We start from the raw sequence: 72089 nt of genomic DNA, 5'->3' as shown, positions 1-72089 counted from the left end.
ATGTGGTTTCCATTCATTGAAAGGTGTTTCATACTTCGTATGAACAGGCCAAGAAAGTGATTGCTTTGTTGTATTCAGATTTGCTTGCAATTTCTTGAAAAATTTATATTTTGCACTCTTATTAGAATGTTCTTTTTCTTCTCTGTATAGCCAAACCTATTCTATTTAAATACCTCTCTTTAAAATTCCATCTCTTCAGTAAAAACCTCAGGACCAACTGAGGATCAATTAATTCTCTCTCCCCCTAACTATTCATTTAGTTATTTATTCAGAACAGTATATATTCATTGAGGATGACATTGTGCCAGGCACCCATTAGGCACTCACTCCTGCTTTTGGATTGTCAGTGTTCTTGTTGTGTGTCTGATTTTGTCTTCTTCAACTAGATTTTAATTATCAAAAAAGAAATAGCATTTTACATGCCTTTGCCTACTGCCTTAGTGCCTAATATCTTGGACATAGGAGGCATTCAACAAATGTATGATGGATTTGACTCAGATTTCAGTCTTTAATAAAAGAAAATGGCAACTCAATTATATTCCTTTAATAAGGTCTAGTATCATTAACTGAGTGCCTCTTGCGTGTTCAGATCTTCTCATAAGGTCTCTAGTCCTATGGCAGTCTCCTAAAATAAAATCTCAGTAGCCCTAATGTGTCTGTGAGGAAAGAGATACTGTGAGAAAAGACATTACCCTGGGTTTCTCTGCTGGTAAGTTACAAAAGTGTCTCGAAAACCTAGGCCTAGGTGATTCTTAAAAACCAAGAGGACTGATTCTCAACTAGGGAGAGATTCTGCTTCTGCAGTTGTCACCGTGACAGTTTCCTTTATAGATGAACCAAGGGAAATACATCTTAATATCATTCAGAAAATGTCATATTTGTCCTGCTCTTTCTGGTTGTTTTTTTTTTTGCCTTTTTATATTTCTTTAGGTAAAATTCCAATGAGATGTATCCTTTTCAGGAAATTGAAAACCACTAAACAATAAATATCATTCATGTTATAAAATTAACACTGATAAATAAAAGAAAAAATTTAATGAAAAAATTTGTTTATTTGGTGAGTACATGCTAAATAATGGAGTGTTTTCTCTATGGCTTTGGTGTAAATTTATTCAAGACTACCCATACATATCAAAATTTTGTATCTAGGTTATAATGATTGGATTTGTTGTAATTGTTTTGAAATTGCAAAAACATAGGAAAGTATTTTATATAATAAAGACATATACGTTGAAAAGAAGTGAGACACCAAATTGATTTTCAGACTAGCTGCTGTTCTTCATATATGATAATACAGCAATAAAAAAATTAAGAGTAGAAAGAATTTTACTAAGCAAAATAATTTGTTATTACTTAATGATATTCATAATTCAGCATTTGTAACTACATATCATTATTTTTAGTGTATTTCTTTACAAATGGAGACTTTTCAACTGATTTCTCCTGCTTTGCCAATAGCTGCAGGAGCTTGGCCATTAGACCGATGTCTCAAAAGACCCAGGCGGAGATGGGTTCTATCAGGAATCAGACTAACCCTGCTGGCGTGGCTCAGCGTTGGAGCGTCCACCTAGGATCCAGGAGATCTCGATTTGCTTCCCAGTCCAGGCACATGCAGGCTCGATCCCTAGTGGGGGCGTGCAGGAGGCAGCCGATCAATGACTCTCATCATTGATGTTTCTCTCTCTCTCTTTCCCTTCCTCTCTCTGAAATCAATAAAAATATATTTTTTTAAAAAAAGAATAGCCTAGTGAGGGGAACAGGAGAATGATCTGCAGTCTCAATCACAGCATCTAAGGACCCACCTCCCTGCCAGTAGCGATTCATCAGTAGCTATTTATTGTTATAGTGACTCACTGTTCTTAACCCTCTGCTATGTTAGAGATGAAAAGTAATGCTGGTTATTGCCAATTTGTCATTGGGGAAATGTGTAGCCAGATGGGGGGATTGGGTAGTAGCATCCGGGTTACAGAAAATCATTCTGATTTGAAACAGGTCTATATCCTTAGTCTATCCCCTAAGGAGGAATTGGCAAAGATTAACAGAACATCAAGCCCAGAATGAGAGAACTCAGGCAGGATCAGTTCCTAGTTGTTTGTTTCTCAGGAAACAAAAGGTTTTAGAAGCAAGACTGAGGATCAGAGGCTTTCACCACAGGCTCAGGAAAACATTTAATTCCCAATTCCCCAGATGTTGGAAAGGGGCCTTGTAATATATTTCTGGACTTGGTTGTAGAGAACTAGATATGACTGATTCTGTAAATTGGGAATACTGAGAAGGGCTAGGAAAGGCAGAAACTTAGGGACAAACAATATAAAGACTTGATTATGAATCACTACTGTGACAATGCAAAATCTCTGGGCAATAAAATATTATTGTAAAAATGTATGATAGGCAAGAAAATAATGGTTGCTGCCGTTGCTTTTATGCAAAACTTTCCTGGAGGTCCCAGGTAATGCAAAAAGATGAGGGAAAATAGAAATAATTATCAGGATTAAAAAAGAAAAACAATTATTCTTTATAGACAACATGATTTTCTATATAGAAAATCAGAGAGAATCTAGAAATAAATGATTAGAACTAATAAGGTAGTTCAACAGTGATACTAGATGCAAGATAAATACACATAGAACAACTGTGTTCCTGGATATCAGCAATAGCCAAATAAGAAAATAACATTAAGAAGTATTTTATTCATAAAAGAAGTAGTAACCATTAGGTATGTAAGGGACATTTCTAACAAAAAAGTGAAAAACATGTATGGAGAAAATTAGAAACTTATATAAAAGGTCAAGAAGATAGACCTAAATAAATGGAACTATTTACATACACTGTCATAAACATGTTGTCAGCTCTTTCCAAAGTAGTCTCAAAATTCAACTAAAAATTCCAAAATAAGATTCCATGGTTTCTGAAGGGCACAGAAAAGCCAAGAAGAAGAGTAAGATTAGAAACAGCTGAGGACTCATTCTACCATGTATCAAGACTTACCATAAAAGTACAGGAAAATGGTGGCTTCAGCACAGATGTAGACAAATAGGCCAACAGCACAGAAATTGCACAAAACCAAACTTTACCATGTTGAATTATTCTCCCCACCCAGAACCTCAGAATGTAAACTCATTTGGAAATAGTTAGCAAATGTCAATAGTTAAGATGAGGTCATACTGGATTAGACTGGGCCTTAATCCAATTACTGGTGTCCCATCAGAAGGGACCAGGCCACTCAGGGGAGGATATGAAGAAGGAAGCAGAGATTGGAGTCATGCATCTACAAGCCAAGAAACACCAAGATTGCTGGCAACTACCAGAAACTAGGAAGAGGCAGGGATGTCCTCCAGAGAACCTTCAGAGAGAGCATGGCCCTGCCAATAACTTGACTTAGGACTTCTCACCTCCAGAGCTGATTTCTGTTATTTTAAGCCCCACAGTTTGTGGTAATCTGCTTCAGCAGCCCAGAAAACTAATACACCAACAAACATATATTGGGGATTTATACAGTGCTGCCACATTGTACAGCTCCAGGGGGCACCATTTACATTATATTCTATGTGCTCCAGGACTGTGGCATTCACACAGAATACGAAGTGAATGATACCCCCCTGGAGCTGTGCGGAGCAGCAGCCCTCTTCATGTAGGAGAGAAGCAGTACAAATTAACATGGAAAGGTTAACTTTCCAATAAAGTGTGCTGGAACTGAAGACTAGTCATGTGGAAAAAGATAAAGTTGGAACCTGATTTTACTCTATAAAAAAATAATTCCAGATGAGTTGATGGCCTAGATAAAGAACTAAAGAAAATTAACTTTTCAAAGAAAATATTAAAATAGCTTATAACATTGGGCTTGAGAATTATTTCCTAAGCAAAGCACACAAAAAACTAAAACACTGTTTTGCTATGTTTGACTATGTTAAAATGAAAATTTCCTGCCTGACAAACATCATGAACAAAGTGAAAATACAAGCAACAGAAGATATTTGCATATGTATTCTCTATAAAAGATTAATACCCAAAGTATTTGAAGAGTTCCTATAAATCGATAAGAAAAAGATAAATAATTAAAAAAAACACACACAGTAAAATATATGAACAGGTGAGTCACATAGAAAGAAAGATACCATATTTATGGAAAGATGTTAAACCTTATTTATGTTTTAAGAAACACATTTAAATACATGAAATTCTATTTCATACCCTGGAGATTAGGAACAATTAAGAAGTCTGATAATACTGATGATTTGCTAGAATATAGGCACATGAGAATTCTCACACATTGCTATTTTATGCTATTAACATCAATACGGCACTCTGTAAGGCTATTGGCGCTCTCTGGTAAAGTTAAAGATGTGCATCTCTATGATTCAACAAATCCACTGAAAGGTGTCTGTCCTAGAGGAACTTAAACAGGGGCATAAGGAATCATGTACATTGAATACTATTGGTAATAGGAAAATACTGTAAACAATCTAAACGACCATCAATAGGAAAGTGGATAAATTGCTGCATATTTATATAATTAAATATCTATTTATTATATGCTTACATAATTTTTGTATGTTTATAAATGAGCTAGGACTATATTTACATGGAAAAATCTCTAAATAGTAACATTGTTGACTTCTTTAAAAAGGTACTGTAAAGCATACATACTATATAGCATCAACATGTAAAATTTTATTTTACTTTATTTATTTATTCATTTAAATATGTCTTTATTGATTTCAGAGAGAGGAAGGGAGAGAGAGAGAAATAGAAACATCAATGATGAGAGAGTCATTGATTGGCTGCCCACCCCCCACTGCGGATCGAACCCACAACCCGGGTATGTGTCCTGACGGGGGAATCGAACTACGATCTCCTGGATCACAGGTCTATGCTCATCCCTGAGTCATGCCAGCTGGACAACATGTAAAATTTTAAATCTCACAATATTATACTAAACATTGCAAAAATATTGATGTTTTTGGATAAATGCATATGTTTTGATGGTATGACAATAGACTAGAAGGATACATACTAACTTTAGGATAATGTTCACTTATTAGGAAAGTGAGCGATAAATGAGATGAGATGTCTTTAATCAACTATATAATATTTTGATTATATTTTTAAAGTCTAAAGAAAAATATTGCAAACTGTTAACATGTATAAACTCTTGTTTGGGCCAGTACCTAGGTATCTGATATACTATTTTCTAATCTTCTAGAATTCTTGAAATATTTGGTAAACAAACTAGAGACACAGAAGAAAAGGAAAGCGGGAGGAGAGAGGAGGGGCGAGGAGGGGAAGGGAGGAAGATAGACTGGGTCTTTGGACACCCACAGCCTTGCATGCTAACCAAGGCAGGCTGTGGGCTCAGGAAGACTTAATTCCAGCTTCTTTCAAAGTGGACAAGTTTACCATATTCTAGGACTCTGTTTATCCATCTATAAAACAGGTAGATTAAAATTCAACTGAAAGGGTTCTGTGAAGACGAAGTGGTAAGGCCTGTACAATGCCCAGTGTAGTGCCCACCAGGTACACACCCAGGGGCCCGTGAGTGGTCCAGCCTCTCTCTTCCATTAAGCCGTGAGAACGATGAAGCCCGTGTAGAAAGTACACCAACTTAACTCACTGGGTGGAACCGACTTCCCCCTTCTGATGCAGTCTTTTTTCTTCCTTCATCTCAGTAAAAGTAATTTTGAAAAGAGATTAAATGCCTTTGGCATGAGCAAAGATGCACACTATAGAGAAAATTGTAGGGCTTCCATTCCCATCAAAGTATCCATTAAAAAGGTAGGTGAGAAAGTTGCCATGACTCTGCATTTAAGCTCAAGTCACTTATTTAAGAAGATCATGGCACAGGCCCTTCAACCCTGGTTGTTAATGACCTTACTTTGAGGCACTGAATGGAGCACACGGTAGGGTCAATTGCAGACTCAATGACAAGAATTAAAGTGCAAAGCTCCCTAATGAGATCCATGCTTATTCCTTGTGGTTCAAGGAACACTGTGGTTAATCGTTTACAGCCTGCAGGGTCAATCCCTTCGCAGAAGCAGAGTTAAGTGAGGTATTCCCTGGGCTGCATAAACAACGCTGTCGTGGTGGGAAGCTTGACCCTCCGTTTATCATGCCAGGAAATTCTTGGAAGGCAGCCACTGTCTGATATTTATGGTTCCATAAGCATTTGACTCAAAAAGTCCCTAATTCTGGAAAACAGCCAGTAGCCAGTTATTAATGTACAAGTGATATAAAAAAAAAATTAAAAAGAATAAAAAAGTCACCCTGTAGAAGGAGAGAGAGGACAAAGGAGAAACCTTGCAAAGCCAAAGTGTGACAAGAGTGACGTCATCCTACAGAGTAAATGAACATGAATGTTTAATACATAAATAATTGAAGCCCTAATTTGCATTTTCACACACAGAATCTAAAATAATAAAACAAATGCTTTAAATTTTTTTTTAATTAAAGAAAATTTACCTTTTGTCTGATAAAATAAAATTGTAGCATATGGTATTTCTCAAAGTAATAAAATAAAGTAGCCCGGACTCACACAGGCTTCTGTCCCAATAGAAACTCACTTTCTTGGGCCCTTTGGGCTGAAAGAAACCTTGAAAGGCTCTTTCATCCTTTCTCTCTTCTCTGCACTAAAATGGATCTCCAGGGCAACCCAGACAATTGTTTACATTATTATTTTAAAAATGGAAAAGAAGGATTTTTTAAACTTCTTTGGACATCCATATCTCCATGTCTAAAAAAATAAGCCTCCATTTGAAATCCATTACCTTCCTTTCTAAAGCATTTTTAAATTAAGCATAGAGAATTATATAAGATATCTAATAACTGAATCAGAGGTAGTGGTTTCATACATTTTCCAAACGTCCTGTCTCCAAGGTAACCTGCTTCCTCCTGACAGGCTGGAGGGGCTGGAGAAGCGAGAAGATGGAAATGCGATGAAGTCGCATCCAGGGACGAGGTGGCTACTGGCTGATGGATCGATTCTGACAAGAATAAAACAATTCATAGAAATCAATGTCACCAACCCGCAGGTGCATCTCAGAATTACAGCCGCACTAGACATGAGTTGCATACACTGCACTGTTTCTCCCAGTAACAGTAGCATCCAATAGTCAGGTTAGAAACTACCTATTACCCTGAACACTATAGTAAATGTCACCTAGAGATCTTCAGCAGCTTAGCCTAGTCTACCAAATCCAGGCAGGTGAGAGAGAAATCAGAGGCACCTTATTGGAAATAACTGATATCTTACTAGGAGTTTTTTAGATTTTTCAAGAAGTGACGGAATCTCATTTCCAGAAGTGTTGGAAAGTATCCAACCTGCCTGCACAGGGACACCTTTACTTGGGAAGTGGCCCAAGTTTGAACAGAACTGGCTGGTTATTACAGGCCCATTCAAGGTGGTAGTAACCCCAAACTTGCCGTAACAGGGCTTCTGTCTGCCTGGGGTTTGTAAGAGAATGAAACTCAGTCCTCCACTCAAAAGAACCCGGAAATTCACAAATTTGCACTTGTTGGCCACCCCCTTTTTTTAACCCTCACCTGAAGATAGGTTTTCATTGATATTTAGAGAGAGAGGAAAAGAGAGAGACAGAGAAACATCCATCGGTTGCCTCTCATACACACCCCAAGGGAGGGTCAAACCTCTAACCTAGGTATGTACCCTGACTGGAAATTGAACCTGCAACCTTTTGGTGTACTGGGCGACGCTCCAATGAACTGAGCCACCTGGCCAGGGGCACATGTTGGCCTTTTCTTGCTGCAAGTCAGCTTCCACTCCTTACTCATCTAACACCTTGCTCTTACTTCTGCTACCACCGGCAACATGAAAACACAGCACTCCCAGCCTGAGAGAGCTGGGGCATCCTGAAGAGAAGTGGCCTACAGAGGCAGAACACTCGATAACACCAGCCCATGTTTCCTGAGCAGCTACTACAGGCTGGGCACTAGACAGCATGTCAACACTTAGGTATCACAAAATCTTAATGAGGGAGTATTACCATCATTTCCACTTTATGAGAAGAAAACTGAGACAAGGATATGCAGTGAATAAGGGGTAGAGCTGGGAATCCAACCTTGGAAGTATTACCTTAAAGTTCATACTCTTCATACCAGATTCTACTAATTAAATTTAACAAGACTTTGTCATTAGCTAAATGTAGAAACTTGGACCCCTCAAAGCCTCTCTGAATTTCAGCCTTCTGATAATTATTCATTCTTCTTTTCTCAAAGGTTTTACTAAATCTCTGAGAGGCACCCAGGGCAACTTAATGGGATATATAAGTGAACAAAAGAGGGAGGGGGAATGGTTATCGAGGAGAGTGATAAGGTTCTTTTATGTTAATGAGGTGACCTTTGGAAAGCTCCTAGATCACTTAAGGATGGGAATTGGTCTGCGGAAGAACCAACCATATGACTAGAAGGTTGAAACTTACATTACCACCCCCCTGACCTCAAGGTGAGAAGGGCTGGAGGGTGAATCAATTGCCAAAGGCCAATGATTTAATCAATCGCACCTATGTAATGAAGCCTCCATAAAAACCCAAGAAGATGGAGTTCAAATAGCTTCTGCGCTGGTGAACACATAGAGTTGCTGGGAGAGTGGCACCCTTGGGGAAAGCATGGAGGCGCAGAGCCCTTTCTCCATGCGTTGCCCTATGCATCCCTTCCATCTGGCTGTTCTTGAGTTATATTCCTTTATAATAAACCAGTGATCTAGTAAGTAAAATGTTTACCTGAGTTTTGTGAACTGCTCAGACAAATTAATCAGACCAAAGGCAGGGTTTGTTGGAACCTCCAATCTATAGCCAGTAGTTCAGAAGCACAGGTTGAGGACAATTTCGTGGGACTGAACCCTGAACCTGTGGGATCTCATGCTATCTCCTGGTAGATACTGTCAAAATGGAGTGAATTTTAGGACACCCATCTACCCAAAAGACTATTCCTAGCAGTGGGGAATACCATGTACAAAAGCCCTCAAAACTGGACGTATCTTTGTGGCTGGAACAGAATCTCGAGTAGGAAGTGAGGGGCATGAGGCTGTCGGTTTCTGGAGACTGTTCTGGGAAGTTTGGATTCAAGTTTAACCTATTCTGTTATTTCAAAAAATATTTATCTATTGCCTGAATTTATCAATGCAAACTAGAAAGACCAGATTCCTGGAACAGTAGTGCAAAGTCTCTGATGTGGAAACCTAGAGAGATAGAAATTGATTGATACTGAGTGTGAAAGGCTTTGGGAAAGCTAGTTTTAAACCAGTTTAAGTTATTACTGTTAGTTTTTGTTTTGTTTGGCCTTGTTTTTTGTTTTGTTTCAGAGGAAATATACAAACTGAGGTGGCTGGTGGTGGGGGAAACATTATTCTAAGAAGGAGCCTTATAGGTGTTATGGAGCTCTAATGCCATCTCCCCAAAGCCTTCATTAATTCATCCAACACACAAAAGGATGTTGGCAGTCACAGATGCCATTTGGTTTTGTGTTCCTTGCCAATGATACCCTGATTTTTTGTGACATCATATCTTCTGTCCCAAACAGAGTGCTCGGTCTCACAGTCTCTCAGCCTCCTTTCCAGGAAGAAAAAAACCATATGACCCAGTTCTGGTCAAAAAAATGTAAATAGAAGGTTTCTGGGAGAAAGTGGGCTCACCTAATATAAAATTGCTTTGCAGACCTCCAGTTAAAAGGAATCAGCTCACTGAGCCCCCCCACCCCAGGCCCTGATGCAGCACTCTGAAATCCATCTCAGGGTTTCCTTGGAGTCCACACTCTGCTCTCTAGCTGCTTCCAGCCAATGACTGGGTGCTGTGGGATGGGACACTGATGCAGGCCTATCCCTGGGGTACTCAGGACTCCTCTGATGGGGACTCTGGACCAGGGCTCCCTGATAGCTTTGCTAAACTGGATCACAGTCTAAGATGCATCCATTTAGTTTCCTTCAGTCTCTCTCACTGAGAGTCAGACATGCATTGTGGTCTGATAACTCTTCTAGCCCCTCTGAGCTCCTTCCCACTTTCTCTCATGGGGGTTCATGGTGAATACTATCCTGGCATCTGCTTCTCAGAGGACCCAGACTAACACAGAAAATATGTAACGCATGTAATGTTACAAGAAAATTTCCAAGACGTGTTGTCAAGTGAAAAAAGAAATCAAGGTTCAGAGCGGTATGTAAAATGTGCTGTCTATTGTGTTAAAATGAAGGGGAAAAAAGAATATGAATATGTATTTGTATTTATATGCAAATATAGTGATTATTTATGAAGGTGGGCTACAGCAGGACCTGGAAGACAGATGGAAGATGGAGAGGAGAGGGAGATATTTTTTAATTCTATACTTTTTATACATTTTTTTATTTTTAACATATACAAATTTTTTAAATATAAAAGATTCAATATCTTTGGAGATTGATACAGATTTTCTGGTTTCTGGTTGCTCTAGAATGTGTGGCACACATTCTTTTTTTTTCTTTTTTTAAATCTCACCCATGGGTATTTTTACTGATTTTAGAGAGAGAGGAAGGGAAGGAGAGAGAGAAAGAGAGAGAGAAACATCAATCTGTTGCCTCCTGTATGAGACCCGACTGGGGATCGAACTCACAACCTAGGTATACGCTCTGACCAGAGTCAAACCCGCAACCTTTGGTGTATAAGACAATGCTCCAACCAACTGAACCACCCAGCCAGGGCGACATATATTCTTAGTAAGGTAATTTAAGAGTTAGAAAGCTTTCTTGTAAGTTATAAGAAGACATCAATTACTCTGCTCAGAGCCCCAAAGCTGCAACACTCTTTATGAAGCTGAGAAAACTATTTAACACCCTCCTAACAGGATTCTGCCACTGCTCACAGCACACACAGCCCCATCAATGGAGCTTCTATTCAGAATCAGAAGCTAACATCTTCTGAATTGATTCCTGCCTAAGTTTATATATATTGGGCTGAACAACATCCCATCCTAATCCACACATTCTAAAGATGACCCGGATTAATTCCCACTCGAGGAGACAGCTGTTTGGTAAGAAGCATTGTTGCTTTCCCTGCGAGGCACATCATCAGGAGCTGTAAGATGGGCTTTCTCATCTCCCTAAAACCAGTTTGCAAGATTATGAGGCTTGTAAAAATGGAAGCTAAATTATCAAAAATAATGCTTTATTAATATGTTTGATAAAAGTTACATGAAGACTTGATAAATGAAACATATTTCAGTGATAAGCAGTTTTGAGGAAAAAGTATTTATCATCTTGTTTGCCATTTCACATTAGGATTGACAAAAATTATTTGATTATGATGGGGGTGGAATAGCTTCAATCTTTACAATTTTAAAATTTTCAGAAATTAATCTAATATATTTGGGAGAAGAGACTGCAAATGGCTTTAAGAATAATGATGTATTAAATTTAGACTATGAAATTGTGCTTGGTTGCAAGCCTCCGTAAATGATGTCATGTAGTCAAACACGAGTCCTGTGCATTCCGGAGTAGCTGCGCCTGTCGAGAAAATGTGACCATCTGAAGCCCACTTTCCTATTAATTCTGATGAGAACTTGAGACTTCCTTGGGTTCGTTGAGAATAAGGGCTACTCGTTATAGAGCTCCTACTATGTTCTAGGTGTTAAGGACTCTACATTAATTATCTCCGTATTTTGTACCTACTCTATGAGCTAGGTTACTTTCCTTTTTTTTACGGAAGATCTGAAACCAAGTCACCCAAATGGGGAGAACTTGGATTCAAACCAGGGCAGTCTGGCTGCAAAGCCCAAGCTCTTTCCCCTGTGTGCATTCCTCTTCTACACAGACAAGGGGGAGGACCTCTCACAGTATCTGCCACAAAGCACATAAGTGGCAATTGTCAGTGCCCTCAGTACTTGTGCTTTATTCCGTAGGCTCAGGATGTACCCGTCTGTCCCGAAGTTGTCCACATCCTTATATATCTGTTCACCCCAATTGCATTTGTGCTGGATCAAGGGAAGCCAAGCAGAAGAAAGTGTCCTCTTCCATGTCACTTGGGTCATATTTTCCAGCCAGATTGGAACCAGCAGCATCGTGTCCCGCTTTTTGAGGGGAGGTCCCCACATTGCAGAGACGACAGCTTGCCTGGTGACACTGTTCAGGTTCTAACAGTCAGAGTCAGAAGTTTAACTCTACAGGGTAACTTTCTCCACCAACACCATAAACATATCTTAAAAAACATATGTGCCCCAGGAAAGGCTATTCAAGCCACCTCACGGGGCACTGCCAAGGCCCAGCTCTGTTCACATCCCCCAGGGCTTCCAAGGAAACCGAGCTCCTGTGATGAACACAAAGATTTAAAAACATAGGAATAAAATGCCTTGGAATTCTGTGGTTGGGACACTGGGTATCAGTATGTGTTATTTTATTTAAAATTTTATTTTACTGCATAACATTGCTGCGTGGCAATAAAAAAGTAAGCACAATATAGAGGTTGAGTAAAAAATAAAAAGGTAAAATATTTTTCTGTATATCTTTGTATCTTAAACTTCATAATCACATATAAAGATAGATCCTTCATGCTATGCTCACTATAATGCATCTTTTCACTAAACCTACCTTTGAGATTTTGCTATGTGGGTACATAAAGTCTGCACCATTCAAGGTGGGCAGTGGTAAGCAACAGAAATCTCACTGATTGAAGCAGAACGACATTTATAAAAAGTAAAATGGGTGCTTTCAGAATTGAGATGGCCTGAGAGCCAGGCCTCGAGACCTAACGGGATTATTCTGAAACCTCATTTCCCCGCTGCTCTGCAAAGTGCATCATCCCTGGGTGCAGCCCCTGCTGCCTCCTCAGTGACATCAGTCACTGCTCGTGCCACCGCCAGAAACCTGCCTCTGCCACGCCTGCAGGAGGAAGCAGCGGCTGCCTCTCTCACCATCCTCATGGGCATGGACTCGGTGCAGCCAGCTTCTCTCCACACCTCTTGCTTGAGACTCTGTAGACGTTCCTTCCGAATGGAAGAGTTTAGGGCCTTCGCCCACACCATAGTGAAGGGGAGCTTGAAAAGTGTGTTTTTAGCCTTTCCTCTTCTGGAGTAAGTGTTGTGCAAAGAAAAAAAAATTACAACCATGCAGTACAGAGATGCCCCTTTTAAATTGGTGTACGCTACAGAGCTCTATCAAAATAAACTTACTCAATCCCTAATTGTGACTCTAAATAGTAGTACGTACTTCAATAGACATCCTTGTACATAATTTTGCAATTATCTCTATAACGTAAGTTCACAGAGGTAACATTTCTGAGTCAAAGAGCATGTGATTCCTAATTTTGACAATTATTACCACTGTGACTTCCAAAGTGTTTTTCCAATGCACACTCCTATCTGATGCATGGAAAGTGTCTCCTTGTCTCTTCAAATTCAACTTCTTATAAAACAGCATGAGACTGAGCACCTTCTTTCCACATGTTCACTTCTTTTCCTATAAACTACTTTATGTTTTAATGTGAGACTACATTGTCTATTTCTAAAGTAAAATGTTGGCTCATTAGATTTATTTCTACCCTGAAACCTCTCCCTTTATTGGAAAGTTGCTAAGTTGGTGCCTTGAAACTGCACCAAAGGCCACAGCTCCTCGCTGGTGAGGATCTTTCCCCCAAATAGTTATTTTAAGTCAGTGTCACCAAGAACATATTGATTTAAAGTCAGGCACTGCAGTATATGTTAAGGGCCAGGTTCCTAGAGGATAGTTGGGGAAGGAAGGAAAATGATTCTTCCTTGTTGAGTCTAATATTTAGCTCTCCAATGAGAATAGTGCTGCGTAAAAATGACTCCTTTGTAAAACTCACCTGAGCATTGAAATTTTATCTGCTTCCAGCTGTCAGATGCAGGGAGATAAGGAATCCAAGTCTTCGCAGCTCAACAATGTCTGTAATTTAACATTTCTCGTCATGTGCTTTGGCATCAACAAAACACGTGAGGTTGGGGAAATGGAGAGAGGCGACTTGCTTGTTTGAGGTGAAATTGTGTTTGCAACACACATGAAAGCATCCGGACTGGATAGGGGCAGACCACAGATCAGTGTGCTCCCAGTGGCCTCCCCAGGCCTGCAGCACGAATATCACCTGGCAACTCAATAGGAATGCAGATTCTTGGGCCCACCATAGACCCAGGGAAGCAGAAGCTCAGGGTGGGGAGTGGGTCCCAACAATGTGCATTAAGGAGACTCTCAGGTGACTCTAATATAGGCTACAGTTTGAGAACGGGGTTGTGCAGAGAAAAGCTGCAGTGATTCAGCTTTTATCCCCCATCTGCAGTCTCTGTGGACATGTCTCCTCTCAGAAGAAGACATTAGAGAGGAACTCAGTGCCTCCAAAAGTAGTCACAAGTAACCACAGTCCCCTTGGAAACCTCATCCTACCCAGGAGTCTTGGTAAACTGCCAAAGCAAATACCTGGAGCAAATTTTATTTCCACTCAAGCTCTTTAAAGTTTTGCTGTGACTTTAACTCTTGACATGCCTAGTTAAGAAAGGGCCACTGGTGTGGCCCAGTTGGTTGGAGGGTCATCCCGTATACCAAGGGGCTTCTGGTTCAATGCCTAGGGTTGGGGCAAGTCCAGAAGGCAATGATGTCTCTCTCTCTCTCTTCCTCCCTCTCTAGAATCAATTGAGCATATCCACAGATGAGGATTTAAAAAGCCCTGGCCACAGTGGCCCGAGTGTTGGCCTGTGCACTGAAAGATCGCTGGTTCAACTCCCAGCCAAGGGCCCATGCCTGGGTTTCGGGTTTTCTCCCCAGCAAGTGTGGGAGGCAACCAATTGATGCCTCTCTCACATCGATGTTTCTCTCTCTCTCTCCCTCTCCCCCTCCCTTTCTCCTTTCCACTCTCTCTGAAAAGCAATAGAAAAAATATCCACCGGTGAGGCTTCACAATAGCAACAAAAAAAGAGTGTTTAAAGCGTGTGTATTTACACATCCACATCTCTGCCCACCATAAAAGCATCTGTCTGAGGGAAGTGAAAGAATTGCCTCCATCAAGTTTGCCCACTGTCTTGCAACCGTATTTTTGGCCCTCCCTTGCCGCAGCCTGCCGTCGGTTTGCACACTGCATTCTCCCAGTGACTGAGAAGTGATCGCAGCGGCCTGGCAGCCTGCGCTGCAGCACAATCACTTATTGTTCACAGCACTCCATCCTGAATAGTCCCATTGAGCACAAAGCCTTTGAAGTCCATGGTGCATATAATTCAGCGGACAGTGGATTGGATTGGATTGGAGTCCATCTAAATAAAGCCCAAGCCTGAGCGGAAATCAAAATATCTTCCCTGTAATAGACAAGTGCTATTATTCTACTGAGCTACGTAAAATTTTTAAAAAATCAAATAAAAAATCTTGGCTGCATATTTCACCAACTACCTCTGTAATGAATATCTCTTTACTTTTGAAGGTATTTTGTATTTTATGTCTCAAAATTGTCTTCTGCTCTAACAAGCTCTGAACTTTGCCTCAGTTGATGTTTACCAACTTGCCCACTAAGAAAGCAAGAGTGTGTTTTACAGAATTTCTCAGACTTCTTGACCTAAGAGGATGGCTTTGGTTTCCCTTGAGATTTTCCATCTAATTTGAGTAAATCCTTTTTAAATTGGGGTTCATTTACTTAATGTTCGATGTCTGCAATGACTTCCTAAAGCTAATTCCAGAAGACAGGGCAGTTCCGGCAGAGAGCTTCTTCTCTGAAAGGACCTGTGAAAAAGAGAGAATGGGAGGGGAATTTGGAAGCACAGAGACCAAGGATGCTAATTTATTGTAGTCGTAATGTGGCAAACACCGAAATAATTACAATAATAACCCTTAGCTCTCTACTTCTTTCCCTCATAGGCCCTAAATTAGGGTTTGGAATATTTTGCCTCTGTTAGTATGTTTAACTCTATGTTGCGACACAAGTAAACGTAGCCTAAGAAACACCTGGGGTAATTTAATAATAAAGCAGGACACAGAGGATGCTAACAGTTGGCACTAGGGCATAAAAACACAGAGAATATAAAATGTAATAGCAATTGCGAAATGTAATACAATTGCATGAAAATGCAATTAAATCAGGTTGGATAAATAGCTTCCAGGATATAATAGCAAGAAGAGAGAGTTCATTTCAATGAAGTGAAAATGGCAAAAAACTGAATAAATAATTTAAAGCTGGAAATGAAAAAAGTTCCGTGTGGAGTTAGAAGACAATTGAGCTCATCTGACCTTGTGCAAGTCGGTTAACCTCCTGGGGCTTCGCTCTCCTTATTAGAAGAAGTGGGGGACAGGAGGGAGGGTGAGACTACAGGATCTCAAAGGTCTATTCAAGTTCTAAATTCCCCTCCTGGGCACAGAAGGGAATGAAAATGTAGGGCATCAACACAACAACATTAGTGGCTCTGGGAAAAAAAAAATGCACTTACACAAACTGTGAATTTGGGTTTCATATAAAGCATTGATTTTATCTGCTGGTATCCTTTGTTACTCTTAATAAAAATAGAAGATAAGCACAAATGCCTGCGTTGGTTGAATTTCCCTGCTTCCATCTTTTCCGGGCTACACTTTTCCCTTATCTGGGGTTACAAAAGAGGCAGTCGGCACACAGATCAAACAACCCTTGTGAATAATGCTCTGCTTCCGTCGCAGGCTCACGCTCCCTTTCTGCCCATCTGCTGCTTTTCATTCACCTGATCCTCCAGAGTACAGAAGTTAGCTGGGTGCTAATCAGCGGATAGGAGAAGGGGAAGCATGTGTTATTGCAACCCGGATGGCTCATGGATCATGGGTCAATCAGGCAAGGACTCTAGTGAGCGCTGTATTAACTAAGAAAACACGGTGAAGGAGAGAGATGCCCTTATGCAACGTGCAGACACCAGTCAATCACAGAGACCGAGGGGGATGCTGTGTTTATAGGGCTTATTCATAAATCCATGGGATCTTGAGAAAAAGCAAAGAAGAGTTTTTAATCTCAATGTCTTTTTTGCCCACATTATGCTTTAATAGAAACAAAAAAAATAGCCAATCCTGTGTTCTTCATTGTCAGTGCAGGATATATTTTCTTTCCTTCTTTACTCCTAAGTAGCTAATTAGGAAACATGATATTTAAACCCAATCTTTGTCAATGAAAAGCTATTGACTATGTCCAATGGTTTAATACCCAAATTCCTGACTAGAAATGCATCTGTTTGCAGTCATGTGATGATTATAACTGTTTAATTGCATTAATAATTTGTCCTTAGTAGGGGGGAAACAAGTCACTACAACACTATAGCTAAGAGGCTAGGTGAAGGACCCTGAAGTGGGTGTACTTGGGTTTGAATCTGGCCCACTGCTTCCTAGCTATGTGACTTAGGCAAGGGACCTCCTGGGCATTAGAGTTCTCAGATGTAAGGATGGTAACATTAACAATAGCACTTGTAAGTTTATTATGGTGATTAAATGAGCTGCTATAGGTCAGATGTTTGGAACAGTGCCTGGAATGTATTAAGTACTGTGTATAAGCAGTTATCACAAGGAGAAGCCTTCAGGAGGAGCCAAGAGCAGCCAAAAGAATAATCCTAGAATTTCATTTCAGGACTCAAATAGTTCTGAATCATGTGCAAAAGTCACGATTGTAGAATATCTGTCTAGTATCATTCTTCTAGATAAATATTCCCCAACCCCGATTGTACTGTAAATTATTTGAAATGTAATTTGAAAAGGAACCCTGTGCATATATATTATGAGCTATATAGCTGGTGTTTTGTTTGTGGGAGCAAGACTGGGGAAATTATAGTACGTCTCTAACAGAAGACACTTGAGCTTGCCTGGTTCTTTCAGGATGCAGTAACATACTCAAGTTACCTAAGATAATAGGAGTTAATCTTACAGGAATAAAGAGAAGAAATGTAGCCCAGGAAGCCGTCTAACTTTAGAAAACCAAAGCTTATGAAGATCTGAATCATTGTTCAGAAAAGAAGAGCAGCCTAGAAGTCTTTTCTCATGATTCAGCTCCTCCAGTTCCAATTTCTCTCTCTATTTTTTTCCAGTACTACTAAAAAACACCTCGTATTTCTTGTATTCAAACTCCACCACAAAAGAATTTGATTAATTCTGCCAAGTTTTGTTTTTGTTTGCTTTGTTTTTGTAGGAGACAATGTATCCGTTGGGTGGAGTTCCCAGTCCAAAGCCTCCAAAGGTCCCCCTCTAGCTTATTCCTAGTCTTAAACTCAGGCCCCGGCCTTTGGTCTAATCAGCATTCTCAGTGTAAACGTCTTGCAGTAGAAAGCAGGAAAAATCATAGCCAAGGATTTTTTGCTCCTTGGCTGTATTCTGAAGCCAGAGGCTGTGGGTGTGGTAGACATTCATACTGTCAGAAACTTCTTTCCAGTGTGTGACCCATACTGATTTTGAGACCTTGGCCTCAGATTATGTACTACACCTTGCCTTCCTGATCATGATAGGCTGAGAAGCAAATATAACTGGTTTACAAATTACATCTAACTCCCCATTATTTTGTTGATTCTAGAATGCTGCAACTAAGAGAAGGTGGTGTCTTGACACTAAAACTAACAATGAAAAAAATCCTAATAGTGGCAGCTGGGAAGTTTTGATGGCAGTTGTTACAAAGGATTTTTTTAAATATATAAATCAAGATCAGCTGAGTTATTAAACCAAAAGCAACTTAATTACTCCTGGGTTTAAGTAAATGTTATTATGAAAAAGGTTCTTTCCAAAGAAAGAAAGAAATCTAATAAACTTTTAAGTCTAGAAAAAGCTCCCAAAAAAGAAAAAAAAGTACAGCCTGTGGTCAACTCCATATTACCAGCAGGACTTCACCTTTTAGGGATTTCACTGTGGTCATCTCAGGACCAAGTGTCACAGGGATTCAAAATACCAATAACATGTGGCATTTGTCTTACTTGTAAAACCAGAAATTTATACACATGAAGATATTGACTATTATTACCCACAGTACACATAAGAACCTACATGGAATGGCATGGTTCATGACTTCTCTAAGACAGTTGTTCTCAGTCCTGATCCTACCTTGGAAGCAACTGAAAAGCTTTTAAAACATGGTGATGGAAGGAATATCTGATTTAATTGGTGTGTATAGTTCCAGGCATTGGTATTTTTATTAAATGGGAACTTTTATCAGAGTTCTTTAGGATTCGAACATGCAGCCAGCACTCAAAGTGCAGAGGGAGGTAGAGTGAGGCAGGAGAGTCTGAGAAGACTTCAGGAAAAGGTAGGTTTTGAAAAAGACCTTTGAAGGATTCTATGGACATAAAAGGGAACAACGATGATTTTAAGACAAGGAATCGTTTCAAACGATGATTCGTTTGAAACTATGTGAATTAGTTGTGGTGAAGCAGAAATATGGAGAAAAATAAACAGCAAACTGAGGATTTGGAGTTTAACAAACAAACCATTGGAACAGCAAGGAGAGATCGCAGAGGCCTTTGAAGAAAAAACAATAGGACTCTGGAATCAACTAGATATAGTAGCTACAGTACTGAGACATCATCAACTCACCGTTGCTTTGAAGGTTATGAAATATTCTTTTTCCATTCTGAGGGATTCTCTGATTTCACTCAAAGCTCAAAATAAATAAATAAATAAATAAATAATAGTAACCTAACGTTTATCTGAATACCTAGAGTACCTAGTTAATGCTTGGCCACAATATCACCCTTGGCCAGTAGGTTCTACTCTCTGAAACAGGTGTATTCAGACTATGAGGTCTTTAATATTGAGGAGTCAGGAAATAAAAAATACAGTTTTTATTCTATCTTTCAAGTTCATCTAAGATGAGTAATATCTGTACTATCAGTCATATACAAGGACGTATTCTTTCCTGAAGTTGTCTGTGTCATTTATAATTGAGCTTCAGTTTGGGTGTCTTCTGGTCTAGGTGCAATATCAGAAGACAGCAATCTTATCTTTATGAAAACCTTGAAACTGTATGATATAAGGGGAAGTAGCAATGGATTTAAATCAAGTCTCCCATCAAATAACTGTCCGGACTCTGAGCAAGTCAGTTAACCTTATGGGACTTCAATTTCCTCATCTGTGAAATCCGGAAAGGGACCTGAATGATGTCTGCCGTTCTTTCTAACTCTAAAATTCTGTGATTCACTTGATCCCTTAAATTCTTTTTCAGTGAATGGGTAATGGTTTTGAAAATAAATATTCTTGGCTTGTCTACTCTCATAACATTTTTTTATATCTTCAGTTTTTTTTTTTTCTTTTACATTTCACACATGTAAAAGCAAATATTGTATGTTTACTCAATGTTCCCAATGGACAGGGTAGAATCAGGGTCAGTCTTAAACCTTAGTATGTAAGTAGCCAATTAGATTTGTCACTGCTCTTGTCTCAATCTCATCAATGTCTTCTTTTTCTTGTGTTGTCAGGAATTAAGAGTAGATGTCCCAGAAATGCCATTCCCTCTAGTTTTCCATTAAGAATTTACCTATGTGTCCCTCCCTTGCCTCCCAAGTATTTTCAGGGGTTCCTGAAAACAAAAGTATTGCCGTCAGTCAATAGAAAGATTCTTCATTCAAATTGAAATCCCTGGGACTTCTTGATACTGGCCGCCCAGATTGCCATAGTGAAAGGAATACGAAGCAGAGACTGGGTTTGAAGGACAGTCGTGTGGGAGTCATTCAGAAATGTTTAACCCGACCAGAGCATAGAAGAGTTGCAGGGGCCCTGCTCTATGACTGCCAAGGCGGCTTCGGGCCACGGAAAGGGTAATCATGTGATATTGTGATATATAACAAGAAATATATATTTTATCTTCATCTCCATTCTGGCACAGAGCTCCTAAAGCCCTTGGAATTTCCTAAGCGATGAGACTGATCAACAGTTTCCTTTTTTTTTTATGTTAATGAGGACAAGGCTACCATGAGGACCAGCCCTGGTTAGAGGATTGAATTTAATGCACAACCCACGAGCACCCAGATCTTTGCTGTTTTATTTAGTGTTGGAAAGAGTAAAAGTTGAAGGGTAACCATGAAAGTGGCTTAATCAGTATGATTAACATGGAAATTCATACTACTTCAAAAATTTTAAATCCACATTGTAATCTCAATTTATCTGGACTACTTTTGTTTTTTTCTTTTTTTAAAAAATATATCTTTATTGATTTCAGAAAGAGAAAAGGAGAGGAAGAGAGAGAGATAGAAACATCATTGATGAGAGAGTCATTGATCGGCTGCCTCCTGCATGCCCCCGACTGGGGATCAAGCCCGCAACCCGGGCATGCGCCCTGACCGGGAACTGAACCCTGATCACATGGATCCTAGGTCGACGCTCAACCGCTGAACCACTCCCGGCTGGGCTGGATTACTTTTCTTAATGGGTTAATAGTAGATTAATCCCCCCTTCTTTCTTTCATTTTGTATGGTCTTAGCAGTGTGATTCTAGTTAAAGTGTAAATTCCTTTTCTCTGTAAGGAAATGGCCCAGCCTAGAGGGAACCACATTGTTGGTTGCCTCCAGTACTTTCTTTTTAGAGCTCCCCATATTTCATCTGGTCTGTTGCTCTTCCTGTCATCTTTTCCCTTACGTTCTGCTGGGGCACTTGGGATTCCAACTGGCTACCATAAAAGTTGGTTTCTGACAAGAAGCACTGATCTCTAGATACTCTAGACATCTTCAGTCCAATATGCAGTCAAAGACAGGTCCAAACATTTGAATAGTTCACAAACCTATGCAGATCTCTAGATTTAGGCAATCCTGGGTCATCATGACACAAAAAGACTGGGATCCTTAGTCCCCTCCAGAACCTATCTCTTGTTTCTTACCTGTCTTACCTGTCTCTTCTTCTTACTTTCTTCCCTCCCCCCATTCACTCTAACCTTTCTCTTTGTAAAAATATTTTGTTATAACTGATACATGCAAATGCAGTGTAAATATATAATTAAGCAAAATCATAAAGTAACTATTCATGAATTCAACACCATAATTAAAACTAGAACATTACAAATATCACTGTTACTATGGCTTCTCCTCCAACAATCTCATTTTTTACCATTCACCAATTTCAAGTATTTTGTGTTCACTGTCTTATTGCTTTTATTTAAAGTTTTACCACATATGTAAGTATCTTTAAATCAGTTTTCCAACTTCATATTATCATCATGAAATAATGGTAATAGGTCTCTATCAGAATTTGGTTTTCATAATATACAATAGAATAAAAATGGAAAACACCAGAGTACACTGGACATGGTAAGGGTAAGTAATGTTGCAAGAAAATTTCTTTCACTCTTATGTGTATATAGTATCCTGTGTGTGTGTGTGTGTGTGTGTGTATGAAATTATTTCCTATGGTAGCCCATGGATCACAGAGTAAAGTGTATTTCTTCGGTCAATTATCAAATTTTTAAAAACACTGCCTTAAACAATATATTATTAATTGTGTTTATTTTAAGCTTTATAAAAATTATAAAATGTTATGTATATTCTTTAGTGACTTTTTCTTTATGGTCTAGGATTCATCTATGTTGGTTTTATTTCACTGCTGGATAATATTCGATTATGTCGGATTGTAATGCAATTTATTTATACATTTTCCTGTCAGTTGTCATCTGGGCTGCTTCTGATATTTTATCATAACAAGAAGTACTGCTGTGCAAATTCTGTGGCCTCCTGATGCACTTGTGTAAGGATTTGTGTAGAGAATATACCTAGATGTGAAACGGTTAGATCTTAGGTACATGCGTATTGTTACATATGATAATGCCAAAATATTTCCTAACGTGATTTCTTCCTCTGTACTGTCTTGCCTACTTCCATAGGCATCCAGACAAAGCCATCCTATTCTACAGTGTGGCACTGACCCTAAAAGTCCTCTCCTAATGCGTCACCTGGTACATGTGACAGGCATTTCCTTATCTGGGCTATAAACCGACTGCTCCCTCTGAGAAAAACTCCTTTGGGTTCTGATGGAGGCCTTAGCAACTCTGAGCCCCCAAGAAGGTTTTCCCTTATCCATGATCTCTTCGACTCTTCGGAAGGGTGTCAGACTGCTCGCTGTCATTAAGTTAAGACCTGTCCCTAAATTCAACTTGATTTCCTTAAGATTTGTCAAGAATTGCAAAGGGACTGAGATTTTACCTGACTTGAAAGTTAGCTCGCTTTACCATAGTTGCCAGATGCTGGCCGGAGACGTGAGAATCTTGGGTCGGAAACAAAGGTCTTTATTACTCACAGCAAAGGCATTAGCCGGAGTATCAGTGTTTTCTTGCACTGGTCCCAGTGCCATACCCACGGGCCACCACGAAGAGGGCCGGGTAACACCTGCATATGCAGCGGGCTGCACACAAGCGAGGGCTCTGAGGCCAGGGGACCTGAACCTGTTATGGATATAACATCAGCAGGGCTGGGCACTGACCTCGAGTGATGCGCTTTCTGGTACCTTCCAAAGGTGAATGTGACCCTGCCCTTCACTCCAAAGAAAAACACTATTTCAATTTTTCAAGGATGTTTACTATACAAACATCCTTGCAAAGGTAGTACAGAAACAGGCAGTCAGTTCCTCTCCTCATAAGACATGCAGGCATGTGACAATCCATGGAGAATTGTCTCTCAACAGTATTCTGTGGAAGAATTCAGGCTAAATGTCCTTGGAGAAAGACAATACGAACTTATCTGCATCAAATTACTGTCATCGAATTTTAACAAGGACATTCCTATTTCATTGTTGTTTTTTCTAAATCTTCTCTGTATTAGTATAATCTAGAAAGAATAGATTATGTTGCAGTAATGCCCCCTACTTCCCCCAAAATCTCAGAGGTTTAATACAACACATTCTATTTCTCATTCACATTAGTCTACACAAAGCTTTCATCCATACAGTCACCCAAACTGGTAGAACCCTATCACCTCGTAGCTGCAGCATGTAGGGCGTCATCTCTTCCATTGCCCCAGCATCAGAAGAGAGAAAGACTTGTGCATGGGCTTTTCACTGCCTGTCCTGGGAGTGACACATGCCACATCTCATTAGCCAGGATTGCTACATGGACCGATCTAACAGCAAGGGTGCTGGGCGGTGTGAGGAAGCTGATGGAATGGCGAGTGAGCACTCCTCTCTCAGCCACACTTCATTTGGACCTACAAACATTTCCCTATCTTTTGTTGTATGGGCAATTCTAATCCACTTCTTGGCATAGACTACAGGTCTGCTTTGTCCAGGTTCTGCAGAAATCTTTTCTGATGATATATATATACACTCAGTCCTCCAGAACATGAAATCAGAATCCTATTTCTACACATTTTTATTAAACAGGCTTTATGTTTGTCATCCTTTCCAACTGGCAAAACATGCTCTCTATCAAAGGAGAAAGAAGTCTAAGTTTCTTCTTGTTTGACTCCTTATTATGGTCCAAGCATTAGGCTAAGCTTCAGAAATAAAGAGAATAAGAAAACAAAAGCGGAAGCCGGTAGTATGGTGGAGGGAGAGAAACCCCCGCAAGCCAGTGCTGTGAACCACAGCGTGTGCACAGGGTGCTTGGGGAACGCAAAGTAGGAGGCACGTAGCTCAGATCAGGGGCTTCTGAGAAGATCTGGTTCTCCAAGAAACAACTAAAGTGAATCTTAAAGGAAAAGTAATAGTCAGTTAAGATTTAAAACAAAAAAGTCAAGGTGGCTGGCAAGTCGTTGTAGAAATAGAGGACAATTGGCCCAAGGGCAGAAGCATGAAAGAGCCTGGCTGTTCTTGAAATGCAGGTGCTTTGGTATGACTGGGAACATAAGGTGAGTGTCAGGAGGTTACAAGAGATAAAAATGGATGGAAGAGTCAGAGCAGATTCTGCATTAGAACAAAGGGAAATTATTGAGGGATTTTAAGCATGATGAGGTTTTTGTATTAGAAAGATCACTGTGACAGCAAGCTGAAAGATTGGAAGTGAGACGGAGTCAGTAGAAGTGTCAGGAGGCTTTCACAGTCTCTCAGGCATTCGTGGGAGTGTGAATGGAGAGGGCAAAAATGGATATTTATGATGTGAAGTAGATGGAGGATCAGAACATGGTAATTAAATGGACGTTGGGGTGGGAAAGAGAGAAGACTTAAGTGTAACTCCCAAATTCCAAAGTTAGAAAGACTAAATAGAGATTTTAGTTTGAAAATAGAGTTTACATTTTGATTGGCAGCTGAGCAACATGGTGGCGTATATTCCAGTCTGGAGCTCAGCTGGAGCCCTGGATGTAGGGGTCCCCTGGGGAAAGGCAGATGAAAAGAGGAGAGCAGAGGTTGGGGACATGACCACACCCCGACTGTGGAGAACTGCAGTTTAAGTGTGTCTACCTACAGTACATGCAAACTTCCTGTGAACCTATGAGTTTAACAATATGAGATTTTTAAAAATTGCCAAAATAATTTTGAGATGCTTTGCCTCACCAACTTTCATATTCAAAGGACATTGTGAATTTTATAATGAAGGAAATCACAAATTTAAAGTAAGTGGCACCCGGCCAGGTGTGGCTCAGCGGTTGAGCATTGACCTAAGATCCAGGCGATCAGGGTTCAATTCCCGGTCAGGGCACATGCCCGGGTTGCGGGTTCGATCCCCAGTTGGGGGCGTGCAGGAGGCAGCCGATCAATGACTCTCTCATCATTGATGTTTCTATCTCTCTCTTCCTCTCCCTTCCACTCTTTGAAATCAATAAAGATATACTTTTTAAAATAAAAATAAAAATAAATAAACTAAGTGGCAAACTGAAAGCACGGTTAGTTGCCAGCAAACACTGAATACATTTTATACTTCCAGAGCTCTTGTCTGCCCTGTGTGCTGCTGGAATAATCACGATCAACCTCCCAGAAGTCCCTGGAGGTGAGAAGCAAGTGTGGCAATACTCTGTAGCATCCTTGTAAGTAAGAACAGATGCTCATGCATCCACAAAACCATTCTGTGCCAGACTGCCTTAGGCCACAGGGTGGCTGAACAAAGGAAATCCCAGGATTCTACCTGTCCCCGCTCAAAGAGATTGGCATCGAACGGGACTGCTGTTGAACCAACTGGAGCCTAGAAATCTTGCACAGAGGTACCACCTCAGGATATGAGGGCCATGCCAGGGAGCTCAAAGCACATGAGTCATTGCTTCACTAACACCAGGAAGTCCTTGTGGGATAGGAAATGGATTTGGATACAATTTTAAAAGATCTGAATCCTTAAAGTCAGCAAGTTGGTGGCCAACCCTGAATCCCAGTGAAGTCCTCTTTTTACTAAACCCAAACACTTGGCAGCATCAGGGAAGCACCGGAGGGAACTTGGAGAACGCCTGCCTTAGTCACTCCCCGGGAGCTCAGCTGCATCTCCAGCTTCCTTGGTGCAGAGCCATTTTGACTCACCACCTAAAAGCTCTCAGAGAGGTGGCCCGACCTCCACTCCACTCCCCTCCCCTTTCTTTCACCCTCTTGCGAACTGCTGCGGCTCCTTTTAGCCTGGTTCCAAGCCAGAGACCTTGCTGTTTTTGTTGGAGACAGAAAATGAAGGAGGGAAAGTGATAATCCCCGTCAACAAGTTCCCGGGGACATTCACCTGTTGCGTTGGCGCGGCACCTCAGGACATTCTGAGCTGCTTCACTACAATGGGGATCTGGTCACCCTGTCCTACCTCCTAGGCATAGTATGTGGTTCTTTAAAAACTAATCTAAAGCATTTAAACTCAGTGGCCTCACATACTTTAGAACTTTTGATAGAACAGAATATTTTCAAAAATATGTCTTGCAAGAAAAACAATATAAAAAACACACATCATTTCTCCTTTAAAAACAGGAGCGTGGAAATCACAGCCATCATTATCTACTCAGGGCCGAATTGTTCTTGTGAGAATCTTTTCCATTGTGCTTTTAAATATTGTATTATGTGACATCAAATCCTCTTTTAATGCAACATATTGATTCTCTTATAGGCTAGGGTATTATCGTCTTAAAGAGATTCAAAGTAAATGATTAAACGTAGCTTATGCATTGCAGTCACCAGCAATTTAGCATTCTCTTTTGATCGGTATGTTTTATGGCTGGCTGCTCAAGTGATGAGGGATAGAACATCTTACACCCGTGGCTATGAAATGAAAGGAGAAGAAAACCCAAAGCCGCTCACCCCCTGCCTTTCCACAAAAAAAAGCTAACATATATTAATTTTAAAATACAGTAGGCTTAGTTCCTTTAAGAGAGAAGATTTATTTTACCATTGCTGGTGTAGCTGAAAGAGTCAAGAAGAGAAAATGGAAACATCCTTTGTTTCTTCAGGGAGCTTCTGTGCGATGATAGGAGCAGGCCGAAGTCCAGCAGCCTCAACATGCCCTCAGTCAGAGCACCTTCTCTGTGCTTCTTAGAAAGCCCGGCTCTGAGGGAAAGCACCGAGGCAAGAACGAAATCTCCTGACAGGCTGCAACATATAAAATGGAGCCAATGTTTGGATCCTAGAAACATGCTCACTGGAGAAGATCTGGGAGGGGAGAAGAGAACAAAAGTGCTGCTCGCTTACTTGGAAAGAACAGTCTGAGCCAGTCCTGTGGGTGGCACTGTGGCCAGTGCTCTGAAGGGCACAAGATCCAAAATGATCTCCCTGTGGAAATGGGAGGATTGGGGCTGCCTGCCTACAGTGAGTCCTTGGGAACCAGCTCTGCGTCTCCCCTGATCTGAGTCTTCTTCATGCTGGTCATTCCTGGGGCCCGAGCATCTCTCAGATTCAGAAGGTGCAGTGAGGGAGAAGGGAGTAGAACCGATGGCATATGAGCTACAGCAGTTGGAAGTCAGGAGACATCACTATATAGAAGGCAAAGAGAATGGTGGAAAGTGATTTTTGATTCAGGACAGGAGTGTGTATCTTCTTGACACATTCGGAATTTCCTGAAGAGGGTATCCCAGAAGAGACTGCTTCCTAAGGGTGCATTATGTCCCTTCCAGTGAGGATCCTTGGGAGATCATTTAACTCGGCTTCTCAGTTTACATTTAGAAACATGAGGTTTGATTAGTTGCGACTTGGCCGAACTCACTCGCTTTGTCCTTTGCAGAGCTGGGGCCAACCTACATGCTGACCTTCCAGTGACCTTCCTTTTCATAGTGATGTTTCCATTTCAGCCCCCTGCTGTTTGACTAAAGGCTAACTTCCACTTTTCAAAATATTCAGCCCATTTTCTATATTTCAAAGCAAACATAAGCACAAAATCAGAATGGCTGAGTGAAGGAGATAAAGAAGAGTTTCAAAAGGGTTGTTCCCAAACTAGTAGGGCATTTAAGAACATGCCCGAGGAGTCAACCCTTTCTAAGTTGGAGGTACGCCTTTCAGTGGGCGGAGTGGGGTGGGCGAGGCAGCTGTCCATTTTAAAGAATGAAACACAGCTCTTAATGGGCAAAGGGGGATCTGTGACAGAGTGAGGAGAACAGCAAGGAATAAGGTGGCATGTGGCGGCCCAGGACAACCGGTTTGCTGGTCAAATGAGGCTTTTCTACTCTAAGATGAGTGCATTGCTGAATGGGTATTTGATGAGAGCTCTGGGAAGGAGAAATTATAATATCCTAGAATAACCACTCTAGAGAAGTATGGCAGGGTTTAGACAAGGGCTATCTGTTTTAACATGTCGGTTTTGTAATTATTCAGGCATGGTGAGCCCATCAGATCAGGAGATAATTGCCATTGAAAAGATAGTGCGTTAATGGTTCGCACGAGGAAAGGGCATGCCAGGGCCGGTCAGCAGGCAGAGGCAGCAAGGGGAAAGAGGGAGAATTGGCACGAGCCTTTATTATGGTTTCCAAGGGAAAGAACAGGTGAGGCAGTGGGAGCTGGTTTGGAATTGGATACTTTGAATATTTTAGTGGGCTTCAGGGTGCAGGGTTTGTCTCCAGCTAGCTGTCTGCTGTCTGGCCCTGGGGGACTAGATGGGTGAATAGTGGCCTAGAGTGTAAGAGCCTAAAAGAGAGGTGTTGGGAAGGTGACCTGTTTGGTTAGTTTGCATGGCAAAGGCCTTCTAGCCCGTAAGTTGTTTACTATCTGTAGGAACTTGCTACAGAACCAGCAAAGCCCCAGGTGTCAATGCATCAGAAATACAGAAAATAAAGAAGTGTGATGAATACATTATCTGAGGGTGATGTCCCTAATTTAGGGGAGGGAAAGGACTTTAGGCGACACACCAAAAAGTGGTGTCCCTGTAGAAAGAAAGTGCTTGATCTAAATAGATATATTTTGAGGGCTGACAGTATCCAAGAGTGTGAAGGCAGTCCTGAGCAAAGAGGGGCAGGAGTGTCCTCCAAGTGGGGTGGGAGTGTCCTCTGCAGGAAGAGGTCCTAGGAAGGAAGTGGCATGGATATTCTGCCCAGAGCTGTGGGCACATAGCAAATGGCCCCACAATAGGAAATGGCAAATATTATATGAGATTGCAGCTTTCTCAAATGGAAAGTAGCCACCCTTATCAACAGCATCTTTGAGTTGGTGGCCCGGGACAGTTAGGAGAATCGTCCTTGCATTTTTCCTGGTGTTACTGCCAGAGAAATAGAGACTCCAAAGGCAACCTTGTTGGTTGGAGAAGGTGGCATCTGCAGAGAGCCACATAACAGGGCTGCTCACTCCTCCACTTGTACTGTTGGGTGCCCAGTAATATTCTCTGGGGCCTGTTCAAGGAATTTTACTTGTACTGTATTGAGCTGTTCAGAAAAATTGACTTTTTTATTTATTATTTAACAAAATCATGAGAAGAGGCTCAAGGGGAGGAGGTGTATGAAAATAAGTAGGCTTAACAACAACAAAAAGAATTATTCCCTCTGCCCCTCCCCTCCAATGCATTTGTCAAACAGGGACTCTCCCTGGGACAGTCTGTGGCAACAGGATCCCTCCAGATTCAAATCTGGTCGTAAACACTTGAAACTGAGAAGCGCAGTAATTGGGAAAGTGGCTTTCAACCGCCTGGTGAATGAGAAGTGGCAGCCAAGGAAACAAACCCATGAGTCGACTCCCAGGTCAGGAAAACTATTGACTTTCATTTACTGTTTTAGTGGCTTGGGGAAAGTAAAAGATACAAAGTGATTTGTAGTCAAATTTCCACTGAATCCCTAGAAGTTACAATGGTGAATGGTGGGGGCAAATGTGAGACTCCGGTGATCTGGTTAAGCAGGTTTTAAGGCTGAAGAGAGAGGCAGGGGTAAGGAGAGAACCAGAGGTGAAGTGATGGGCATTGAGTCCTGGTTCCTTCAATTCAGTTCCCCAATCTTCCACCAGAAAAATCCCCACCTGACTGGACCATGGCTACAGGACACAGATAATGCAGCCACTGGATACTAAGAACCACTAGGTGGCATTTGTGATTTATTACTTTCGAAGCTGAGATTTTAAAATGTCTCGGCTGATCCTTTGCTTAGACTGAACAAGACATTTAACATTCCACAGCATTTCATTCAAGAAATGCAGAGTTCATTCTCTTTATCGAGCTGGGAGGGGGTGGGGGACAGGGTGACTGGTTTGAGAAGTTGAATTTCAGATCATCTACATTCTTCTGCAGGTCCTCTCTGACCCCACACCATCAGCTTACATAAGTAATTACTTGTCTACAATTAAGCTGTAAATAATGCAATCACTCCATTCTTGTCCCGTCACTCCAGTCCCAACCACAACAAATAGTGCTAATCACATACTTATTCAAGTGTGTAATTATTCACAGTTAAACTTCTGTCACTTTCACCCTGTTTGGAAACAGCAGAACACAACCTGTAATTAGCAAATGTGGCTCCAGGCACTTTTACTTGGGAGCACGCCAGGGATTCAGCACCTAGGCGCTCCTTTGATCCGGGAGCTGGCACGGCGCCTCACCCCGAGGCCAGAGTGCTATCAGCACTCTGCAAGTCACTGAGATCAATGAAAATGTCAAAGGCATCTATCCCAAATCACACATTACCCCTCTCTCTCACCGAGGTTTCTGCCTTTGGTATATATTTCATAGACTTTCCTTTTCTTTTTGAGCGCTTTGACTCCTGCTCAAAGGGTTACCAATAAGGTCTGCAAGCCCCTGTGTTTTCAACTCCCAGTTAAAAATGAAAGTCCCAGAAGTCCCTCTTGAGGGTCCCTGTTCTTTCTTAACTTTGCAGTTTCCTTGAACACAAGCACAATGGAGGAGGGATGACCTTTGCCGCCTCCCCTGGACCATAAGGAAGAGGAAACCAAAGACTTTTGTCCAATCCCTGTGTGCACCATTTCTCTCCAAACCCCAGCTACACCACCCAGCATACCGTTGCAAGGGACACTGGGTTATCCTCAGATGTTTCAGAGCAAATGCACTGTATTTTATCAGAGGAGCAACCTGCAGCACAGATTCTTCCGAAGGAGGGTAAGTGTCCTCCTAGGTGGACAACAGAACTTGGTAACCAGCTTCTTTCTCTGTAAGGATGTCGTATGCCTTGAACTATGAGGTCGTGCTTTGCATGAAAGTATATTGGGCCCAAAGGAAAACATAGTGAGACATAAAGGCAGAGTAAGTACATCCATGAATTGGACTTCTGTTTGCATGTTGTATTAAGAGTGATCGTTTGCTTGCTTGAGGGAAGGTTATTCTACCTTCATGGAGACTCCAACGGCAATTACCTAATGAAAACAAGCTTGCATATCTAACGTGGTTTAATATCTTCCTTTCCTGGCATAGCCAGTTAAGACAGGTTTTCACTTCAGCTAAACATGAATACTCTTCACAGTAGAAGGGTAAACAGAACCGCGGTTCAGTTCTTTGTATATAAACACTAGACAGCCTTCGGTTCTAACCATAACAAAGGCGGTTTTTTAAAATACTACTTAGAGGTCTCAAAGGGAAGCCCAGCTGTGCCAGCTTCTCCATCAGAGGAGCTTGTCCTGACCAGACCGCACGGAGAGAGAGGGAGGAGCGCGAGCGAGCAGCGCAGGGCCTGGCCAGCTAACTCAGCCAAATGAGCCAAATCAGCCCTGGCAAACTGTGCGGCAACAGATGTGCGAGCCAGATTGCATTGATGTTTTTATTTTATAATTTTTTAAAAGATGAAATACTATGCCTGCCTCTATGTGAGTAAAATGGAACCGCGGTGAGTAGTTATCTGCTGGTTTTGATTAATACAGACTGACAAGCAATCTGGAGGATTAGTTTAAAAACAAACCAAAAAGGACTGCTTTTCTCCAACAGCAATGGTCTTTAACAGGACTTCACTGATAATAATATTGATCGTTTTAAATGATTCACATAATTTAGCCCATATGGGCACAAGCAAGACTCTCGTTATTTTTTTAAACTAATTTTTAAAAGATACTACTATACAGTCAAGTAATCTAACAGCAGGTTGACAAAAAACACCAGCACTGCCTGCTGGCAAGAGGAGAGCAGAGATGCCCCGCCTGCTCTTCCCTGTCCTGCCTCCCAGGAGGACCGAAAAACTTTCTACAAACTTATTTCCATCCTGGCTGCAGGGCACAATTATGGCATTTAGTTAAGAAACTGCCTTCTGCTTTCACGTATGTATGGGTGGGTGCATGTATGTATGTATAGCTGAGCAGGGAATTAGAACCGAAATAGGCATATTCAGCCCCCAACTGTAACACATCTCTAATCAATCCACTTCCTCCCATTCCCACTGCCCACCTTGCTCTGGGCCACTGCCGTCTCTCACCCCGTCTCTCCGTCTAAACCGTGGCACTGTCTAATGGATGCTCACTATAACAGGGACACTGATTTTAATGGGCTCCTGTCACACTCTGATTGAGACCTCTCCAGGGCCTCCCCACTGCAAGTAGAATACTCCTTGCCAAGAGTTATGAGGCCCCACCAGTCCTGTTCCTGTTGGGTTTCCACCTTCACTGTGAATTCCACTCCCCTCCCCAGCCAACCTCACTGGCCTTTCAGCTGCGTGATATCCCAGAGTCAAGCACTCCTTGTACCTCCTGCTGGATTGCTCTTCTCCCAGCTCTCCAAATAGCCCCAGCTAACGTGGCTGACCCTTTGTGACCATCCTATGGAAGATGGGTTGTCCCCTCAGGCCTTCAGCCTCAGCTCTGTGCTTGATTCTTTCATTGCAGATCACTGTTTGTAATCAGTCTATTTGTTCATTTATGTGGGTGCCCATTAGAAAGTAAGCTCCATGAGGCAGAGTTGATGACTGTATCAGTCACCAGTTGCTCTTCAGTGCCTATCTTAGTGCCCACTACATAGCAGCCCCCCCCCCCCAAACTGTCACATAAGTGAATAAGCAGAATTTAATGAAGCTAAAGATCAAAGCATGTAATGTGGGCGCTGCCTTTGGGGAGTTCTTTGAGTAATTGCAAGCAAATAGGAGCAGTGATCAACACCCTCTTCCTTACATTTTATTTTGAAAATTTTCAAACATGCAGGAGAAAAGTATTTATAGTGAACACCCTCCAGATTCTACCAGTAACATTTTATTATACTTACTTTATCACATATCTTTCAGCCTATCCATTGCTCTATTAATACTTATATCCATCTTATTTTTGTCACTTTTCAAAGCAAATTGCAGACACTTCAGCATGTATATTATGAACTAAAATTTAATATTTGTTTAAAGTTATTTTTTGTTATAAAGTTTATGTATCATGAAATGTGTAACTCTTAATGGGATTTTCACTAATTTTTAACAAATACACACATCTGTGTAATCCAAATTGCTATTCAGATAAGAATAGTATGCATACCTCTTAATAGTCAATCTCCAATTCTAACAACTTATAGTATTGTCCACCATAGATTAGTTTTACCTATTCTAGAATTTCATATGAGTGGAGTCATAAGACATATTTTCTTTTGTGTATGTTTTCTTCCACTCAAATATCATGTTTTTGAGATTCATTAATGTAGCATATATCAGTTATTAATCTCTTTTTAAGGCTGAATATATCATAGGTTGTTTATCCATTCTGTTGATAGACACTCAGCTGTTCCTAGTTTGGGGCTATTATTAATAATGCTTCCATGAGCATTCTTGTGCAAGTATTTTTGGGAACATAGTTTCCATTTCTCTTGGGTGAATACCTAGGAGTGGATTATGTGTTATAGGTAATGTAGGGTTATAGGACATACATTTAGTGTTAGGAGAATCTTAGGAAACTTCTATCAAAATGTAAAGTTCCTTTATAACCTTGTCAGCACTTGCTGTCATCAGTCTTAATTTTAGCCATTCTCACGGAGGTTTAGTAGTATCTCATTTTGGCTTTAATTTACATTTCCCTGATAACTAATGATGTTGAGCACTTTTAAATTTGCTTATTGGTCATTTGTTTATGTCCTTTTGCCAAGTTTTCAAATATTTTTCTCATTTTCTATTTTATTTTGAGGTGTATGATGTGATTTCTTTATATACCTTGCATATAAAGTCCTCTTCAAATATGTTTTCAAACATTTTCTTCCCATCTGTGGCTTATATTTATTTTCTTAACTGAGTTTTTTTTGTTGTTGTTGTTTTTTAATATATCTTTATTGATTTCAGAGAGGAAGAGAAAGGGAGAGAGATAGAAACATCAATGATGAGAGAGTCATTGATTGGCTGGCTGCCTCCTGCACCGCCCCCCACTGGGGATGGAGCCCATAACCCGAGCATGTGCCCTGACCAGGAATTGAAATGCCACCTCCCAGATTTTAGGTCGGTGCTCAACCACTGAGCCATGCCAGCAGGGCTTAACCGAGTTTTTTAATAAACAGAAGAGAAGTTTTAAATTTTGATGTAGTCAAATTTGCCATTTTTTTGTGATTATTGTTTTTTGTGACTAAGAAACCTTTCCCTGTCTTCAGTTCATAAAGATATTCTCCCTTTTTCCCCTCTAAAATATCTTACCTTTAGATACGCTTCATTTTTAATGAATTTTTATGTATGGTACAAGGTAGGAATGGGGGTTCATGATTTTTGTTTTGTTTTCATCTGAATATCCAGTTTTTCCAGCAACATTTGTTAAAAAGACTATCTTTTCCCAATTGGCTTGCTTTGGCATCTTTGTAAAAAATCAAATGACTGCCTGGCCCCTGACCTATGATCTAGGCAATCGGGGTTCCATTCCTGGTTATGACACATGCCAGGGTTGAGGGTTCGATCCCCAGCAGGGGGCATGCAGGAGGCAGCTGATCAATGACTCTCATCATGGATGTTTCTATTTCTCTCTCCCTCTCCCTTCCTCTCTCTGAAATAAATAAAAATATATTTTAAAAAAAGTCAAATGACTATTAAAGTGTGGGTTGATTCCTGGGCCCAATGATGTATATGTTGATTCTTCTGCCAGTCTTACTCTTGATTACTGTAACTTTATAGTAAGTCTTGAAATCAGAGAATTTAAATTTCATTTTGTGGGTTTTTTTCAAGACTGCTTTGATTATTCTAGGTCATCTTCAGTTCCATATCACTTTGTGAGTCAACTTGTCAAATTCTACACCAGTTCTGCAGAGATTTTGATTGGGATATACTGAATTGTGCATATCACTTTTTGATGCAATTGTAACAGCCCTGAAAGGCATCTCTTTGACCAATTCTCTCTTGCACATTGGAGGGTCCCATTCGTTCTCTATTTGAGTTTATTTATTTGGATTAAGATACTGTGGCTTTGGGTTTCCTCTGCTACATATGATAACCAGCATTTTAAAATGCATTTAAAAGCTTTATATTCATAATCTTATTAAGTTCACATACACCAACAAACTTTTTAAGTGAAAAATCATATTTTCCAAATTATATGTGAGATGCCTGAGGCCCAAGGAGTTTAAATAATTTTTCCAAGGTCAGATAGCTAGTAAGGGAGGATTTGAATTCAGATGCCTCTTCCTCTGAAGCTTAAGTGTTCCAGGAAACTCAATTTTATTATCTTTTATTGACCATTGTCATGTGCATGTGGGGTTTTGTATCATTTGGGATCCAAACACTAAGTGGTAGGAAGATGAGGCAAGGTCATTTTGTGATGACGAAAGAAGCAGAGACCTTCGGGAGCGAGCCTAGGTGGCTTTGTCTGGGGATATCCAGGGTCAGAGGATCCCACTAATGACAAAGAACTTGGAGCGAGCAGGACATTGAGGAGACTGAAGGCAGACAACCTCTTTCTGAAATTGGCCAGGGGAGGCCCAGACTAGAGGTGACCATCTAAAAACAGCCTGTTCTAATGCCTTTAGCTGCCTGGGAATATTTATATCTTGAGAAACTCACATGTGATACACTTGGCAATAGCTGCAGGGCACCGGTTCCTCCTCCTCCCCTCAGATGCACTCAGGGCAGCAGAGAGAACATAGAGATTCACAAATGAGCTTTCTTTGTAGGGCACTGGCTCCTTTGAAATTCTTCATTAAATCTTTTTCACAAATAAATTGCCCAGTGTCCATGGGGAATATTTCCATCTTTTAATCGTATGCAGTTTCAATCGACTCTAGAGTTGCAGTGTGCAGGGGCCTTGGCAAGGGGAGGGGGCAGACCTTGGGAAGTCCAGGCCTTGCCATCTCTTTTGAATGTGAGCAGCAAAAAGAGGCCCCAAAGGGAGCAATTGGAGTGAGCTTATATTTGGTGATGTGTTTAGCACCTGTCCTGACTATGGATTTTTGAGACAGTGAAAGTTAATTATGCGCCTTACCTATTGGTTTGGTATTGGTTCCAGAAGTAAAATCGTGGGGGTTGACTTTCCTCTGATAGGCTGGTGGGCCATTCTAGATTAATAGTTTAAATAAAATGTCAAGTATCTGATTGCCATGGAAACATTAATGCAAAGTGGACCCTGTAGCGCTTCGTGCTGTAGAATTACAATGATATGAATTACCTCAGTCTCGAGACACCTTCTGAAATGGCCAGAGCTATATCCCTGAAAAATGAGTCATCCATGCACAAAGCAAGAAACAGTGTGAAATGCTCCCACTCAGTCATGTCACCACGCACACGGTTACGAGCTGGACAAATGTCAGTGTTTTTTCAAAGGACGGGAACAGCTAATGCAGGCAGACCTTGCTGTGGTGTGGTCCTGTTTACTGTGGAAGAACCAGTGAGGTTATGGTGCCAGCTCTAGTGGTCTTCAGACCTGGGAAGGGGAGCGTCTCAAGGGGTGCCAGTCCCCCGGGGTGAGGCTCCGGAATGTACAGCAGGCACTCGGGGCCCCGCTTCAGGACATCTTCATGGAACACAGGTTCCAGCAGCCTCCCCCAGCCTGATTATCAGAGCACTGCTGATTATGTTATGCAAATGAGGAGAGATGGATTTCACATTTCCCCCAGTTAGGCTTTGCACAGCTTTGCATTTATTATCCCCCTTTAAAAATACCGAGCCCTCAGAGAAGGGGAATGGCTCGTTTTATTTGTTTGCCAGCAGAGCTGGCACGGGCCTGTCAAGCAATCATCCTGGGCTGTGATCTGCAAAGCTGCCCTTTGTTGTTCGATCCCCCCACCCCCCAGATTGTTTACAAGACACACACAGACAACTGCATGCCTCAAAACAAGTTATTCCCTGATTCGGCAAAACTTGTCAGCCTTGGTGATGAAAATGTTACAGCATCTGCTGACAAGCCATCAGATAAACCCCGGCACCTTGTCCTCATGCGCATCTCAGGATGGTAAACACGTAGCAGGCCCTGGTTCTAGATGATTGTGCAATCAGCCACCTGCCCTTAGCGCTGCGGACACTGCCTCCACTCACTGGTGTTGGTCCATCACCCGGAGCACAGTGACGACAGTTCCCTCCTTTTAGAAATAGAAGAATTAAGCTTGTGTTTGCTAAATTACAGATAGGATCTAGAAATCAAAATTGAGTCTCTTGATTTTAAATAAAAGTCTTCAATCTCCACCACAGAAATAGACCTGAACCGCATATCATGGTAAGATGTTTCCTTCTACTCCTACTGTAACTGAAACCCAAGAGAACAGTGTATCTTTCCACGAATCTGCCCTTCCTTTCACATTCTCTCTCATTCTTCCTCCAGCTCCCATCCCAGGAAGGAAGGAATATAATTTGTATAAAATGAGCAACGGGAAATTAATGGTGCAGAGATCAGCTGACACATCCAATTCCCCCAGAAGAACTTGTGTGATGATTTCCCCTGATTTACAGAATACAGTCCAACAACAGTACGAGTTCCTCAAGGGGGGAAAAATCCTTCTTGTCACAACTTGGAAAGAGTTCCACAGATCTTTTTCAAGTGCAAATAAAACTCTGTATCTCTAGAAAGGTTTATTAAATCAGAGATTTATAATCCAGCCTTGCAAATAGCTACTCGCCACCTATTTCTAGTGAATCACGACTCATCTCATAGAATACTGATACATATGTGTATAATATACACACACATCATAACTGTTCACATACATATGTGTGTATTTTATTAAGAATCATTGCTGACAATTGTGCTGGTATCTATGAGTGGGTAAAGCACCAGGACTTCAGATTCATCTAAATTGATAGCTAATGATAACAGCAGCTAACATTGGTTGAGCATCCTATGTGCCAGGATATTCATAGATATCTTTTATAGTTATATAAACTCTGCAAAATAGATGTTGTCTTCATTTTTCAGATAGGGAAAACAAGACAGAGACTCTGAGTTTACCTGAACGTTGAGGTTGATATATGATGCAGTCAGGATTCCAGTACAGGTCTGTGTTGACTCCCGGTCCATGCTGTATACCTCATCAGTGAGGGGCCTTGTAGTTTTCAGTGGTGGCCAACCCACTGCAAAGGGAATCTATTGTGTCACATAATCAAAAGGCAGAGGTTGACCTCATGGGACTTTGTTCTGGCAGTTTAAATGATATCATTAAAGGCATCATTTCTTGTAGCCTGTCCAGTCTTTTCTTTCATAAAGGGGGTTATGTTGAGCACAGCAGCTCTGTCTCTTCCTTCAAGACACCAAAATACCTCCCCAGTGGTTCTAGATGACACATCTCTCACATGCCAACCAGAAAAGAAAGACTGATTCTTAACTTTCAGATAATAGAGGAGCTCTTTTTTCTTAGAATCCCAACAAACATCTTCTATTAAGTCATTGAGTCTGATAGGATTATACTCCCACCCTTGAACCAATTCCTTGGCCAGGGGAAATGGACCAGTTAAGGTCCACATATGGAAGTGGGTGTGGGTCAATCCCACCCAAGACACTTGGCTAAGAAATGACAGGAGAGACATTGCCCCCAAAGCTGTTGTTGTTGTTGTTGCTTATACTACTATCAAGGAATCTGAAGCAAAGGACACACCTATGCAATGGATTTAAGAGTACACAGAAAGCAACATTCAAACAGGGATAGTAAGCAAGAAGGGAGAAAAACAACTTAAGAAATTATTTGTCAGAGAAGAGATGAACAAGGACAGACTCCCAGAAGAGAAAATTTGAGCAGTTTTTTTGTTCTTGTTGGTTTTTTGTTTAGTAGGAAACAGCTGAGAGATGGGAGAGAAAAGATGAAGTGTAAAAGTGGAGAAATTAATCACCTGGGGGAAGAAGGAACCAAGTGCATATTCCTTTGGCTATAGCAGTAAGAGAAATTATTATGGCGAGATTAAGTGATAGATAGCAAAAGGCTGAGCAACCCTGGCTTTCTAATAATATGAAACATCAAACTGCTGTAAATGTTTGAACTGAAAATTAACCTGGTGAAAATGCTATTAGAGTCATATTTTTCTATTTTATTATATTCTGTATCCCTGGGGTTAGAAAGGAGAAGTGAGCAATGAAAGGAAAAAACAAGCAGAAGGAAGGCAAGTCAGTGCCCGGGATGTGAGATTATCGTCTCAAAAAACATGTATTAAGCACACACCTAACCATGTGTCAGACTGTGTGCTAGGCCCAAAACTAAGGGAGAGGATACAAAGATGAATTAGGCATAGAACTTGTCCTCAAGGAGCTCGCAGTCTCACGTTTTTAAAGTACAGGTAAATATGTAGATATCAATTGCAATCCAACATGGTAGATAGCACATGGAGATAAGACCAAAATATCATGAGTGCACAAGAAGGGCTCAACCTAAAGGAACCGGAGGAGCTGACACTTGAGCTGGTTCTTGTAGAGGCAACAATAGCCTTAATTAGCATGGTGGCCTGGGAATAGGAATGGTGCACCCTAGCTAAGAAATGCTGCAGGGAAAGCAAGTTGATTTAAAAGAAATGAAAAGAAGGCGAAAGAAAGGAAAGGAGGGAGGGTGGCAGGGCAATACAATTTTTTTCTTGACATGTTGCACTCGTTTGTCCTTTGGTTTCACAGTCCAAGCCCTTCCTTTTTCTGTTTTGAAACTTTTCAGTAGGACTGGCCTTAAAATGCCACCAACAGTAGCAGAACATGGGAAAGACTGAAATAACATTTACAATTAGAGTTAGCAAGAGCATGTGGTTGGTTCTGGGTATTGTAATCGAATTTAGTTTGTACACCTTTCATCTTTTCACCCTCGACCTGTTCTACTTGGCAATTCCTGATATAATATATGGTATTACATAGAGGGAAGGAACACTTTTTAAAAACTGAAACATGGATTTGGCACTAGGGATGGAAGGCAGGTCCATTAATGAAATTATTTTTCCACTAATTAATACTCTGTCAAGACAATAATATACGCATAGCATACAGGGAAAAGGCGGATGACAAACTGTTGTTCTGACCTTGCAAAAAACAACAACACCATTATAAAGAAATAATTTCAGAGGTCAGCAGCTTCAACTGAGAATTTTTCTCTGCTGTGATTGAGAAATGTCACTCTGTCAGAAATTCTGGAGAGTGGATCAGAGGTGAGGAGTAGAGGGCCAGCGACAGTTGTGCACGAACCTGAGATGTGTCATTCCCTCACTCTGGAGTTCCCTATATTCCTAATATTCATTCACTATCAGGTATCACTCCTTACTACGGCATCACAGTGCCAGCTATCCTGCTTCATGTTGCATTTTGTGCTCGGCACCGCAGACTTCCCTTTCCCTTCCTTCTGCAACTCATTTTTGTTCAATTATTCATTGAAATAGGCTCCCCTGAAATTTGGAAGAAATTAAATGTTATATCCACATTCATACCACATTAATTAATCATGATTAATGTTCCTATAATAAATACAAAAGGAATTAATCATGATTAGCAACATATTGAAATGCGTAGCTCAGAATCTGCAGTTTCCTCTGCTCATTGTGGGCCTTAGAAGCCTCCAAAGCCCTCCGCAGCTCTCTGCTTCTTCGTCTTTTGTCCTTTGTTCTGTTGCTGTAGCTGCTCTAAGTCAGCGACTAAGGCTTGGGGACAAGTGTGCTAGTAAATAAAAGTAGATGGTGAGTTTTCTTCCCCTGGCATTAAGGAATAGCTAACACTTTATGAGGATGACAACTGTAAGACTTTTTGGACTAGGGATTGGCACGCGAGGGCCCCCTGCCTGCCTTTGTCGTTTACGTATTGTCTATGGCTGCGTAGATGCTACTATGGCAGAGCAGAATAGTTGTGACAGAGAGACACCATATGAACCATAAGACTAAAATATTTACTCTCTGGCCCTTGACAGAAATTGCCAACCCCTGCTTTAGATGGACACAAAGGAAGAGATAGATTTTTCACTTATTATTATTTTTTTAAATTATCTCAACTATTTGAGGGTAAGGATGCTTGGGTGATTCTAATTGAAACTTCCTTGAAGACAGTGATTCTGAATTTGCCTTTCGTGCCCAGTATAGTTGGCAACAGAGTACTTGGCGCCTAATAGTCCCTCCCTATGTTGTGGCTGGATGAATGGATGCTTATAGATCTTGAGCAAGGATTTCATCTTACTTTAATGCCTCACTTTTATACCTCAGAAAAAGGGAGAAGTGTAGTGGTTATTTATAACATGTTTTGAGGTTAGATACAATTACTAAATGCTACGCAGTTCTACAGCATTTACTTTTGCACTTTAGTTAGTTATTAAGTAAACACCGTAGTGACAACCATGTGCTCAGCATATGTGCTTTGCAAGTATTGTCATTTAATCTTCACGCGCCCCTTGGCTATAGAGTACCAGACAAGAAAAATTAAGTACAGAGATGGAAAGTGACTCCATCACAGGCACACAGGTACTAAGTGGCGGAATGAAAATTTGGACCCAGAAGTCTGGCTTCAGAATCTGACTTTCTCCACCGTGCAGTGCTGCCCTGCATTTTGGGTAACGGGACGCATTACTTTTTAACACTTGGCTCTCTACCTTGAGTAAAGAAGCAGGTGCTTTGATCTCTTCTGGTTTCCTCGGTCTCTTCTCACTGGAACAGGCTCTATTGAGGGTGAGGCGTTAATGCGTGGTGCCCACAGATCTGAAACCTATGGTGTAACTATGGATGCAACAGCTCTTTTTTGTAACACGGCCAATTCTTGCCAAAAGAAATCCTCTGGAAAATATTTAATCCTTCAGAAAATCCATTACCTCCTATTAATTCCTGATGTGAAAATTTCAAAATTAGATAGGCGGGATTTCAGGTAGTCATTCGACTAATCCATTTGATTCACTTTAGTATCAGTTTAAAGGGGAAAGTTAAACGAAGAAAACGTAAAAATATGTGATTCCCTGTATCAGCCAATTCTCAGTCACGAACATCCGAGAGTAGCAAAGTTAATCAGGGGGGGAAAAAAATCCCTGGAAGGATAGTAAGTAGTTCACAAACTGAAAGGCCAGGCTCTCGTTCAGTAAGTAGGAAGGAAGAGAGTCTGAGCATCAGGGAAGAGCTAACTTTAGTGTCACGGCCATCTGGGTAGGGAACACCACTCGGCCTCTCTCTTCCTGGCCCTTTCCCCTTGCCCTCATGGACCCATTAGAATGTTGCCGCCATTGTAAGTATTTCCTGTCATCAAGTTTCACTGGGGACACCTCAACAAGCAGAAGAGTGCTCACATGCTGGGTAGCCAGCACACACACACACATACATACATGCACACATACATATCCAGACAGATGTCCCCAGTGACAGCCACACCCCTATCATTTAGGGCTCTATATTTTTCTTATTAATAAGATAATTTTCACAAGAATGTTCCTTTGTCTAGTTCTCTTGCAGGTAACTAAACAATGATTTTTTCTTTTTTATAGTGGTTACCATTTCAATAAGCATTTTTTTAGTAATGAAAAGTCAGGAGTTTGGGATAAACTTTAAGCCATTATTTTTAAAACAGAGAGAATGTGTTAATCTTACATGGGTTAATCATCATGAGCCTATGGGGATCAATAATTTTTTTTCCTTAAGTAGCTCATTACACTCAGAGACAAGTCCTGCATTCATCACCTTATTTTACAGAGAGCAAACATTCACTCTAAATCAAATATCTAAGGGTAAGGAACTAAAGACAGGAACTCACAGATGTGCCAGAAGTATAATTCAAACTCTTGGTGAAGAATTTAAAAACTGCTTTTCAAACATGCATCTGATTGGACTTTTGTGTATTTTTTATTAGATTATATGTCTTTATTTCTTCTTTCATTGTTCTATGAAAATGCATTGAGCTTCTGCTAAGTCCAGGTAACATGCAGACAAAGCACCTAGTAGTGGCCACATTCTAGAGGCAGAAAGCACCACTCTTCCAGGAATTATAAACTGCATAACTCTGGTAGAGGCTCATCTACCAAGATTTTTATCCTACTTCTTGAATGACTGCACTGAAAGATTTTTAAAACCAAATAACTTGTTTTATAAGATGTACTTTATTTTAGTCAAATAACCAATTCAGAAATGTGGTAGACTGCTAAGTGCTGGCCCCTAATGAATCATGCCTTCTGCAATGCTTCTTGTTGCTCCTCTCATCAAGAGGTGAAATCGATTTTACCTACGTTTTAAATCTGGGCCAAACACATGATTTGTATTGACCTAAAAGTGGCAGAAATGACAGTGTGCAAATTCTGGAGCCCAGATCTCAGCAGGTCCTACTGCTTCCTCTTTCACTGTCTGAGAGGCCTAAGACTATGCCAGGCTGTGACAAAGCCCAGTTTCGGCCAGTGGAGAACGAGAGGCCACTTGGAAGGTCAGTGAAATGCTCCAGGCAACTGCCAGCACCACTGCCAGACTTGTGAGGGAGGCTACCTTGGACCTCCTAGCCCCATTCGAGCTGCCGGATGACTGCACCCACATGACTGATCCCGGCGACAGCAGCAGAAACATTGCCCACCCACTCCTCAGAACTGTGAGTGCGTGGATGGTTTGCTAAGCAGCAATAGGTAGCGGGAACAGAAGTCTTTATGAAATACTGTTACTGCTAAGTTTACCATTCTTGGGTTCAGATTCTCTGACCAGACCTGATTTCTTCACATCCATCTGTAATTGCCATTTCCCCAAGTTGTGTAGAGTTCACTTACCTGATGAAATTAAATATTTCAGATGAAGGTGATACTGGAAACTCTTCATTGTTCCCTGCGTATTTACTACTTTTTCTTGGAAAATAATTGTGGAATTTTACATAGTCTCAATAAATACTTAGAGAAAGAAATTACATGTTCACTAATAACTTAGAGTTATAGTTCTAGGGAAGGAGGAGCACAGATGGAAATCAATTGACTAAAACCCTAGGAATGACATTATTGTAGCTTCAGCTGTTACTTGGGTAGAACCCTTGTGAGTCTCTGTGCAGGTCCTGTTTTTGACAACAGGAGGGCTGCTTGTGTATTCTGTGTTTATACCTTGCCCAATATACGTCACAAATACCTATAAAGAACTCAGATTTTAATAAAAGCAAAAAAGGCTTGTTAACAAAGAAGAGTTTTTATGACCTGCTAAGTGATTTGCATGACAACCACACACTTACAAATACAAATGAAAAAATTTAAAAATACACAAAAACAAAAAAAACACTTTTCTACATCAACATCCATATATATATATATATGCACACACACACCACACACACAAGCACACATATATACATACCAAGGGTCAAGAAATTCAAATAACCATGCCCCACTCTTCAAGACAGACAAGCAAAGCTGGTTCCTGGGACAGTAGCTCCAGCCCTTTCCTACCTGAGCTTGTGCCTGAAACGAATCTGTGCATCCCGGAGCACTTGGCAGAGTGAGTGTGGGCACCAGAAAGCATTAGAGCCATGTTGCTTCTGTAGATAAAATATGGAGGCTTCCTTCCTGGACTGCTGCTCATGTCCTTTTTCATTCTGAATCAAAACCATTGTTGCCTTCCACCTCTGCTTGGAGAGGAGCGCAGGACATCTACACACACCAGAGCCCTGTTGTCAGTGAGGCACATGTGAAGTGGGTTCCTTCCCGTCCTTTGCATGGGAAGAGCCAAAAATAGCTACTTCCCCTCTGTGCTTTTATCTGACAGGTAAAAGCCTATTAACAGTGCCTCAGATTGTCTCATGGAAATTAGACTCATTTTTCTAAAATTGAACAGATCCACCCAAACTTGCCTTATTACATAGCAAGTTGATAGGCATATTGAGATCACACTTATTTTTTTGCAGCAAGGTGAAGACTCGAGGTTTATCACCTTTTCAGCCAGTGGTTATTACAAATCTGCAGGACAATTAAAAATAATTTGAAAAATTGTGTTATAAAAAGAACATCAACTCCAAGCATGATCTTTTAGAATTTGAAGTGTTGACTTGAATCACATCTCAGAATTTAATACATCCAGCCCCGAGGTGAATGCTGTTAGGCAAGCTTGAACTAAGCTTAACAGAATTTAACATGCTCAGTTATAATATTTGTTTAAGAAGAATTATCTCTAGCACTTCTTACAGATATGTATTTGCTACAACTCTTTAGAGCTTTGCTTCTCAGATGCACTCCCTATGCCTGAAAAAGGTGTTTATCACTCTATCTGGGAGTATGTGTGCTTTTGCCTTTGCTATCAAGATAACTTGGAACATATTTTGACCCAGTAATCTGTGTAAATCATATTTGATAGGATGAGTTCATCTTCCAAAGTCCAGTGTAAGTATGTATGATAAACCACGGCTCAAGGGATCTGTCTAAACCACAGTAACTTATGGTCACCAAACATATCAAAATGACCAGAAGAAAACTTCAAACTACCTTCAAATACATATATGTCATTTTACAAATAGTATTGACCAGATGTTCTCCATCTTCTCTGAGGATAGAGTAGCATGCAGTGGGCTTATACTCTGAAGGGAATTCAGGTTAGACTTTCCTTCTGACAATGAGTTGCTGGGTATTAGAAGTAGTTAATGAGGGAAGCTATATGATCTCACAGTAGGATGTGAAATTATATTCTCTCTCTTATCCTCTCTCTCAGTCTGCCTATTTAATCTCAGTGCTCAATATTTATCAAAAAATTCTGCCGAGAGAGACACTACTGACAAAGAATTGTTTGCAGAATGTGAAGTTCTTTATGAAGAAATTCTCCCATTACCCAGTTTCCTTGGGATCAAATAAGATCTGGAAGGAGCCAGGCACTTGGAGTATGTGCAGTTGTGACTACCCTCTGCCCCCATAGAATTGTTTTACTAAATTATGCTTTTTCATGGTGCTTTGACACTACTTAAGAAATTTGTCTCATAGCAATGTCTCCTGCCAGGATGCTGTCGAGATTACTGTTTTCTGCTCTACACAGTCTCTTCTTTACAAATGCCCTTGAGAGAAATGACTCCCAGGTCTTAGTAACCAGGGTAGTTTCACCTTCTGTAGTGATGAGTATTTGTTGAGTAGACGCAGTGATTGTGTAATAGGAACATTTCCCATTTTATGTGACAACTAGAAAACCTAGATCCAATTTTGTGATACACCCATGGGCAGACACTGTAAACATATTGCAGCAAATTTCCCAGCTTATTTCTATATCTTCATTCATGTGTCATTCTGTTCTAACAATAATAGTAATATTTATAATAATAACAACTTCTGTTTATTATATAGTTACTATCTGCCAGGATATATCCTAAAAGCTCAACATATGGCATTAACTTGATACTTACAAAATAGCAGTGATAATTATTTTCTTCTTTTTTTAATATATATATATAAAGGAACAAAAGGTCAGTACATTTTAGCATTTCCCTTAGCTATTAGGGGAAGAATTGAGGTGTCTTTAAAGATAGACTCAAGAGTAAGAACAAATGTGTGAAGGGCAGCATCTGGTTACCAATCACTACAATATTGCCTTATATGGGTTATCTTAATTAAAATCAGGAAAGTCCTATGTCATAGTTACTATAAGAAGTACAATCATCAGTACTACTTATTATTATTAAAGGCTATTATTATCTTTACTATACTGATGAGAAAACTGATGCAGAGAGAAGTTAGATCACTTTCCAATCCCCGTCCTACCTCTAGAGGTAGGATATGAACCCAGGTAGTTTAACTCCAGACTCCAGGAGGGTAAATTCGACATTATCATGTTAGTATTTTATATGTCCTTGTGAGGTGAGGGGTATTCATATCTAAGTACCTACATATGTACATTCACGCAAACACGTGTCTGTCTCTCATTTTCTTATGTGGAAGCGAGCTTGCTCCGTGCTAAGGTAAAAAGACTTTCTCTAACTCAGTAGGTAGTTCTGCCTGCAGTCTGGGAAGAGGGCTAGATGACTCTTAAAAATTCCTTTCTGCCCCAATTCAACTGGGTTAAATGCTCCTTGAGGGCAGAGACTATGCAAATGTACTTAGAGCAGTAATAAGCCTAAACTGCTCTTTCCTGACTTGTTAGTGCCCCTTGGCTTTTCATGAGTCCCAGAGCTGGACAACTTTCATGTTCCTGTGTGCCTCTTCATTAACCAAGAATGGTTTCATTTCCCTCGCAATGAACTCTGCTCCGCTCAGGCCACACCCATCGGGGTGTTACCCCGTGGTGGCTTCCTGTCAACAGCTGTTTTCAGGTTCTGAACTTTTACACTGTGGATGAAGCTTTTGGCCCCAGAATATACTGGGGTACCTGGTTCTTGTTGGCCTGCAAGAGAATATGTGTGTAAGATTCTCTGCAAATCTGGGTAAGATCAAGAGACTGATATGAGTTAATGAAGTCTGAATTAATTAGTACTATTGATTGCAAGTAAATCCCAACCAGGTTAAGACAAAAATGGAATGCATTATAAATCCACCAATATCATGAAACACCTAAATGAATGAATTTGGGTTTTCAGTGATTCCATACCAGGGCCCTTTTGCCTTTCTTATGAACCTAACCAGGTACTCGGCAAACCACAGTGAACCAGAATCTCTTATTGAAAGAGGGAGAGGAGATTTTGCTTCGTGTATCTTTGTTTGCTCTTTTGAGAAATAAAGTGGAAGTTAAGGAATGAAGCCAGAAGCAGTACTTTTAGGATGCAGGTATTGGGCTGCAATAGAAATACATTCTCTAGGGGTAAACAATTATTGCTTCCTCCTGGTTCCATGGAAGCTGCCACATCACAAGTAAATACAATGCTCAGTTTGCCTTTGGCGGTTATTTCCTGTTCCTCCTCTGCAGGGGGCGCATTTAGAAAACGTGTCTTTGAAGGGTCAGTATTTTCCATCACTGGAGACGAAGTTGACTCTTCCGAAAGATCAGCGAGACTCCTCAAGATTGGCTTCATTACATGAGAAAGACAAGGAATGCGTGTTCTGCCTGCACCGAGGCTGTGTCTCCACCGGGGGACTAATACTCTGACAAGGAGCCAGGTGCTTTATGATCAATAATGAGGACAGAGATGGCCTCTCCCGACCCTGCCCTCGGTGACATAACTATTTTTGCCACCATGTAAAAGCTGACAAGATCATATGGGCATAATTATTTACCACGAAGGGCAGGATAGCATGTATAGTACACTGGGTAAGAGCAGGGACTATGGGCTCAGACTGCCCGGGTTCATCTCTACTCTGTTGCTAACAACCTGGGTGATCCTGGCAAGTTTCTTAAGCCCTCTGGACCTGTTTCCTCCTAACAGTATTCACCTCACACAGATGAAAGCATTAAATCTGTGTATGTGCATAAAATACTTAGAAGTGTAGCAAGTGCCACATTTGTGTTAGCTGTTACTGTCACCAGTAAGTCTGGACACAAGCACCCTTTGAATGCTGACCGCACTTGCATTCTCACTGTTTTTACCTCCTGCAGATCTGCATCACCGCACCTGCCCATCTCAGATCTAAGATAATTGCCTCCAAGCTGGTCTCTCCAGCCCTCCTCCCTTTGAATCAGCCTACCATGTAGATCCCTTGCTAATCTTTCTAAAATGGTGCTTTCACTTCTTTCCATAAACTATCACTTTCTCCAAGGCAAAGTTAGCTTTTCTTTGCCTGACACTTTAGCCTCTCTACATTTTTTCCCTGCCGCATTGTCAACTTAGATCTGCAAAGCTTTCTTCTTTCCTCTGCACCATAGGAGTGGCTGTGTCTTTTGTGGTGGAGGTAGAGTCAAGTAAGAGAGCAACCAGCTGAAAGGAAAAAGTACAAAATGGATATTCCTAATTTCTGTTGAATAAATCAGGGCTTCTGGGGTTGCTTCAAAGCAAGGCCTGGCTACCTTCATGTTGAAGCCTGAGACCAGGCCCCTCCAGAAGAACTGAGGGAGTCTCTGTAGATGGCGGGACCACAGTCACCTGTGGCATGTATGCTGGGCCATGGAAAGCTTTGCTGAATGGCATGTCATGGGTCAGAAGCTTTCCTGAATGCTTTCTTGCAGAGTGAGAGGTGCCACATTAGCTGCCGTTATAACTTGGCCTGTATGTTATATTAACATAATACGATTTATAGCTTTAAGGAATATTAAACAGGAATGAAGGCTAGCACTGCATCCTAATGGGCTTACAACATCTCTTTTCCCTCTTCCTTCCCCATTCTGGCCAACCACAGCTGAAATTATTTCTCTTTTTGGTGGAGCAGAACGGGTTCATTTCCAACCTGCACTCTGCTATAGTTTCTGGTGAAATCTTTACATTGCAGAGACAAAGATTTTGATATTATAGTGATCTCATTTCTCATCTGCCAAACGTGTATGTCAGTGCTGCGTATTGCATCTCTGTGTGTTTTGGTTACATTTTAGCAAATGTCATAGTTGGCGGGGGCTCCTCTCCATGCTTCTTGCTTGTCTTTGTCTGCTCCCCATGACACTGAGCAGGTTGCCAAGTTCTTACCGACATCAAAGCAGGCCCTGGGCTCAGATCATCTCTGTGGGATGCCGAGGAAGATGAGAAATAGCTCTTGCCCAGAGAACGCTTCTCTGACCGAGTTCTAAGTAAATTCTGGGGCTTATCTGCACAGTTTTTTCACTGGCCAGGCTCCTAGTGAAGTCAACGCGCCCGCTGACGTCAATGGGCTCAGGGCCAGCGGCTGGACTAACGCTGGGTTAAATCTCAGGACAGCAGATCCATCCCCCTTGGATCTTGACTTTTATAGCTTGGTTTTGCATGTTCTTCCAGATAGCAATAAAAACAGTAAACAGATTAGAAAGCACAAGCCACCCAGGCGTACATTCCTTTCTTCTGAACCCAAACATATACAGCGCCAGCCTAACAAAGGTTAGTTAATAGTACAACAGAGATTCTGATTTTTAAAAATCCTTCCCACAGGCCGCAGAACTAAGCCCTTGCCAGGGCCGTGGGCCTTAGCTGCACTTTCTCCACACCTGTGCAAAGACTCTTGCTCCTTTGCTTACCTTTCAATATAGAGATAGATGCAAGTCTGAGGCTGGCAGGACTGGAAAGTGGGTGACCTTAATTTCTGTGTCCAGGATTTCCCCAATCTGTATAATTCCTATGCATTTTGAATTTCTCCCTTATTTTGCTCGGGAGCCCACCTGCTCATGCTGTTCCCCGGTTTTCTAGGCTCACCAGTGAGAAACAGCAAAGCCTTTGGCTGCTAAACACATCTTTCACAATCACCAAAATATATACTACTTATCCCCAGGGATGCTTAGCAATCAATGGGTCATCATTGCCAGAGGATGAGCGTGTGTTTAAGGAGAGCTAACCTGGGAAAACTTCCCGGAGACTTAGCAGTTTGTAGACTGGAGAGATGTTTCTGGTTTCTAGCTTTGAGCAGGGAGCGCACTCAGATGCACACAGGAAAGCCACATTTGAGACTAACGTAACCCATGTATACACCAGCACACAGTGGGCAAGATAACCCAGAACCTTGCAGGATGAAGATTTCCCGAGACAGCAGTGAGGCATTTATCTCAAGTCTAGCAATGACTTTGATGTGTTTTCTTATTTCAAGTGGAAGCAGGGAGCTTGGCACCCCTGGAAACTCTGCTTAGAATCTTTCCTCCATGGATGTTCTCCTCGACTACACTGCAGAGATGAAAAAAATAGAAACTTTACCTGTTACTCAGCAGACCCTCTGGTGTCTGTTTGGGGGATGAAAGCCCATCAATAATGCTTTAACATATTTTAAAAATGCCTTTAAGTGATACCATCTCGTGGTTTTGATTTTTATCCTAGCTCAGGGACCACTTATTCAGCCAGTTTACTTTGCAGCTTAGAGAAGTAAGACTCAGTGTCACTTACTTTAGGAAAATTGTGAATGCAACCTCTTCTGATGAGAATTTTCATAAGCTCCCCCCTCAGCTATTTTTAATCCTCTGATAAGAAAGTTATGTGCAATTTAATGTTGCATAACTCACTAATTTATTTCTATTAAATGTTTGTGAAACATTTTGGAAAACAGTATGAGTAAAATAAAGCAAAGCAATGGAGGCAATTACTGCACTTGACAACAGGAATGTAATCATATCCTTTATGAATTCATTGTTAATGCTTTATCTTGTTCTTTCAAATGTGCCATGGCCATCACTTGCATAAAAGTGAAAAACTGCTTTAATCTTTCCAATAAGAACTGAATGTTAAAACTAACTAGCTACTACTATGCAGTGTAGCTCAACTTTTATGTGAGAAATATTGTACATAATTACAGTTAGTCCTAAAACTTCAGATGTTCTTATTAGCTATCTTCTACCTTATCCCCAAATTAACTCTACTCTAATCAGGCTACTCTCTCTACTGCTCCCAATTCACTTCAGGGGTGTGTGTGTGAGTGTATTGATTTTTTGTGGGTTGTTTTTGTTTTGACTGTCTTTCTTTTCCTGACCCTAGCTCATATTTATCTTCAATTTTAAGCTCAAATTCTACCTCTACCTCATTAATTCTTCTCTCTGGAAGTTATGCTTCTTTCCTTTGATTTAAACCATGAAAACATATAATTTACACCACAAAATTTCATGCTTAATTATATCCAATATGGTGTAACTTGCTGATTTATGTTCATCTAGCTAAAATTTGCACTTAGATTGTGAAAATTTCTCTGCAGACATTATATGTTTCCTCTGTTCCTATATCACCCAGCACTATAAAGCAGAGATAGATGCCTATTAAGTGTTTGCTTTTGATTAGCCTCTGACTGATTATGTGACATGAAGCACAGACCTTGCTACTCAAAGTGTGGTCCATGGGCCAGCAGCATCAACATTCCCTTGGAGCTTGTTAGAAATTCAGAATCTTAGATGCCATTCGAGACTTGCCGATTTAAAAGAGTCAGTGATTTGTGAAGTTTGAGAAGCAACCTTAGCTTAGGAGAGAGAGACTTCCCACTGAGTTCTGACCAACACGATGCAGGTGCATAGCTCTTCTGGCCCAGTACTGGTGCTATTCACAGAGGGTAGGGATTCTTCAATGTCTGTGGTCATCAACACCTCAGAGAATCTGGTGAAAACTTCAGACTCTCTTTTTAAAAAGTGAACATAGATACACACATAAGATTTTACATGTAATTTATGAGTCTAAAGGATGCATTAAGCTTATAAACAGATGCTTTATGGTACTATTGATACTGCATTAAGAGCCTGTATTGGGATCATAGGTATATGAAAGTTAAGAATTATTTATCTACCTGCTGAAGTGCCTGGTTGTGTGTTGTACATTTACTATTGGAAAACAGAGAAGATCTAATTGGCCTTCCTTTAAGGCAGGGGTGGGGAACGTCTGGCCTGTGGGCCGTATATGGTCCTCAAAATCATTTGATCTGGCCCTGCCAAGGCAACCACAGGCAGGTCTCAAAATTCAATAAATCTAAAAGCTTTTTTCATAGTTAAATTTTAAGTTGATAATTTTGTATGTCCTGTGAATCATGTTATAAATATTCAAATGGCCCTTTGCAGAAAAAAGGTTCCCCACCCCTGCTCTAAGGTAATAGTCTTTGGTATTTGCACTGTTTGAATAAACAACAATAATCACATGTAATGTTGTTCCTACAGGTGAGGTGATCAATATTAGTGTGTAAAAGCTCATTTAGGCATGAAAGAGGTCTTCATGTAATAGGTTCCACTCATCTCAGTAATACAGGGAGCTTTGATTTAATCAGTCAAGATTGTCTACCTAATTGTGTACTTAATTTAAAATTTTTTTCCCTTTCTCTTCCTTTTAATCCAAGCAAAGAGCCATATGCTTTTCATGTATTTTTAAAAGTCCTTTGGGGTGATGATCTGAATTGCTACTAATTAACAATTAAATTTTCTCCAAGTAGATTGTTAAAAGTTTAGATGAGGCCAATTAGTGGGAACTTCACTCTAACAGCAAGAGTAAAGTTGGTCATTTTGTCTTCTTTATTAGACAAAAAGGAAGGATCATTGTTAAGTGGGGATTATGGAAATAGATGCTAAAAATAAAAGACATAAATTAAAAAGGCATGACCAGGGAAGTCAAAGAAGTGGCCTCTCTTTGAGTCTTTCCAGATGCTAATAATATTAGTTTGAAAAATATGACCCTATTTATGATAAAGAAAGTGATGAATTAATGTCTATATTGGTATTTTAAAACTATACTATTCTATATTCTTTACTAGTGCTTTCTTGGGAGAAATAATGTCCAAACGTATATTAAAGGCAGTTTATATTTTCCAATCAATAACACGTGAAATTGGGTTTATACTATTCTGACGATTTAGACAGGGCATCTGTGAGCACACTCAGAAGATCTACAGCCTGATGCTCTTCTGTCAGTACAATCTTAAAAGCACTGTCCAAGAAAACTTGGTAAACTGGTAAACTGTAGAGTACTCAGAACTTCTCAGAATAGATTATGCCTCAGGACAAACCAATTGTTGAGTTAAAAACAGAGCTCTCACTAGCCACAGGAGAAATTTTAGAGTCGGTACCAAGGGCCGGCTAGTACATCCAGGTGTGTCAGATTACCTCTTTCGTTACTCATCTCCAAAGCAAGTTTTAGACTATGTCACATTCTTTGCTTTTGAGGGACTGGGTGAGAATCAGGGCTGAAAGAAACAAAAACTGAATTCATTTAATTGGATGCGATGGTATACATTTGTAGAGCACCTATTTTATGTCAGTACACTTCTTGGTATTGGGGAAAGGGAAGTTAGAAACAGAGAGGGTCAGGAGTCGGTACAATTACTAAGGCATCTCTATCCTTAAGAATTTTGCTTCTAGTTGGGGAAACAAACACTAAGGATCAAGTGACTGATAACATCTGGAATCGTTAACCTTAGGAGACTAAATAAAGTGAAGAAAGGAGACTGCAGTACTGCTCCCTTTTAATGCTTTATGTCCTTTCCTTTTCTCACCTTATTTCACTGGCTAGAAGACTGTGTTTTTATAAGGATAAAAATCTTATTAAAGTGAAACTCTATACGAAATTTCAGGCACACTTCAGTGGGGGCTAAGATGCCATTGCGGCAGCTGGTTTTTAGGAAGCCTACGAGAGCATGTCATTCAGGCAGTCATATGCCCAATAACGGAGACCTTGGTAAAAATGACTGAGACCGAAGTCGGATCAGCAGCTTGGGATGTAAATTCCAAAGATGGCTTTTGAGATGGTTTGGGAAAAACTCCACCAAGACTGGCCTTAGTGAACTTAGGAATCAGATGAAATTTAAATTTGGTGTGTTTTCTAAAATGCAATGGGAAAGAAGAAGGGGAGAATGAGCTGTATTGGTAATCTTCTTTGCATTAAAAAAATCTTTTCATTAAAATTTTTTTTCTTAATTTTCCTAACCCTTTTTAATTAGGAAGCACCTATATGAAACCCAGTAGCGACCAGTTTTGTTTCTTATTGCTTTTTCCTGCGTGGAAAGTGAACAGTTGTTTACTGTCATGCTCAGATACTTACGAAAACATCTGGGCGAAGCCTTCAGAGTGGGATACTGTGGCCTGACTTGCTTGGGATGAGGTCATTTCTCTACATTTGTATCATAGCAGTTCAAGGGCAGTCACATGCCAAAACCAAACAAAGCAAATGGTATTTGATTTCCCCCTCAATCTTCAGTGGACACTTGGTTCCCAAGAAGAGAATTATGTTGCCAAGGAAAGTGCCCTGGCTTTTGCTTAATCTGCATAATATCTTCTTAAACAGCATAGAAAATAAAGCAGGAAAGTAACTGCAACAGTGCTGATAGTGATGATGTTCTCTGTGATGACAGCAATGCTTACCACTTCGAAATCAGTATCAATAAAACAATTATAATAACAGCAATAAGCTTCTCTCATATGAATCCTAAATTGTTTGTATCTCTGGGACATGCTATTATTAAAAGTAACAATGGCGCTGATAAGTACTAGGGCAAGTTGAGTGAATTTTGCTAATAGTAGAAATTAAATATATTCCAGCTATTTCTCTTTCTACTTCCCCATGGGAAACTAGGCTTGGAGTCAGGGAAGGAGGGGAAGTTTAAGGGTAATGTAGATAAATGATAAGCCACTTCATCTAGGACTAGAAACCCGGAAAGAGAGATGGGAATGGCTCAATGGTGAGTTTAGACTACAGGTGAGTTAATGGCAAATTTATATGAAGAAATCTAGAATGAAGAGGAAAGATAAGTCATTTTTGGTTTAACTATTTGTAAATCTGCAGGTAAGCATTATGGCCTTTAAATTAATTTCTGTAACTAAAATATAAAATACTGTCTGGAGCCAGGAGGCATCTAGGAAAATCACTGTAGCTCTCTCCTTTTATAGAGACCAGGCTTTAAAGCTTGCAGAAGTTAAAAAGTTTGATGACTGTCATATGGTCACTGGCAGAGTTGGGGCAGGAAAACATGCATCCTAATTCCTGTCTGACAGCATTGAGAGGAGTGTGGGTGTTCACAGAGGCTTCAACTCTGTGAGCAGATTACACAGAATGTGACAGATGGACTGTGTTTATGGCTGCTCTCACCAACATGCACAATTATTGAGATGTTACATGGTGTAAGGTTTAACATTTACTTGTCGCATCTATTTTTTCACTCATTGTTTATCGTGCTCCTTGGAGAATGCTAAATATTTTGTAAGCAATATAATTTATTTTCCTAAAAGGTTATATAATCAAGCAAAACCACTAACTGGAGTTAAAAAACTTCAGTTCAACTTTGTTTTCAAAGCAAATTACTTTTCCTCTTTTGGTGACCTGCTTTCTCGCAGCCACATACAGAGATGGAAAAAGTCTGCATGTCCCACTGTGATTTTTGTTCAGGTCATGTTACTCCAGCATGAATTCTAAACTTGGATCTGTTTTCTCTTTAACAATGGAAGATTCTTATGTAGTTAATGTAAATTCGAATTATTAATTTCTCTTTTGAGATGGCATGATTGATTTACATGCCTTTAAATTTGTGTTTTTATTTCTAGGTTTGTGTCTCAGTTTTATTTCTAAACATACTGGTTCTTTTATCTTCCATGCTCTTGGCCTCAGAACAAAATAACTGTCACCACCGTCAGACCAATAATCCGTCTGGCTGTATTCTGTAAAATTCTTTCACTCGTTTTTAAAACCTCAGTAAATTAACCACAGTGAACGTTTCATTTGTTCACTCATTCATTCGTTTGTTGAGCATTGGTTCTTTGTTAAGACCATTGTCATCTCTGGGGTTGTAAAGATACATGAGGCAGGGAAGGTGATTTCCAGGGAGTGTGTGATTATGTTCTGTGTGATTTGCCTCATAAGATCTGACATATATCGTGAGCACCCTTAGTATCCTTTAACCATTAGATTTGTCAATCATGATTTTCTCTGGGACTTCACATATATTTTATCTGTAGCTTGTAACTCCTCAGAAGAGAGGCTCTTCCACAAGCTTACTACTTATCCCTAGAAAAATATATCTATACCTTAAGACAGGCCCCCAAGGTCTACAGAGCATGGATATTTGGCCATTAATGCATAAGAAGAAAATGGGTGATGCTTATTTGATTACACTATGAAGGTCTCATTTGGTGAAACTTCCCTCAGCTTCTTTGTGCTTTGGGGTTAATGTATTCATGATGTAGTCTGGACAAAAAATTCATTTTTCTGAGAAAGGGGATTTTTCTAAAAAAAGTTTTCTTATCCATTTTATTCTTTATAATAGATCCCAACCAGAAAAAAACTGAGGGGATCAAAGTTAAGGAGAGGCACAGATTGATTCAGAATAAGAGTTGCTGCTCTGTGAAGTTCCACCTCCTGTCTGAGACCTGCAATCTGACAATGTGTGTAGAGTGAGAAGAAAGACTTTCCTGCTGATTGAAACACAGTGGCAACCTAAGACTTCCCGACAACCAACCAGATAAATCAGTTGTTATCCACAATTAGATTTGCATTTCCTTTCTCAATTCATGAAAGGACTGACAAAAGAAACACAGTTCCTACAACATGTGGTCATTCACTTACATTTGTAAGAAGGAAATTTCTTAATAATTAAATTCAGAATCCAAAGGATAGATGAAGAAAAAGAAAAACAACCTTAAGGGCAATCTAGTAAAGTTTAATAATAATTTATATTCTAAATTAGATTGAGGAGATTTCAGGAATTAAAATGTTGAGGAAAGAAACATTATCAAGGGATTTATAATTCTAAGGTCTCACTTCACATGTATTTCTTTAAGTAAAATATAGATGTTGGTTTGAAATTCAACAACTATGAAAGTAATTTGAGCATAATTTTTATGTATGTTTCCCCTGAACCAAGTCTTTACAATATATACATACTAAGTCTGCACAAAGTCTTAGATCTGCACTGTGTACCATGCATTCCAGACAAGGCACTGTGATTGAAGAGATAATGAATTGTAATACCAAGGACTGGAATCTCTCCTGGGAAGCAAAAATGCATCAGGAGACCTCTTATTTTCATGTCTTAGCAAAGTAAAGCCTATAAGTGGTCTTTGGCAAGAGTTTACATAAGCTAATGAATAAGAAATATGAAAGCTTTTACTTCATTAGGTTGACAAGAAATCAATCACATTTGATGAACCAGTGAGTTAGATTCAATGCCAAGGGATTCCCTGTAAGTACTCAAATCCGATCCACCTTTGTGCATAGGTCAGATAGGTACTGCACTTGCAGGCACTCCTCACAATGTCAGTGCCGTGGAGTTCATTGAAAAGCACATTCAGAAGCAGCCTATTCACCCTTTTGAAAGTCTGTGTGCGCACATCTTGGGCATTCTCTGAATTGTTTATAAACGCAGCTTAATTGCTGCCTGGCTGCTTGGGCTGTATTGCTATCAGTTGCAAGAATATGTTATCATCCTAGTAACAATGTAAAGAGAAATCAAATATGTTATGGAAGTCAAGCATGACATGACACAACATTGCATTGGCTATTGTCTCCTCAGCCTTCTTAGTAAGTGCAGGCTAGTGCAGATTAAATATTTTTATTTCTACCTCCTGTATTTTAGTAATACCTCTGTAAAGTAGCTAAATTGTACATATTGTTTCTCACTTTAAGATAAAAGTTAGGTGACTTCTAGTAACATATAAGAAAGAGCTGTCCTGAAGTCTCTTCTCAGTTCTATAGGCCAAGTCATAGAATAGAATTTGGAAATGAAGTTTGGACAAAGTAGTAAGATAGGAAGAACCACTGGACCATGTGTCGGCTGATATTCTAAAGGAAATCTGCCTTTTTTTCTACTTCCAGAGCAAGCCATGTCACCTTGGGCAAACTATATAACCTCAACCTATGATCAGTTTCCTCATTTGAGAAGTCATTCACTCAACATCTGTTCTTCTAACAATATATTTTAAAATGTTTTTTTCTAACTTTAAAATTCTATGGATCCATATAATTACATAAGAAATTCTAATTAAATTTCTAATTAAAAAATTATTTCATAGCCTTGGCTGAGTGGCTCAGTTGGTTGGAGTGACATCCCATACACTGAAAGGTCACACGTTTGATTCCCAGGCAGGGCACATACCCAGGTTGCTGGCTCGATCCCAGGTCCGGGTGCATACAGGAAGCAATCAATTGATGTTTCTCTCTCTTTCTATCCCCCTCTCCCTTCCTCTGTCTCTAAAAATCAATGAAAACATATCCTCAAGTGAGGCTTAAAAATTTTTTTTAAATAAAAGAACGTTAATTTAGGAACCAAAAAGCTCCTGATGGTACAGGGAGTATACTTATTAGCGATACTAGAATAGTGAGCCTGAAATTATTTCATGTTGTTGCCAAGAAGCTTAAGATTATATTAGAACATTAAAAACCTCTTACAACTCTGACTTCTATAGGAAACCACAGTCATATCCACTTTCAGGATTATTTGTGCTTTAAGTAGAGGATTTGTTGTGGGCACAAGAGAATTATTATAATGATATGTGTATGCCAGCAAGAAAGCAAGCTATGTCAGTCATAGAATACCCTCACGTGTATAAACTTAGTCCAAGACTATAAAACACACAATGGGTTCTCATCTCTTTTGGGATGAATACCTTGTTTTTTCCTTTCTAAGTACATCTTTGTACTTCTCAGGACTTTACTCATCAAACACTATGGAATATAGTGCTCATTGCATGCAAGGCTCAGAGACACAGATGCTGTCTTTAAGGAGAAATATTGCTACGTGTGTTCATTAGATTTTTGTTGACCAATAGACTGATGGTTGGAAATAATCCTTTAGAAGAAAACTTGTTTGGAGGTGACTTCTTGCAGGTACTTTAATTTCTTGATTCTCTGTTAAATTCAACATGACACTGAAAGTTATCAGGGTGCCAGAGGATCTGCTTGGGAATAAAATTTAGAAAGCTGCTACACCATTCTGCTGCTATGGGAAGTTTGTCTTGATGATAATTCAGAAGAGAATAGGACTGCTATATTCTTAAAATAGTCCAAGAGAAGTCATTTATGGTAAAATATTATATAATATTGTATATTTCTGACAGCAAATCAGTTCCCTCAGCCAGTAAACTTTTTAAATTTAAGATTATCTCAGCTTGTTCTAGTAGAAATACAACTGCTCAGTAACCTACCTGCCCTGGCTTTCTAAAGTTAGGGATGGTTACCAAGTTATTGGAGGCCATCTCTTCTCCAAGCTGTCACTTTACTTTTTCCAACTAGGACTTTAGTTCTGAATTATTAGCTAGTTTTTATGAAAAACCTTCTTGGGGGTTTCCTATATCACATTTCAATGCTGGCAAGTTTTTTAAATATGTCATTTAAAGAGAAAATAAAATGCTACCATCCACCTTTATTTGTTTTAATATACATTTATTTAGTAGGACAGAAGAAAAAAGGCAATTTGCTCACAAACTATTTAGAGTTAAGTGCTAAAAGAGAGTCTGGGTGTACCACCTAGGGTGGTTCAAGAAGGCAACTGGAGCCATTGGGCCCACATGCGTTAGAAATTTGGTGTAGACTCTAGGGGCTGTGTGCAAGCTCATTACTGTGAGTAAATTCCTTAGAAGTCAATCACTATCACACTCACAATAGTAACTCACTGGGGGCGGAGATATATTTTTACACAGGCTTCCTCATCAATTGCTCCAAAGGCAACAGGAATGCAGGAAAATGGCACATGGTAGAATCCAGACCCAATTTCTTTCTATTCCCAAATATAATGATTCACTACAACTTGAACCAAATGGATGGTGGTTGGGAGTACCTTAATTAGGACTTACCCATCAAAACAATAAACATCATTTAAAACACCCAGAACCTGACAGTTTTTACATGGGGATGTTTTTTATGAAAAAGATATATTTTGTACCAGTGTTTTCAAGATTTACTTGGTCAAATGTTTTACTATTATGAAATTCTGTATTCGGGAAGGCAAACTGTTCTCACCACAGTGAAAAGGCGGCAGGCATTTTCTTAGTGTTTTGTTTTGTTTTGTTTTTCATCTCAGTGGTGTGTTTTATATTCTCAGACTTTCACTGGGGTGAGTAGAGCAGCTCTCTATACTGTCACTGGCAGTGTGACTCAGAGCTGATTCTTGGCAGCTCTGGCCTCCTGTGACCATATATTCCGGTTCACTCAGGAAATCCTGGTCTTGTGTTTTGTACCACTGTTAATTATTCACAGGGCACCCTTTGACTTGTGACAGTGGCCTGGTTTGGAGAATAAATGATGGTCATAATTAACATAGTTTCTTTCCTACTCCTCCCCACTGTGATGGCCTCCGAGGTAGGGCCTGAGCTATTACTGAGGGGTGAGGGGAGGGTTCATTATAGGTGGTCTTCTTCCCATAACGAACCAGTATGCTTCCCTTTTTACCAGTCATCAGGCTAAGCTGAGTTCTGATACAGGACACACACGTGGGATTGGGCTCTTCACTGGCAACATTCTTGACTGAAGAGAGTGGAAAGAGATAAAGTGAAAATAGGAATTTGGTAAACAAAGTAGAGAACATGGGAAAGGAGCAGATGATGGAAAGATTTGAAAGAAGGAAATGAAGAATAGAACACTCAAGAAATATATGAGTAGGCACCTAAGGAAGAAGGCAAACAGTATTGCTGCCTTTCCAGTATTCCTTCCACTGTCATTTTTCCTCGTACTTCCCCAATCAGATATATGCTGATTATCTATCACCTGCCTCAACGTTTTGTTTCTCTCCGCAAAGTCTTTGTTCTGGCAATAGTTTGTTTATTTACTTTTTGGTCCTTTGTCCTGGTTTAAATTTTCTGCAGATTTTATCTATTCAAATCTCTGCCTTCATTAGGGTCAATCAAATAATTAATTTGCATAAAGATTAGAATGGCTTAAAATGTGCCTTTTCCAATAAACTTGCATTTCTAATAGAAACTGTCAATATCTTTTTTTTTTTTTTTTAATTGATTTAAAAAGAAGGAGGAAGGGAGAGAGAGAGAAAGAGAAACATTGGTGTGAGAGATACATTGATCGGTTGCTTTCCATACCCACCCCTACCAGGGACAGACCCTTCAACTGGGAATAGAACTCATGACCTTCTAATGCACAGGATGATGCTCCAACCAACTGAGCCACACTGGCCAGGGCCAATGTCTTTTAATCTCCCCAAGAATGTGTTATGTAAGGGACAGTGGAAGGGAAAAAAAAGGGGGGGGGGATATTCTGATTCACTAGGCTGTTTACTCTTTAATTCACACCCAAAGTCCTCTTCGTACTCCATATAATCTTAAAATAAACTCTTATGCAAGGTCCTTGCTAGCCTTAAGTCTAAGTTTAATTGTTCACAGTGTTGTGGTCGATGATTCATGCTATTGTTGGCTTTGAAGAGTAGGATGAGTAGGATATTTCTTTCTAAAAACATAAAAAAATTAAATTATTACTATCTGCTCCCATGTGTAAGAGCCATTCCCACTCCTCACTCTGCACAGGTCTGGAAAATGCAATTACCCTTCTCCATGTATACCTGGGTTTCATAAATACTAGAAGAGAGTGCATCTCAGTTTGTACCTTTGTAAAATCATCTTAACTTTTAAAATTTGGGTCTCTGAATATATAAAATAAAAAAGCTAAATGCATATTTTCCTTTTCAGACTCTTTTTTTCAGTAATATCTTTTCTGGATTATAATATATTTTAATGAGTATTAAAAACAGCTTCCTTTTTATAGAACCATTATATTAAAATAAACTTTTCCCAGTTAGACTTATGGACATGGTAGGAATTACTGGGAAGCAAATTGGGCTGATTTGATCTGATTTCCTGTCACAACTCTGTCATGTGTTTGACATGTAATTACCAACTGAGATACTAAAAAGAACAACTCGAAGCCCACTTTAACTGGCACCTCCTTTTTGTCTTATATGCAATTTGAAAATATCCTATAAGAAACCTCTACTATATCAAGAACCATAATATGCTGTATTCCTCGGTCAGCTTTTATGTTTCCTCCAAAGTCATGGCTAGACCTGTTTCTTTTTTATCTTAATAAGCCCAACATTTATCCCAATTCCAGAAATAGTGCAGACACTTAATGTTTATTGAATTAACGAATGAAAATCGCAGTCTCTGCTATGCATTTCTGTTCTCATCTACAAATGGGACATAATTTCCTGCAGCTCTTCCTAGTGCACAGGGCAGTAAGTGAGTCCATAACAGAGGTCCTGCCTGTAGTGGTCTTCTCTAACTCCCTGGTTAAAGCTACCCCTATTTGTGACATATCTGTCCCATCTCACATTCTACTCTTTTATCTTAATACACACTTGAATGAATAATGGACTTTTATGTGTGGCACTGGGGAGGCTCTTATTCAATAAATGTATATTCCCTATATTTTTATGTGACAAATTACTATGAAAATGCAAGATGCTTTTATCATTAACCTATCCTGAGACTTCCCCCCTTGTGTATAACAAGAGAATATATGCTAAGTGAATAAAAGTATCTTATTTGATGTTAGTTTTTATCTTATTTAGTTTTGTAACTTTTTTTTGAGAAGAAATGCGAATGAATATATGAGCCTTTTATAGGCAACTTCTTATTTTCTTAAAACTTCTCAGATTCTTTCTAAGGAACTAAGGAATATTTCTTGAATCCTTAAATCTTTATTCAAAGTTTGAAGATAGTATTTAATATGAGAAAAACATAAGTCCATATTTCAGGAACTAAACATATGCGTTACTTCTATTCAGAATGAGGATCTCAACTTGACACTTCATTGTAACGTTGGATTGTGGCATGAAAGTAGTTGAGGGCCTAACACTCAGGTGTAGGAGGTTCCATTTTTCCTGTGTTGATGTTTTGTAAATCTGAGTGTGGATGCCCACATAATGGGTGAAATTGTAATTGCGTAGTCCGCTCTTGAAAGAAGACTTTTAGTATTGGGTCTTTTGTGCCCTCTGTGTTTCAGGATATTTGTGTAAAGACTTACCATCACAGATGTGCGCTGGTTTGATGCTGCCATCAAGTAGTGTTTGACCCAGTCATTTCTCATGTTTATTTTCACACCTAATCAATGAGGATGTTGTGGAGAAATATGTGAACATGAACATCACAATTACATACACATAGTATCATAAGAGAGTTGGTCGTCTTTGGACTTAGAAACAGAACCACCATATGTTTGTGCATAATGGGGACTGCAAACAATATCTACAGGGAGCAGGAGTTTTGTATTTTGCAGTATTATTTAATTTTATATAGTCATTTTACAGGCTATTAACAATAAGCAACTTCCCATATCTCTTACCTTGAAAAAAAGAGCTGTTAGAAAGCTTTTAACTATGGATTAAGAGCCAATTGTTTAAATGCAACCAGGGGACTTGATCTTCCCATGCATGCTTTACCATATCATTCAGCAGAAAATAATTTAAGACCAAATTGGGGGCAAAAAGGGTGGAGCCAGGCCTCAACCAGTCATACTTCTCAGGGTCATACTTCTGCATGTTCCCAAATGTGAGTTTGTTTAATGTAAAAAAGAAAAAAAAATCTTAATATTTAAGAAAAGATTCTACAATGGGTGCTACACAACCCATTTCCCACCTTCCATGTCTTAATCTACTTAGTTGAGCTATGTGAGATTTATAATATCAAATGTCTTTTTGAAAGTTTATTATGCCAATGGTGGATATTTACTCGTTGAAAAGTAAGGTTTCTATAGTGAGTAACATTCTAGAACATAAAGAGTACAACCCAGGCACATTTAACTTACCTTCTCAGATTCTGGATTGTTTTTGAGAGCTGCTGGTCTGGATAGGCACCAAACGGGTTAAAAATTTAACACATTACATATTTGAATGTTATTATTGCCATTTTTGCTGACCCATGTGGCATTTTATTCATATGCGCTAAACGTAACTGACCCTCAAAGAGTTAGCCTTACTTGTCAGGTATTCAGCATATGGTAGAACTTCAGGTAAAATACAAAGATTCGTATTTAGAATTAGATTTTTCTTGCCTTTTGGAGAAATATAAGGAAATTTATTCTTGAGGGATACTACATACTATAGTATGAGGGAATATATAGGGTTCAGAATTATATATATTAGTTTATATTCACATTATAAATATACATAATTTAATTTTTTTTTACTTTACATTTCAAAGTCAGTCAAAATAAAACATGATATCTTATAAAAGATAAAAGTGGTGAAAAGCAACTTTTCCTTAGCTTTTATTATTATTTTTCTTGGTTATGCTGAAAGCCAGAATGCAAAAATTCCAAATATTTGGAACCTGAGATACCTTTATCAATTTAGAAATGAAGTTTGTAAATAGGTCAAGAAACATAGTCTTTGTTCTAAATTTTAGAATGCTAAAAGCAAAACAAGGTTCCCTATTATCTCTTGAATTTCATCATTACACAACCTATTCTCTGGTTAAATGTTGGAGGAAAGGTTGGCTATATGTATATGATTATTTGTATTTATATTTCAGATAATTTCTTTGAGCTTTATATTAAGAGGCTGGTCTGCATAAAGCATTCATATCTGATAATTTTGTTTCTCTGATATTTTCAGTTCAACAGTATACCTGTAAGGCATATCATAAACAAAAAAAATTTCCCTTTTTTTCAAATTCAAAGCTTTCCTATTCAGGCTTCTCTAAAAACAGTGTATAACTGGTAGCAATGCATGCTTGAGAAAACCAGATGGGCTAGATTTTGAAAGTATAATATTTTTGTTTGATACTTTAAGTAATCTATGATGTATATTAAAATTTCATACTGTTGAATTTCGTGAATGTTAGTATTTTAAAGGTGTGTTATGGGAAATTAAATGAGGTAACTGCTTGAAAGTGTATTGAACTTTGGACAGGAAAATGCAAATGTGAGGTGACACTGCCATCTTCAACTTTGCTGTGTGCAGGATCATCTCCCGTCTTCTCCCTGCCCACAGCAGAGAGCTTCTGCTTCTCTCAATATGCCAGGCCAACAGTGCTTATTCTACATGCAAATGAACTTTTCTCTAGTGACTTCGCATCGTTTTCAGACAGAGAAGTCAGAGAAAACTGGACAGCAAGAAAAATGAAGTTGGATTATTTTTCATTTCCTTTCTATGCTATGGCTTTTCTCTGTTATTAACATAAAATGTGTTTCCTTATAGTAACCAACTTGACATATAATTGTAATGTAATTGGCAAATAAAACATTTTTCTTAATTAGACCAGTAAACATAGGTCTTTAGATTGAAATGCTATTAACGTCCCAAGCCTTAGAAGTAAAAATATATTTCTCATAAATTAAGGAAAGTGCTTCTAAATGTTATATTGAGATTTTCCATTTTAAACACCTGGAGATACAAATGGGTTCTGAATCACAAAGTAATTTCTTCAAAAACATAAAAATCACCTCCTCTTTAAAAAATTATGGTTAAAATTAGCAAGGTTAAAAAGTATATTTTTCCTTGAGAGTTAGTTTTTTAAAATATTTGGTATGATAATCCTATGACATGGGTAAAGTTTTTAAGTGTTGATCAACTCTGGTAAAATCTACCTTCCTTTATTTTAGGTCACTGTGGGTCATTCACTTTTATGGTACTTCAGTTTGCTTAGAATTCCATACTCTGTTAGATAATTCAGCTTTAAAACTACATTATGTTTCAGAACAGTCTTTGTTGGTAATGATAACAAGTTGGTCACTATATTAAATTCATGCCATTGAAAATCATTTTAATGTCTTGATTTTAATATCTAGATTGTAGAATATTCATTTTCTTAGTTTATCTTCTTAATAAATACAATCATCCTCCAAAATTGATTAAGATGATTATCATTGCTTATTACACACCAGAAATAATAACAAGCACAAATAAACTAGGCTTTACAGTTTAATTTGAGAATGATTCATTTCCTTTTTCCCCCTATTAACTGGATCTTCGCAGAGTTTTTTTAATTCAGAGAACCTTTCTTACCATTTGAAAAATAGTGTATTTTGAACATCAATCATAATATTCAATTTAATGCTTTCAAGACCATAGCAAGCAAAATTTCCTGAGACTACTATTGCCAATATTTCAATTTAATGAGAATGAAAATCTGCTTAATTATTAAAATCCTGTTGTTTTCAAATATCAAGTTATTAACAATGCCTTGGCTTATATCTTAGCCTTTTCTCATGTTTCTAATATTTGCTTCTTTTCCATTATAGTTGGTCTTAGGAAATATTTTAATGGCAGCAAATATACTTTTACCTCGGAGAGCTGGGCTCTTATTTAATACGTTACACTGAATTTCATTTTGGCTGACACATCCTTCACAATGAGCATCTCTTGACCAGAGTGAAAGAGCAATTCTGTGTTGTTGAGTTTCTATTTTGTATGCCTTTCAAAAACATCTTCAGGCAAAACTAGTAAGGTATTAAATTAGGTCCTTAATAAAATTAAACACTTTTTAGCAGGAAAAAGGCCCCGAGAAGTTTTAAGTCTTTGCCTGTAAACCAAATCGCACATAAGATGATGGTCATTGCTTAGCCAAATATGGGAGCTAAGCTGAAGAGCCAATTTCAGCAAAGGTATTGATTGTTCAAGTAGGTAGGAGACTGCTTTAAAAATATATTCTCTTTAGAGTTTTAAATCTCACAGCTGGTAGCTATCACTAAAATGACAGATATTTTGAGGATTCATAAGCCCCCTTAATATTAACTGAAGTGGCATTCTTTCCCATGGGCCTGCCCTTCATTTTCTGTCTTTATCTTGGAGAAGAAGCCTTGGCCATAACATTTAAGTTCTAATATGGGCTCTTTAACTGCCCCAGAGCCGCCTTGGGGACGCCCCGGCGGCACAGCCTGGTGCGGGCCAACATTCCCGCAGCGAGGAACACCCAGTCGGCCTTGCCCTGCTCCCCCGCGGCAAGCCTGGGTGAGTCATTGTCGGGGCCTAAGAAAGATCATCGAATTTGATTCTGGTTCTGCTATTTACAATGGGCTGTTGTGAAGAAAGCAATTGAAATTGATGCAACGTCAAAGCATTTTGAAAACTTTAGGGCACAAAAAGCGCAGGGACCCGCTGCCCCACTTTAACCCCAAGCTGCTGCAGGAGTAGTAAACGCACTGCGGGATGCGGTGTGGCCAACACAGCTCCACGAGATGCGCCCCACAGAGACTACCCAAATCCCCTCTCGTGTTCCTTGTGGTGCAAACTTATCTTTGAACACTGCAATCTTTTAATGACCTGAATATATTTATATGCTAGCCTACAATTCTTCCATTAAGACATAAAGACATTCCTCTGACTCTTTCCATTAGCTTTCGAGAGTTCTTCTTAGATGTAAATACTTCTTACCTTTAAAAACTTCAAATCAGATTTCCCTTTATGTTCGATAAAGCATGTGCACTAGACCTGTTAAATATAAAGGCTTAGGGTGTTTTTGATTTCATTACATAATAACTTCACTAAAGATAAAATAAATAATAAAGTTAATGTTAAGGGAAAGTATTTGAAATGTAAAATAACAAGCACTAAGCACAAAAAAATTGCTGAGATAATATTAGTCAGATTTTATTAATGTTCAACATAATAAAATTGATGGATTTTTAGTTCTTCAGCTTATTTTTTTATTTACATAATAAAGCAGCCGCAGGTTTTTGAGGAAGGGCTTATGGAAGATTTAAATTAAAATAAGACTAGTTAATGAACAATCTGATAAACTTGTCAGTTCACTGAATTTGTCTCAAAGTCATAATTGCCAATATTATTTAATTTCAGGTTTCATTAATTTTAAGTTTTTCAATTATAAACTTTTAGAGTATTAAAAGTTTTAATTTTTTCACTTATTCATTGAGGTTCATGGGCACAGGACAATATATTTTAAAATTGTTTTCCCTCGGTGTTCATAAACATTTTCCTGTCCCTATAATTAGAATTTTACTTTAATTAAAAGCCAGGATTAAAACCCACATCTTGCCCGGCCGGGCGTGGCTCAGCGGTTGAGGGTCGACCTAGGATCCAGGCGATTGGGGTTCGATTCCCGGTCAGGGCACATGCCCGGGTTGGGGGCTCGATCCCCAGTCAAGGGGCGCGCAGGAGGCAGCTGATCAATGACTCGTCATTGATGTTTCTTTCTCTCTCCCTCTCCCTTCCTCTCTCTGAAATCAATAAAGATACATTTTTAAAAAACACAAACCCACATCTTTATGTAAACATTTTTTCTAGTCTTCGATTAATTTTGGGAGTTGCTGTTGTTTGTTTTTAGTCAATAGGAGGAATTCTATTGATTATTTAATAGAAAGCCTATCGTAATCTCTCTATGGGGTCACCCAGATGAAACTGTAACAGATATGTAGATATGGAAGACATTTATCAAATGCCTCTTTTAGGTTTGTATTGTATGTAGGCATTTTTCTATGAGGTCTAAGTTTTTCAAATATAAGTCTTTACCTTAGATTCCTTCATGCTCATATATCTTGTAAAGAGTATTCACAAACTTGACTAGGCTCTGGTTCAAAATAGTTTATAAATTTGTTTCCCTTAATTTTTAGGAGCAACTCATATATGTTGAAAATCTCTTGTCTCCTTGAGGCTGAATTTAGGGACTGAAAATTAGATATTTAAAACAAACCTATCTCCTGTAACCCTTATCTGCAGAGGTAACAGTGATCCCCATCCTATACAAGATATTGGAGTCTACGAATGTTCACTACTCCAAGGCCCACTTTTTCCTCTATGTCATACTGTATCTGTGGGATTTATATTCTCTAGCTAATGTTTTTTTATTTAAAATTTCTGGTACTAAACACGATTTCTTAAAAGAGTCACATAATATTTTTTCTAACTATGAAAGTAAGTAACCTGACATTTACTGCTTTTGAGACTCTAGAAATCCTATCTATAAACCTTAAATTCTTACCATGTTTCATTTTGGATGTCATTTATTCTAGAGAATTAAATTCAATCCATTTTAGGCTATACTTTAGACATGCTATATACTTCTTGCCTGATTCTGCTTTAGGGTAGAATAAAAATCAGAAAATCTAGTAAAACCAAGTTATCTATATATTTCTTTATGTGGAGAGCAAGGTGCAGGCAATAATTTTTGAATATTTGAGATTAAAATAGTTGTATAATTTTCCTATTAGGACATACTACTGATTGAAAATTATTATTTTAGAGAAAAGAATAAGTTTCCTACTATGAAATGGGCACATTAACGCTAATTTTTTGCTAGGCAAACAGGATATTCTAAAAAGATTATTTTCAGTGATTACATACTTTTGTTTTTCCTGAAAAAATAAAAATAAAAATAAAATAAATATGTTATTAATAGTGAATATGCAAAGGCTGCTTTCCAGTTGGAAACAATATAATCTGATGAATTTGGAAATACTTTGTGTTTTATTTGTGCTGTCAATACATTTTTTTTGGAAATTGAAAAGAAACAGCATACAGAATGTGTGATGAGAATAATCCCATTAAGATAATCGAACCACTTCTAGGACTTGACATTTTAAGTGTTATCATTACTCTACAAAGAAGTAAGACCTCTGGGTATGTTAAATGTGATGACTAAATTGGATATGACAGAGTCAATTTGGTTCTTGCAACTATTTTAGTAATCAAATAAATAAGGAAAGATGAAGTATATAAAGAGTACATTTGACCATTAAGGAGACTGAAAAAAACAACTATGAACTATATAGTGATCAGTTAATACCAGATATGGAGATTGCCCACATAATTTTAATTTTCCTGCCTTTCAGAAAGACTAAGGACAAGAAATGATCTAACTTAAAAAGGCAGAACTTAAAAATTTTTCTTTTAGATCTTAATCATATTTTAAAACTAGTCTCTTATAAAATGTCAATTTTGAACTTATAACAGTCTTTTTTATTTATAAAATATTAATAATATTTTGGTAATTATTTTATACAATAATCTTTATATTGTAGGACACTTAAGAATTTAATAAATTTTAAAAATACCTCTTATGAATGAAAACTTGAAAATTTAGATTCTCAGCAGAATTGTCAAGAAACAATGTATTAGTAGCCTCATGCACCTTTAAAGAAACTGACATACCATATCAGATAACTTCAATAGGAGATGAATTATTTTTCCAAATATATGCTACTTACACTATTTAAAACTGATGAGGATTTCTTTTCTTTTGGTTTTAGTGTATGCATTTCCTAAAAAACTTTAAACGCTCTCTGAATATGTATTATTCACCTCCCCCCTCACAGGGTTTTAGAAGTTAAACTGTCCATGTAAATGTTATCAAACTTTTTATCATTTGATTTTTCTATATCATGTGCATTCTTTGGTGATTTGAGAAAATGTGTATTACCAAGTGGCAAATCTTTTCTTATTAACTTCTAAGAACAGAGCTGACCAACAATAGCACTTAGAAACTGCACTGAAATTCTGCAGGACACTGCATCTTGCGAGCATTCAGAATGAAATTTCTCTAGGCTAGGGCCTCATGGCTAATCACGCATTGGACAGACGAGGGGGTGCACATTTATTCCAAGTAGTTCCATAGATGCCTATCATGCTATCCAGTTGCTCGAATGTTATTCCCATAAAATGCTTTAGTGCTCATAAAGTGATGACTTTATTTCTCCACTTTTCAAGCTGTCTGTAAGGAGGCAATATGTACTGTGACAGGCCTAAAAGGTACAGTTTAAATGAAAACATCCTTACTAGTGTATTTTGCTTTAGATGATAGCTATGATTTTGAAAGTTTCAGACTAAACTTTTTGGAAACAAAAAACTAACTTGCATTAAAGTTTCTACTATTTAAAAATATTCTAATACATTTTCCTTACAGTTTTATACATTTGAAATCTCTATATTCTTAGTAAAGTGGGATAAATCCTCAATTTATTAACTTTACCTTAGTGGTCTGAGACTCAGCAGTTTTATATTAGGAATAAAATTAATACCTACACCTTACAATATTGTGAGAATTAAATAAAGAATAAAAGTGCACACTGTATATGGCAGAAAGTAAAATAAATATCAGTTTTTAATCTCATCACTTTGGGAGATCATTTGTAAAACTACCTTTTCTAGTAATACTTGAGAAAATTCTTAACTACTCTTGTATTAAAGAATCTTACAAAAATTTAATTTTAGAAGTTCAACTTTTTAAATATACTTGAGTTGAAGGAAAATATTATAATTATTAACACTGTAACTGTAACTTTGCTTTTCTCAAACATTTGAAGTGATAGAAAAAGAGGCGTGATAAGCTTAGTTATATTATTATTCTGT

The sequence above is a fragment of the Miniopterus schreibersii genome, assembly GCF_964146895.1.
Source record: "Miniopterus schreibersii genome assembly, chromosome: 1".
NCBI lineage: Eukaryota > Metazoa > Chordata > Mammalia > Chiroptera > Miniopteridae > Miniopterus > Miniopterus schreibersii.
The sequence above is the reverse complement of the archived record's forward strand: the minus strand, read 5'-3'. Positions refer to the sequence as shown.